At 40.8% G+C, this 72,089-nt stretch overlaps 1 protein-coding gene and 1 pseudogene across 2 annotated transcripts; one reads left to right on the top strand and one right to left on the bottom strand.

Moving 5' to 3' along the window:
• Positions 1-27,364: 27,364 nt before the first annotated feature.
• LOC147888108 (uncharacterized) lies at positions 27,365-28,090 on the bottom strand (annotated as a pseudogene).
• Positions 28,091-34,955: 6,865 nt separating this feature from the next.
• Positions 34,956-37,473, top strand: LOC147888107 (flavonoid 3'-monooxygenase CYP75B137-like). Of its 2 annotated transcripts, XM_087393555.1 has the most exons (3): positions 35,020-35,254; positions 35,350-35,865; positions 36,805-37,473. In XM_087393555.1, exons 1-3 carry the CDS (start codon positions 35,165-35,167, stop codon positions 37,411-37,413), a joined length of 1,215 nt encoding a protein of 404 aa, XP_087249681.1. In that variant the 5' UTR covers positions 35,020-35,164; the 3' UTR covers positions 37,414-37,473. The 2 variants fall into 2 exon arrangements, with proteins under 2 accessions (XP_087249680.1, XP_087249681.1); XM_087393554.1 differs by having other exon boundaries at positions 34,956-35,865.
• Positions 37,474-72,089: the final 34,616 nt, after the last annotated feature.

Genomic DNA, 72,089 nt, shown 5'->3' with positions numbered 1-72,089 from the left:
TAGATGGACCCTTAGCATATATGTGTGCATAGAAGACCATTTCCTACATTGATCCCTGATTTCATAGTTAAATTATTCCCTTTCTCACATTCTAACATGTGAAGATTTAATGTACATGCATTATGGGCACATTATATTGCAGTTTATGACTAACTTTTTTTATGAATGCATGATACTTGTATATGGTCAAGGAAGGTATATTATCATTTTTGAATGATAACATTACTCTATGCTCCATTTTATCCTATATTAGAAACTATGATCACTAGATATTACATAAATGTATTGCTCCATTATATCCTATACTAAAAACTATTTTGACCCAAATACATAATGCCAATTGAGGTTAGTACTGATGACAAGTGATGAAAACAATCTAATTGTATGAATGAGATCTTGTAAATTTTGGATATATAATATGGGTACTAATGTTGATTGAGCTATTTTTCTAAGGGAATATTTTCAACTTAATTACTAAATACATACTTACAATGGTGACCTGATTCCCATCTATATGTATAATCAAGTTTTACTTTGTGTTTAAAAAAAAGCTTTTGCATAAGGTTAAAATTTGAATAGTATTTATATTTGTTTAAGACTACCCATTGAGCTGGCTCCTATCCTTATATTGAACATGATAATGTTCATAAAGATTTTATGAATACAAATAGATAGCATTTTAGTGGTTGGGAATGAACCCTAAAAGTACCCTAAAATGACTATGTATTCCCTTATTTGTAGCATGGAAGTGATCATGGTAGAGTGGCATAATCCCTATTTTGCATTTTTCATAGGTTCTTTTGCTACTCATGGTTGGCGGATACACCACAGCATAGATCCGAATAGATATTTGGTTTTTTGCTTCAACTTGCTTGACTAGACTTTCCTTTATGATTTTTTGATTGTGCATGATGAGTAGTCACTGGCTTAACTGATGCATTAAGTGAAATGTTTTCCTTAAAGTTTTTCATACTACAAGATACGAGTTTGCTTATACGGGTGGAAATAAAAGCTTGTTAATGCCTGGTGCATATTTTTCGTTAGATGCAGTAGGATACTAGTTACCGAGTGTCTTTGCCAATTATTTCACTTGAATCATGCTCCTCTTATGCTTGAGTTTGTGGTCACGTATTGACTTTAACATAATAGTCTATAGGATACTGGATGATTAGATGCATTCATTTCTAGTTCCGATAGAACTATCATTCAGACATTGGTCATAATAGAAATATGGAGGGCTAAAATCCTTTTTTGGCTCCCTAAGTTTTTTAAAGCATGGTATTGTCCAGATTACATAGGTATTTTCACTAAGCAAAATTAATCCTTATGATGAAAATGTGTTTTTTTTCTTTTGACATAGTTAGTTCTGTTTCCATGTTTTTGGATCGAATGTATGGATGATCTTCTGCAAGCATACTCGGGGGGGCCACTATGTATAAACCCTCTATATCATGTGCGTTCAAGGCCTATATTTAAAGTCCCTTATCTGTAAAAAATTTCATTAATAAAGTGTACCCCTTTTCTATAAAGTGTACCCCTTTTCTATACAAATCTGTAAATTTTTTCCAAAACTATTTTAAATAGTCCCTTATGTATATTTATTTCTGTAAATTTTAGAAATAAAAAAAATCCTTCTGTTGAACTCACATGATAGGGTTACATATGATGAGTGACCCCCCCGAGCAAGCATAAAAGACATGATATGTATATGTAGCACATGATCATGTTTACATATTTTCAGTCATATATTCTACATTGTGATCTATCATTATCTTGCTGTGTGGATGTTCAATCTGAGTAGTGTCTGCTTTTTTTATCGCAAATTTTATGTATTGTTGTGTCTCTACCTCTCCACAACGACTCAAATTGATAGTATGGGGATGAAAGAGAAGTTAATTGTGAGTTTCAGGCATGCCTTCATTGTTGGAATATGTTTAATTTGCTTATGATCACATCAATTGTTCCAATGATATTGAGAGGAATAAGATGCTGGATGAGGTTCTCGCTCGCTTGAAACCTATTTAATCTTGCTCGCTTATTTGGGGCTGCTCGCTTTTCTTCGCTCGCTTTTTGGTAATCCTCCTAACAGAAGGGTTATTAGCACTAAGTGGGTTTGGAAGGTAAAGTACAAGGCCGATGGAACTTTGGAAAAGTACAAAGCCAGATTGGTTGCACAAGAATTTTCACAGGTTGAAGGGTTTGATTTTCAAGAATCTTTTGCTCGGACATGATCTAGCAAGCTAGAAAGGTGTTGAAGCACGGAGTTTGAGATGACAGACTTAGGCTTGATGCACTATTGTTTGGGGATTGATGAAGTCTGGCAAGAGCCAGGCAAGATCTTCATCTCTCAGCAGAAATATGCAAGGGAGATCTTGAAGGCATTTGGGTATGTTCAAGTGCAAGGAGATAGCTATAGCTATGGAGGTAAATGCGAGGCTCTCTATGGAGGATGCCTCACCACCAGCAAACATCGGGAGGTACAAGAAGTTGGTCGGCAGTCTCATCTATCTGTGCAATAGCTGATTCTGACTTTGATTTTGTTACTGATGATGACCACTTTTTTGGTATGATCTACCTTTGCCTTTTCCTCTGCCTCTCCTTCTGTCTAAAGCTGTGAATGCTTGATCATTAGAATGACCTTTACATGCTTGAATTGCCTGAGTCTTGAGTTCTTCACCAAGTAGGACTAACTGAAGTTCTTCTAGTGTCAAAATTTGCCGTTGGATGGCAATACTTTGGACTAGATTCTCGTATCCCTCTCCTAGTCCATTTAGAATGACTTGAACCATTTCTGCAGGGTTCATAGTCTCTTCTGCTACTGCAAGTTGATTTTTGTAGTCTTTTATACGGAGTACATAAGCATGACCGGTTTCGCTGTTGTTGCAAAAACTCTGGTTGATCTGGTTTGTCAGTGTGAGAATCCTAGATGTGTTCTTGGACTCATAGAGAGCTGCAAACATATCCCATGCTTCTTTGGATGTCTTGACTGTGTTGAGCTATCCTAGCATGACATCTTGCACATTCTGCTTGATTAGATAATAGGCGTACTTGTCTTTCTTATCCCATTCTACCTGAGCTCGGGCAATGGTAGGATTTGCTACTAGTGCAGAAAATGTTTATGTACCTGTAGATCCCGTTGCTGGTGCTGTGACAACAGGTGGAGTAGAGCTACTGGTGGCTGGATTGTCCAATGGTCTACGTGTAGACCCATCGACATACTCCCATTTGTCCTGAAGTACAAGAATGGTCTCCATTCGATATCTCCATGTACTATAATTGGAGTTGTCTAACTTAGTAGATGCCTCTAGATTGAGGTTGCTAGTCATAGACATGGTGCAAAAAATGTCGTGAAAATCTTTGTATGAATCAATTGCAAATACACTGACTATGCCAAGTGAAATATTTGAACCATTGGTGAAGATAAAACTGCAATATGTAAAATATGATCTGTATTACAAGGCTTGTGGCAATGATGCCAGGAATAGCCAAGAGGCTTTACAAGGCTGAAATGATGTGCATGATGCCATGAGATAGTTGAATAGGCTTTACAATGGTGGCATGTGTGTGTGAAATCAAATGCTATCTACCCACTGAAACAATCCACAATGCCTTTGTACTCTCTGAAGTCTGCTCACTGAATTGATGAACGTAAGGTTTTGGGTAATGTAATGATGTGAAATTGTATGTTAGCATATGGACTGATTTCAAGTAGGTACTAGGGAATTTTGGGCATGGCTTAGATTGGCAACTTGAGGAAGTTCAAAGCGTCCCCTCTATGGCGATCTAGTCTACTCTGATCTAGATCATACCAATCGTCGATCAATGAAAGAACATCAAATAATTCCTTTTCTTTTGTTCTTTTTAAGTGCTAGGTCAGATGCATCGATGTAGAGGCGAATGTGCGTGAAGGAAGTGGTTTTGTCCAATGAGGCTCAAATGTGAGGGTAACATAAGATAAGGGTTGATGATGTGGTAGCCTCACGAGGCTACTGACATGGTAGTTGCTAAGGTGACAATGTGGCTGATAAGGTCTGCCACGTGGCAGACTATGGACCAAGTCTAGGGGTGGTCAGAATCTTGAAGATTCATCAAAATCTACAAAGATTTTGTCAATTGGTCTTTGCAGCTGCTAGGTGCTAGCTAGCGATGTTTGGAGTGGGCTGTTGTTGCTGGAGATGAGCCTTTATGGGGTGTTTGTGCATTGCAGGAGGCACTCCCGTTTTGTTGGTGCTCAGGGAGTCGGTGCGCATTGATAGTTGGCATCATTGTGGTGTCGACTCAAGGAGCCGGTAAGATCACTGTACAGCTGAGGTGTTATATCCCATCGAGGGTGAGTGCACATAGAGAACGCTGGGCACTACGGTTGTTAAAGGCACTGTGGACGGAGCTGGCCCATGAAGGAGGCGATGAAGCTGCTATGGTTGTTGTCAAGAGTCTTGGAGCCTTGGAGTGCCTTTGCTACAGAGTTGATGAAGAGCCTCCGCGGCTGGTCGTTGTAAAGGAGCCCAGGAGATCGTTGGCCCCTAGAGCACTGGAGTAGTCTGTGCACGGGTTGTAGAGAAGAGACTCTGCATGCTTATCATGGAGGTCGTTGGAGAGCTGCTACAGTTCGACCACTTAGGCAAGCGTCTGTGCATTGGTTGATGGCAGATCTACAGACTGAGCATTGTAGGCCTAAACGTTGTAGAGGCAGGCCCACTGCTACTATACATTGATAGCGTGATTGCTTGGATGGGCTGCTGGTGGAGTCGAAGCTAGAGTTTCTTTGTTGTTAGAGTACCAAGGAGCCGCTGGAGACTATGCAGCTCTACTACTTGGAGGCTGCTTACTTCGACTATGCTACTGCTACTTGGAGGCCTGATGCTTTCTTGGAGCCATCAATTGGGAGTTATCGGAGAGATACTAGCAACTGCAGCAGAGAATCAATCTCCTCATGGGACTTTTGAAGTTCCAGATATAATGCTCAGGCACCAAGCTTAATTTCTTGAGCAATCTCTTTGCAAAGAACCTTCTCTATTTTGAATACACAGAGATAAGAGACCTTCTTCTCTCTCAAGAAGATGTCTCTCAAAAGAATCAAGGTAATGAATAACTCTCACAAATCTCTCTCTCTCTCTTTCTCAATCTAGGAAGAAGGAATTCTTGGAATTCTCTCAACGGAATCAAGTGAAGAATGAATCTGAATCTTTCTATGACCAAAATCTCTCAATGCAAACCTTAATGGAATGAAGAGGAATCCTCACAAAGGACTCAAGCAATGAACAAAAAACTCTCTTTCAATAGACAAAAATTCCTCACATGAACGGAATTCTCTTTCATCAATAGAATGAAAGGATGCTTAATCAATCACTCTCAATCAATCTCGATCTATCACTCTCTCTCACGTGGATCGCAATGCCTCAGTGGAAGGCAAGGGAGCTCTGATACCATGACAAAATATGAAGAGGGGAGAGGAGAAGAGTGGAGATGAGGAGAGAGGGCACAGCTAGAGAGCACACCACAAATGACTAACTGTACATTAGATTTAGTTGAAAAAATAGAATATATACAAACCCATTTAGGGTTAGGGTTAGGGGATCTAACCCTTTCCTTTATAGCACTCTATAAGGTTAGTGCTATGCACATATGATCATGTGATGGTGCTATGCACACATGATCACATGATGTTAAGCGTGAACTCTCAACATGCTTTTAGGCCCTTTAAAAGATATTGGATCTCTGTCTTGTAAATAGCTACAATCCTAAGTAGAGGTGCACTATAGTCCTTTATAGAAACCTTGTGAAGATGAATTTTAGTATTGGCAAGGATTGGCCTTTGAAAAATCTTGGGACTATGTCTTATACTACATTCCTAAGTAGAACTATAAAGAAACCTTGTAAAGATAACATTCAGAAAGGCTATTGGCCTTGGTTGGCCTTTAGGACCTTAAAAAATGTTGGGTTTATGTCTCTTGTAAATAGCTACAATCCTCAATAGATGTGCACTATAGCCCTTCATAAAAAAGTGTTTTCATGTAATACTATGTCCAATTGAGATTTACAATTAGAAAATTTGACTGTACAATTGATGTTATGATTTCAGATAAATGATCCTTTCCATCCATCTCTTAGTTAGTCGAAAACATATGTGGTTACATGCATCCATGTGTATGATGATTTTTCATAAGCTCATAGGGGTAAAAGCATGTTAACTGCTGCTGGTACAAAATAGCATGTCCATGGACATTGCTGTTAGCACTCCTAGTAAGTGCTCCTAGCATATCAAAACAAATTCTTATACACACTTACTTGTGCTCCAAGCATAACCTATACACAAATGCACCATAAGAACTATTCATTGCACAATTTACATATATGCCATGTGGAAATAATTGAGGTTTAGTGAAGCTAGCATAAGACTGCTAATTAGCACAAAAAGTGTTACAGCAGTTAACTTTCTTTTACCCATAGACAATGTGGACATTGCAAGTAGCATTTCAAAATCCTAATGAATATTCGTGAACGATGTAAGGGGACCGTGTTGGGATATGTGTGATCAAGGGCTTGCTAGGAGCATGTGTGCATCCACTAGCAGTCATATGGTTGTGTGTGTGTGTGTGTGTGAGAAGAGGCACACTTAGTTGCATAGGCCATGACACAAGTGATGATGTAATGCAAAGGCCCCCACATGGGGTGGTGCTTATGATTGTGGAGTTCCTATGATTAAGGAGTTACCTCCTTTGATGTAGGAGAGGGGCCATTGATTTAGGACACTCTCTCTCCATTTTTATAAAAGAGGCCCTCTCACAATCAAGAGAACACCCATTGCTACATCTTTTGTGTTCTCACTCCTCTTGCCACAATGCATCTATTCTCCCCAATGTTCCAACATTTGGTATCAGAGCCATGATCCTCCTTGAGATTTTAGAATCCTAGGCTGCCACCTCATCATCTTCTTCAACCTTCTTCCATATCTCTCCCATTTTCCCCAATTCTGCCCGAATCTTGCAGCATCAATTTCTCTAGATCCAACCATTAGCTTTCAAAATGATTCTTGCTCTAGCTTCCCCATGCTAGGGTGCACCTCTTCACCATTGGGATTGATGGAATTTTACTATGAGCAGCCGTGCTGCTTCTTTCTTTGCTCGCCAATCTAGCTCAAAATTCCACCTGTTGGGAGACAATTTTGCAAAACCCTCTTAATCATAGTTGGGCGACCTTATGAGCTAGCTGTTGTTAAAATTTGAGCACATTTGGGTCCACAAACAAAGGATAAATCATAGAAAAACTAGTAAAAAATGGCGTACTTCTCACCGACGATTTGGCACAACATTGCGTGATTCCTTTCTGGAGGACATACTTTGGTAGGAGCTCTTCATTCCACACAAAAAGCCCCATAAATAGAGCTTTCAATTGTTCGAATTGCACCCTCCAACTTCAGTCTATTCAATTTGGGGGTAACAGTGATATTTGCTTCTAAGGTGAATTATTGAATATGGTTCAGTGCTAGAAAGTTTCATTATTATCTCAGTTATCTTTGGGATTTTGGATGTTTGACCATTGGAGGTGACCTGAGGCACTTTTTAGTCTTATCTTTGGAGCACTGTCCTGTGGTTTGACAGTTTTGGTAAATGCTCATGATGTATTTATGATATATTTTGAATTGAATATGTTTGAATGTGAAGGAATAGACACTTCCTTGTAAGTGGTAAGACCTTCCTAATGGCTAACATGAGTAAAATAGATGGTCATTCTTTCCATACTTGGCAGACCAAATTCATTCTCATGAAGAAAGGTCTATGGAATATACCTTGTGGAAAGAACAAGAAACCTTCAACAAGAAAAGGTGAAATTATACTCCAAAAAGAATGTTATGGTTTTTCTTTAGTCCATATAGTCTTTGTAAATCACCTCTGGTCACCATATGATGTAGGCCATGTGATGTGTGTTTGCTCCCATGGTACCTCTTGCAGACATGAGAAACTAGGTCTATACAAAGGCCTATGATTAATCCTTGTACATGTAAGGGAGAGAACCATTTGGGGGGGTCTATCCCATTTTCGTAAACCTTGACCCTTGGGCACCTTTGCTAGCATGAGATCCTAGCCATAGATTTATCCTTGATCACCATGAGATGGCATGAGAAACTATGTGACTAGATGTATCCTTGACATAGAAAGAGGCAAACCCTTGAGGGGGGGTATGTTGGGATATGTGTGATTAAGTGCCACTAGTAGTTATATGGTTGTGTGTGTGTGTGTAGAAGAGGCACACTAAGTGCCCTAGGCCATGACACAGGTGATGATGTAATGCAAAGGCCCCCACATGGGGTGGTGCCTATGATTATGGAGTTCCTATGATTTAAGAGTTACCTCCTTTGATGTAGGAGAGGTGTCATTGATTTAGGATACCCTCTCTCCATTTCTATAAAAGAGGGACTTCCCTCTCACAATAAAGAGAACACCCATTGCTACATCTTTTGTGTTCTCACTCCTCTTGCCACAATGCATCTATTCTCCCCCATGTTCGAAGAGATTGCAAGTAGCCTTTCAATTTTCTAATTTGAAGAAGCAATGTCAACTATGGGTATGATTGTTGGATTGTTGTTTATGTAGATCTAGGACCAAAGTTGCAAAGGGGAATTACAAAAGGGTTCGATGAGATTGTCAGATATCTTATGGCTATAGGGTATGGCCCAAGAACAATTTTGCAAATGCATATGTCCAAGATGATTGCCCGTGAGATCACCTTGTGAGAAGGATGGTGAAGGATAAGAGGGCGTGATCTACCTATGTTTTCGGCTCATTCATAGAACATACTATAGAAAGGGTATGTAGACTGGGGACACATATGCTTGTGAAGTGAATGATATTTGCTGACTCGGCGTTAGATGATTGTACCAATACTATAGAAAGGGTATGTACCTATATGATTGTAAAGTGAATGATATTTGCTAACTCGGTGTTAGATGATTGTACCAAATACACAAGTGGCAAAATGACTATTTTTTGTATACTACTTCATGGAATACTATGCTCTACTTTGTTATTATGTGTGTTGTTGGCAAACTATGTGTATCTAGGTTGGTATTTCATTAGTATCATGTCTTGTTGGTAAAATAATCTATAAAAAAAACTCAGCTCAGTTTTGTTACTAGAAGAAGATATTATGTCTTGGATGCTGTTACCTATATGTGGGAGTCATGTATATTTAAAAAGATAAGTTTTAAGGTTCTTTAAGCTTGGAAATTACAATATTGTCTTTCATTAAAAATATGTTGTATTGTATTGTCTTCTATTTAACAAATTTACGCAAGGGAATAAAACAACATGAAGACTATCATCTTCACATAGAAGTTTAAAGGGCAATCAGACTGGGTATGTGCAAGATGCATTATTAAATTCTTAGGATGCTACATACAAGTTTTCCATGAACATTAGGTGGAATATAGTAAATATATATGTGACCCTTCACCTTGTGTGTTGCTTGTGGCATTGGAAAGTTGACTGCTGCTACACTATCTATTGGTATAATGGCCTTTGGTCCATCCTGCAAGAGAGCACAACTAACTTTTTTAGAAAGGATTTTTTTGTAATAGATACCAATAATGACTTCCTCCCCAATAGTAAATACAATACCCCATCCATCTATTGTGGCCTCAAATAGATTGTGCTTGGCCTTCTCATACATCACCACATAGTATTATGCATTTGGTACATTATCCTCAGTTGCACGAACTGTAAAGTTATCTCTCACATCTACAACATCAAAAAATGTGGTGATTTGTGGAACACATCAAAGATCTCTAGCAAAGAGCTTTGTAGGTGTAATAATTGTCATTGGTGTAAGCTTCTTCAGTTGACACAAATTAGTGTGGCACAAGTTGGAGCACTAGTCCTAGTCCTCATCAATGCAGAATGGACAACAACATGAAAGGGATTTGAGTAGAACTTGTGTTGGTTCTTTCTTGCAAAAGCCATGAATAGAGTGGGAAGTTACATGTGCCCTTTATGGGATTGCAGTCCCACTGATTCTTCTAGTTCACATCATTGGCCTTCACCAACACATACCTCCAAGCTTTTGCATTCTTAGTGTCAGTTTGGGTATTGGTTAACTAGTTAATGACATATTTTATAGTTTGAAGCTTTGCCCCATCTTGCTTTAACTGTTTCGCCATGAGTGCACACTTCACCATAGCTCTGACTTCATTGTGTTCACTCTTTCCAAAGCCCGAGGCAAAGTAATTGTGCATCATGCGCACTCTGATCATAGAGAAAAACATGGGTGAGAGACAGAGTTGGACCCTTCAGATATAAAATATATTTAGAGAGTAGCAAAAAGAAATCAAGTGCAGTCAATGGATGAAACACATTGACCTCTTGACATGATGAAGTGAAGTTACATACCTTGCTATAAAGTAAAAGGGCCCTCTTACTTAAAAATTGCGAGGCAGCACCATCAAACCATACCCAATGCCTCCTAAACTTATTTCTCACTCTAGTTAGATATTGATGGTGTAATAAGAAATCATGTTGAATGAAGAGAGTATTATGTTGTTTATCATCAAAAATGTAAAAAATTTACTCCTTTTTTCCAGTTCGCCCTCTTCGCACCAATAGAATATGTGCACAAGAATAGTGCACTACTGATTGTGCCCATAATTCATTTTGTATTTGGAATGAATAGTCTTTGCAAATCTATAACAGAGACAACCACATCGTTTGGAAAGTTTGTGAGACATTATTTGTACTTGGAGTGCTACCTTTGTGCCCTAAAATTGTGTGCAACAAAAAACTTAAGGTGATGTTGGAATTGCCCAATCAACATTGATGGAGCTATTTCTTTATATAGCATATACATTCTTCTTCTTACCTACTTCTTACTTGCTTTCTTTGGATTTCTCCATTGTGGCATATTCATGTGTCCTCCATTTAACTATAACTTTGTCAATGTTGTTCAACTCATGCGGACAAAAGGGTACCCTGGATACCCCACATCTTTAATAGAATTATAAGTGGTTCTCATTGCTTGATATCTTGTTGAACCTTGTGGATGGAAAACAACACAAAGGCAATCACAAGCCATAGTGTGAACTGAATACCTCATTTGGTTAACTCCCAGCATCAGTAATTATGTGCAAACCTAATACACACAACAACAAGTGTTCCTCTCATGTACCTTCTTAACATAGTATGGCTTCAACTTTTGAAATGCTCGAGCCTCGATGTCTCCCAATGATCATGAAAATGCTCAAAAGATGGAGAAACATACTCTTTGACTGTAGTCGCGGGTTTGGAGACCTATGCCATGAACACTTGCTTGAGTGCTTTCTTGCCGCTGTCAGGGATCTCCACCAAGATCGTGCATCATAGAAGCCCAAGGTATTCTTTGCTATCATGTAGGAGGCATTTTTGATATTGTTCATGACAATCCCGTGCTCGTCGTACTCTTGGATCAAGCGTGTGAGAACATTTTTGTGTTCTGCGACAAATGCAAGCTGTGAAAAACGTGAAAGTTTAAATTGTGGCAATGCGGGTCAAGTCAAAAGATTAGATGGGCAGTGAAACTTACAGTGACATGATCCTCGTTTTACAAGGGCCATCAGGAATAATTAATTGGTGAATTGCACCTTCCTCCCCATTAAATTTTATAACTACCACGCTTATGGTGGCCACAACGGTTGAAATGTTGCCTTGCTTCATGCTCAAGGTCCAAGATGCTTGGAGTGTGAAATTGGCAATTATTGTCTCGTTGACAAAGTGGATTGGGAAGTAGCAAGCTAAGGGTGTCCACTTTTTGTTCACTCCCCAATCCTTAGGAGGTGGAAAAACAAGCTTTTTAGCACACAAAAACCTACTTCCCTATGGATCTAGTCTTTGAAGTCTTCTGACACAACATCACACTTGTTATTGTGCACAAAATCGTATAGTCTGATAAAAAATTCGATGCACACACAAAAAATTTCTTTGTGTCACACGGCATGGTTCCAGGGTGGTCACACGTTTGTCACGAACAGAGAGTGTCATATTAAATTCTAAATTTCTCACTCATTTTAGATTAAATGTTATTGAAACTTTGTAAGTGGTCTCTTTGCATTATGTAGAGCTTAACTTGATTTATTGGTAATTTTTTGAATGATTTATCTAATTATAAATAATTATTTATAATAAATAAAGTCATAAAATACATGCATTTTAGTAGCACACCACATTTTTTTAGTATTTTGAATAATTAAGCAAATCCAAGTCAATGGAAGGTTAGTAGGCACATAAGGGTGTGTGGTTGAATCATCAAATCCCAAATCCAACGGTTAGATTTAGGAAGATTGAAGTTTAATTTTTACTTTTACTCCTAAGAGGATCAACAAAGAATATTAAAAATGAATCTAGTAATTCTCAAACATGACCAAACATTTCAAAAATGTCAATATTTTTAGTCCTCTGCATGATGAATAAGAGGAAAAAATTTTGGTTAAATTTGAGTAAGGGAAACGTACGATATGGCCTCCAACAGTTAAATCTCCCTTTTGTGGGGGAAAAAGGGCCACACAAGCCTAATACCAAGACAAGGTAGGCTTGGTGAGGTAGGCTAGGAGCATCACCGACCCTAGTGGCAAGCCTTTGGAGTCTGCATGCTGCCCATGTGGAAGGCTGAGTCATCAAAACCATGCCACGTTGTTAGACCACGTGGTGCCATCTCATCAAGGAGATGTGACATCACTCCTTGCCATGTCACCTTACATTGCCACACGTGCTGCCACATGTGCCACCTCATCATTCCACATCATGAGCTATGTGATCACACAATGCCACCTTGGCATACCTCCTCAACCTTGCCACGTCACCAATCCCTCCAGCTCAATTTGCCATGTCAATCTACCTCCTCATGAATGCCAACTCATCATGCCACATCACCTTTCAATGTCATGGAAGTGACTATATTACCACATCATGACCATGCATGTGTTGAGATATCAAGCTCTATCCCCGACATATCTCCTGGATGACTATCATTTATGTCACCGCCTATGTTAGTTGTACTCGTGGTGTAGTTAGACTACCACGTATGTTTTTGGTTTGGGTTCACATATGAACCACGTATTCTAGGTTTTGACATATAGGGTATTTCCCTCTTCTATTGTATTGTTGTTGTGTGCAAAAGTGAAGAAAGGCTTCACCCTCCAACCTTGTGTCCTCTCTCTTTTGTGTGTTGTGAAGAAAGCTAAACTTGAGTCTCCTATCTCTCTCCCTTATTCTTTACATGGTATCAGAGCCTTGTTCGTGGTAAGGAGCTCAAGAAAGCTAGCCAAGTTTGTGGTGTCCTGGTAAGAGGACCAGTGTAGCTTTCCTATTTCGAGTTTGGGAGCAAATCTCTGCAGGTAGCACAGCCAGAAGTGCAGGAGTGCACTGCTTCAGATTGAGAGGCCCTTCGCGGTGCGGCGAGAGCGCAGTATATGCTGCGGGCAAGGGCAAAGCCCTTGGTGACTTTATTTTTCTGATTTGAGGCCATTTCGGGGCCCGTTTTGAAGGCGGAAGTTCTTCGCAGGCACTCAGAAAAAGGCCCTGTTTTTGCTGTGCGACCACCGCGCGGCTAGTCGGTGGAAAGGTGCCATAGAAATTGCATCGTATGCCTATGTGCAGAGATATTGGGAGTTGTAGATTCATGCCTGTTGCCTGTTGATGCAAAATCGTCACGAGGAAGTGACTGTGTGGTGAAATACCACTTTCGTCAGTGTTGCAGATCTGCCCCTGTGAGGCTCTTTGCAGAAGTTTTGCTATTTGCCCTTCTGAGGCATTTGCTGTGTTTACAGGTTGCTATTGCAATTCGTGATTTGTAAAATGTCTGAGAATCTGTCTACCATTGTCAGTGAGAAGCTTGACAAGAACAACTTCCAAGCATGGAAGTTCAGGATGACAAACTTCTTTATGGGAAAAGGAGTTTGGGATTACATCAGTGGTGAAACTGCAGAACCAGTTTTGGGTGCTGCTCCCACTCCTGCTGAATTGAAGGCCTTTAAAGAATGGCATGAAAAAGCCAGAAAATGCCTGTATTGGCTGTCCGTTAGCATTTCAGATTCTATGATTGTGCATATACAGGATCTAGAGACGCCTAAGGAGGCATGGGATACATTGGTGAAGCTGTATAGCACAAATACCAAAGCACGAAAGATGCAGCTAAAGCAGGAGTTGCACAATGTGCAAAGGAAAAATATGAATATAAATGAGTATTCCTTGAAGGTGAAAGGCCTTGCAGATTCTCTTGCCTCCATTGGAGCACCTGTTGATGATGAGGACTTAGTGTCCGTGACCTTGAATGGTCTTGGGAAAGATTATGCACAATTTCGGACATCCATTGGAGTCCATGAAACATTTCCTGATTTTCAGGAACTTATTGCTCTCTTGCTGAGTGAAGAGCAAAGGAATGGTGGTTCAGCCACCTCAACTTCTCAAGAGACTGCTTTCTACTCGAATACAGGTAGAGGCAGGGGTAGAGGAAGAGGCCGTTCTGGTGGCCGTGCAGGAAATCAGAACCAACAGCAACAACAGGAAAACCAGTCCTATGGAGGAGGACGTGGTAGTTCTAGAGGCAGGGGGAGCCAAAGAGGCCGTGGTTCATGGCAAAGGAACCAGCAAGTAAATAGCAGCATAGAATGCTATTATTGTGGAAAGCCTGGACACAAGGAGAATACATGCTATAAAAAGCAGAATGACATCAAAAGTGGGAAGTTGCAGCAAAGCAACTATGCATCATCAAGTGGGCATGGTGACGACAGAAATGAGCACCTTTTTGTGATGCAGCATATGGTTAACTCCATGTCAGGAGATGCTGCAGCTTGCAATGATGTTTGGTATGTTGATTCAGGTGCCTCTAACCACATGACCAGTCATGGTGAGTGGTTTCATGATGTCAGAAATTTGGATAAGCCAGGTTATGTTGAAACAGGTGATGATACTGCGCACCCAATTACGCAGGTTGGTAAAGTGCCATTGGCTATGCAGGATGGCAAAACAAAGTACTTGGCAGATGTACTTCATGTTCCAAAAATCACTAAGAACCTGGTTTCAGTTGGCCAGATGGTTGAGCAAGGTCTGCAGGTTAGATTTAATCCTGATGGATGCTTTGTTGAGGACTTGAAAAATAAATGCCGCTTGGTTGCGAAAGGCAACAAAAATGGAAGAATGTTCACCTTGGATGTTGATATGCCTGAGGTGAAAGCTGCTATGTTTGCGCATGGGAGAGGTGTCATTGCAGATATTGAGATATGGCACAAGCGCATTGGGCACGTGAATATACAAAGGCTGAAATCTATGCAAACGAAAAACATTGTTGCAGGTTTGCCTAAATTCAGAGTTGAGGGAATGCAAAAGGTATGTGAAGCATGCCAAATGGGTAAGCAGGCCAGACATGCATTTCCCAAAAATGCTAAGGTGAGCAGAAGACCTTTGGAAGTGATCCATTCAGATGTTTGGACAACCAAAGCTGCTTCTATTGGTGGATGCCATTATTATGTGACGTTTATTGATGACTACACTAGGAAGGTGTGGATTTATTTTATGAAGCACAAAAGTGAAGTGTTCAGCCATTTCAAGGCTTTTAAGGCCATGGTTGAAAAAGAGAAAGGTGTGCATATTAAAGTGCTAAGATCTGATGGAGGGGGAGAGTACTTTTCAGAAGAATTTTGTGAATATCTGAAAGAACAGGGAATTCAAAGGAAGTACTCATGCAGGTCTACCCCTCAGCAGAATGGGGTTGCAGAAAGGAAGAACAGGCATATTGCAGAAGTAGGACGGGCGATCCTAAATGAGAAAAACATGCCTGATTATTTTTGGGCTGAAGCAGTAGCAACTGCTGTTTATATTATGAACAGAACCCCCACTGCAGCTGTCCATGGCATGACGCCTGAAGAAATGTATACAGGCCAAAAACCAGATATTTCTCACTTGAAGGTATTTGGTTGCATAGCTTATGTTCATGTTCCTGATGAGAAGAGAACAAAGCTGGATCCAAAGGCAGAAAAATGCATCTTTATTGGATATGCTCAGCACCAGAAAGGATATCGCTGTTATAACCCTTCCACCCGCAAAATGCAAGTGAGCAGAGATGTTGTTTTTGATGAAATGAGCAGCTGGTATGCACCAACTGTTATGGTAGGAGATGCAGATGCAGGAAATGGGAATGCTGCAATAAATGCAGAGCAGCAATCTCAAGCCTTGAGTGGACCCAGAGAGTCCTCTACTAGTGGATCTAATGCATGGACAGGGAGATTGAGATCTAGTGAATCATCACATGGCAGTCCTGATAGTGTTGTGCAGGTATCACATAAGGGAAAAGAAAAAGTGGACCATGCTCCAGTGTTTGATGTGTCCGCTGGTAGCTCTCATGTTGATGGAGAGTCAAGTGGCTCTGAAATGAGCCTTGATGAGGAACTTGGGATTCCTTCTGTTGTTACACCTGGTGCAAGGAAAAGCAGGCATGATTTAAAGACTCCTGCAACTGATCCAGTTGTACGGAGGTCCACTCGTATTAAGTATCCAGTTGACAGGCTGAGATATGATGGGTATACAGCACATCACTATGCTCATATGGTCAAGGTTCTAGAGGAGCCAGAGCCCACATGTTTTGAGGATGCAGCAGGGCATAAAAATTGGGAAGCAGCTATGGATGAAGAGATGGCTGCCTTGGATGCAAACCACACTTGGGATTTGATGCCTTTGCCTCATGATAAGAAGGCTATTGGCTGTAAGTGGGTTTACAAAGTAAAGCACAATGCTGATGGGTCTGTTAGCAGGTACAAGGCAAGATTGGTTGCCAAAGGTTTTGCACAGACATATGGAATTGACTATGAGGAAACTTTCAGCCCAGTTGCAAGGATGGCAACCGTGAGAGCAGTAATTGCTATGGCTGCTGCAAAGGGATGGTCTTTGCATCAGATGGATGTGAAAAATGCCTTCTTGCATGGTGACTTGCAGGAAGAGGTTTATATGATGCAGCCAGAAGGTTATGAGGATAAAGCACACCCCGATTTTGTATGCAGGTTGCGCAAAGCCTTGTATGGCTTAAAACAGGCGCCGAGGGCATGGTCAGACAAGATAGGGCAATATCTTGTCACTATTGGATTTCAGATTTCCAATTCAGATTTTTCACTTTATGTGAAAAGGACAAACAGAGGGATTGTGCTTATAGTCATCTATGTTGATGACTTGATTATTACAGGTGATAGTGATGCAGACATTAATGAAGTGAAGCTGCTGTTGAAGCAGAAATTTGAGATGAAGGATTTGGGAGAGCTGCGTTACTTCTTGGGCATTGAGGTTATTAGATCCCCGAGTGGGATATGGCTGTTGCAAAGGCAATACGATTTGGACATGCTGTCCAAATATGGGATGACAGGCTGTAAGCCTATCTCTGTTCCATTGGAGCAGAATGTGAAGCTCAATGCAGAGTCAGGTGAGCTTCTTGAAGATATTACTATGTACAGGCGCATCGTAGGTAGCTTGATTTACATGACTATAACCAGGCCAGATTTGAGCTATGCTGTGGGGCTGGTGAGTCAGTTTATGCAGGCACCAAGGAAGCCACATTTGGATGCGGCTAGGCGCATACTGCGGTATGTGAAGTCCACATTGCATTATGGACTGTTTTATGAAGCTGGGTGTGCATTACAGGTACATGGATACACAGATGCTGACTGGGCTGGTAGTGTCTCAGACAGGAGATCTACTAGTGGTTTTATGTTTTCCCTTGGGAGTGGTGCCATCAGTTGGAGCAGCAAGAAGCAGCCAACAGTTGCCTTGTCGAGCACAGAGGCTGAGTACAGGGGTGCAGCAATGGCTGCATGTGAGGTAGCTTGGTTACGGAAGCTACTTGCAGATATGGGACAGTCAGTTCATGTAGCAGTTGTCATTCATTGTGACAACATTAGCAGCATCATGCTTGCTAATAACCCAGTTTATCATGCTAGAACGAAGCACATTGAGGTGCATTATCACTTTGTGAGAGAGAAGGTTCTAGCTGGTGAGATTGATCTTGTCTATGTCAGCACTGAGGAGCAGGTGGCTGATATCTTTACGAAGGCATTGGGTACCGAGAAGCTTCGCAGATTTAGGACCTTGCTTGGTGTACGTGAGATGGATTTGAGCTTGAGGGGGAGTGTTGAGATATCAAGCTCTATCCCCGACATATCTCCTGGATGACTATCATTTATGTCACCGCCTATGTTAGTTGTACTCGTGGTATAGTTAGACTACCACGTATGTTTTTGGTTTGGGTTCACATATGAACCACGTATTCTAGGTTTTGACATATAGGGTATTTCCCTCTTCTATTGTATTGTTGTTGTGTGCAAAAGTGAAGAAAGGCTTCACCCTCCAACCTTGTGTCCTCTCTCTTTTGTGTGTTGTGAAGAAAGCTAAACTTGAGTCTCCTATCTCTCTCCCTTATTCTTTACAGCATGGTGCCACATCAGCCAGATGTATACACATGATGATGTGCGAGGCATACAATACTTCGATCGAGGTATATGACCTGTGTGAGGCATACAATACCTCGATCGAGGTATATGACCGAGGACACCTAGGGATACCTCGATCGAGGTTTATACATGCGTAATGCACTGAATACCTCGATCGAGGTATATGGTCTAATTGAGGTATATGATATGGGCTCTGGGCATTGCAGACCTCGATCGAGGTATTTGAAGGTACAAAACTTAGCCAATTAGTATCAATCTTAGCACCAAAACTTAGCCAATTAGTTTCAATCTTAGCACCTCTCCACCAATAATAATGAAGAGCAATCTAAGAGCAATCTAGTGGATGAGTTGAGGCTCTCTATAAGACACCACGTTTTGGTTCATTTCACCCATTCTTAGCCATTCTTGCCTCCTCATCACTTTGTCACACCTTCCATCCTACTTTCATTGAGAATGGGTTCTCAAAGCCGTAGAGCTAGTAGACGTGAAAGATGTAGGAACCCCCCCAAATCTCATTGACGAGGAGCGCAAGCAGAAGGCTCGTGAGCACAAGAGAGCCCCTAGAGCTCGAGCTCGCGCTGCCACCACTGATCCACCTCCAGCTCTACCTCTACATCCCACCTCCACCCCCACCTCCACCCCCACCCCCACCTCCATTGTCCCCCCATCCTCATCCGCTCCCCTACCTCTAGCCTCCGCCCTTCCCCTAGCCACCTACATTTTGGCCTCCACCTCTACCTCTTCCCCCTCCACCCTCCCCCCTCCCCCTCCCCCTCCCCCTCCCCCTCCCCCTCCCCCTCCCCCTCCCCCCGCTCCGCTTGGTGGCTCCCTTCCCCCGTCCACCCTACCATCTCCCATTGATCCCCTTGCCCCACCTTGCAGCAGCAGTGTTGCTTCACGACGTGACTTGCCGAAGTCCACTATCCGTCGTCGTACTAGCAAGATTGTGCAGTCTTTTTTTTGTGACCTCACGCCAGCTTCGCAGTCTTCTCTTCTCACGTACCTGATTGATCACCCTGACTTGGTAGAGTGTAGGAGGCTTGCTGGTCTTGGTGCACGTAGAGATAGGGTTGTATCTAGCGAGGTCCTTAGCAGTGTTCGACGTTTCTGTGCTTCTATTAAGCATAGTAACTCCAGTGATGCCTTGGCAGCATGTCGTGCTATTGTGGCTACCATTAGTAGACCTCATATGATAGGCCATGTGTGTACCGCTTCACGTCTTCTTCAGATTGCACCGCGCACATTGCAAGCAAGCATCATTAGGAGGCAGAGTCTAGAGGATAGTGAGACTGATGCTCTTTGGGCTTCGAGTGGTCATGCACCTTGCAGCGATCGATTGTTGGATGATTCCACTAGGTCCTTCATACAACAATTTTGGGAGGAGCATTGCAGAGCATCCCCGGTGTTCAAGAAGGCATTGTGGAAGAGGGTGTCATGCGGTGTGTACATTGAGCATGGTGCATGTTTTTTGGAGTGTACCCAGACTGAGTTGTACACTCAGTTTGTAGAGGTGCACCCGGAGTTCAAGATTGGGCAGAGGTCATTTGAGCGATGCAGGCCATGGTTTGTGCGATGCTCTCAGAAGCATGACACATGCTGTTGTCGCTACCATGTGGATTTTGGATTAATGTATGACGTATTCCATTCCCTGGATGGTCATAGGGGAGTGGTTCCTACTAGCCCTCGCGACTTCATTCATTCCATATTGTGTACACGAGATGGTGATGCTTTATTCCACTCCCTTGATTGTGTGGAAGGCACGTGTACTTTGTGTGGTGACTTTGCTAGAGTGCCACGAGTTGCACTAGATACTTGTGATGTGCAAATGGTTCGTTGGCAGCAGTATGAGTATTGTACCTTGACATTAGATGGTGGTGCACAGTCGAGGAGGTTGCAGCTTGTGGGGAAGGAGACACCACATGTTGTATTCATTGACAGTTTTCGAGGGAAGCTGTACCACTACATACGCCACTCGCACACTGCGAAATGGGAGGATCGTGAATTCCGTGCATGTTTGAGGACATTTCCTACAGGGGTGGTTGTCTCAGTGGTGGACTTTGTGGAGAATTACACCTTTGCACCACAGCATGAGATCCAATCGGAGTATTATTTCTCTGAACAGGTTGACGTGTGATTGAGTATTGATTTTTTCCCCACCTCATTATATTGAATTATTTCAATAGTCATATTTTTTTTCAATGCCATATTGCAGGTTGCTATATTTGTGCACATTAGCTATCGTCATGCACAGGCTCATGTGGATGGCATTGATAGCACCATGGACTCACGCGTCATTATGCGAGAGTATCACTTCTACATTAGTGATGATCGATCGCATGATGCCCATTTTGTGCAGCATTGCTTCACTTTGCATGATAGTTTCTTGAGGGATCATGGTGTCACATGGCAGCGGCACTGGATCTGGTCAGACGGTTGCAGTGGTCAGTTCAAATCCGCTATAGACAGTTTTATTGGTTCTGCAGATGGCACCGTGAGACAGGCATTCCGATTACATGGAGCTACTTCGAGACAGGGCACGGTAAGGGAGAGCACGATGGTGCAAGTGCTTGCATGAAGCATGCTTTGTGTCGATACCAGTTGCGTCACAGTGCCGATCGCTTCAAGGATGCACATGATGTGGTGCGGTGGTGCAGCCAGCACTTATCCACTAGTGCTACCTCCTCGTTTCAGTCGCGTGACGATAGGGTGGTGAGCCGGTATTTTTGGTGCGTGGACATTGGGAGTCTTGATCGGTCTAGGCCTTTTGATTGTCGTTCTGTGCCTGGCACTCTTGATTTCCATTCCATCAGGAGCGTAGGTGAATCTCACCCCGCGATCTTTTCTCGACGGTTTGCATGTTTTTGCTCTGCATGCATTGATGATGATTGGGGAGGGTGCTCCATGATACCATGGGCCGATCCATGGGTACGGTGAGTGCTTTCTCCCTTCCAGCCTTGGGAGGAGGTACATGATGATCAGGATGCGGGATTCAGTTCCTCTAGAGATTATGACCAGCTTACAGATATTTTGCGTATTGGTGATATCTTCACGGTTATTGCTTCGGAGGGCAATGAGGAGGGTGTGGATTATTACTTGTTGCAATGCTCTATGCTGAAGAGTGTGTTGAATGAGGATACAGTGGATGGGCATGGGATGCACTTCAATGCTCATAGCATGATCGTAGGTGGCTACTATTTTCAGTAGATACAGAGGCGTGGTCGCTATATTGAGTTCCAGGAGTACATGGCGGATCAGGAGGCATACATGTATTCTCATCTTGTTGTTGGGATCAAGATTACTTTGAGTCGTGTTCGCACTCGCAAGGCGACGTCCACTCCACGATGGCACCTTGCAGTGGCGGATCACGATAGCATACTTGCAACTATTGGCATGAGAGCTGATCCTGAGGAGTAGCACATTACATATCATATTTTTTGGGATCATCAGTTGATCAAATTGATTTTTATTGAGTATCACTAGTTGATTACACTTTTTTGTATTCGATATGTATAGGCTCACTGTGTGACCATACCATTGTAATTTTCATGGACTCATATTTTGTATTTCACTATGATGGCTGTATACACGTTCATACACATCATTGTATTAGATTCTATTTTTTACATGATGTCCAATGTCTTCTCAATGGGATTTGTTGTGTTTGTAAAACAAAAAATTGTTTATTAGTAGTAATGTTGTAATTTGTTTTGTGCTTTAGGACATTTTAAAAACGTGACTAAGAAAATTCGTGCACGTACTAACAAAATACGCGTGTGGACTTACTTGTTGGGGATGAAACTTCGCACGACTCTTAGGCCACCCTAGACATACATCCACGCGAGATTTGGTTTGAACTGATTTGGTATGCGCCATGTGGAAGGTACAATGCGTACATTTTTACAATCCCTACTAGCACGACTGCGGCAAAGCTATGGTGCATGTACTAACGAAATACGCGTGTGGACTTATCTATTGGGAATGAAACTTCGCACGACTCTTAGGCCACCCTAGACATACATCCACGCAAGATTTGGTCTCCAACTTATTTGGTATGCGCCACGTGGAAGGTATAATGCGTACATTTTTACAATCCCTACTAGCACGACTACGTGTGAAAAATGGTGCACGTACTAACCAAATATGCATGTGGACTTATCTATTGGAGATTAAACTTTGCATGGCTCTTAGGCTACTGTAGTCGTACATCCACGCAAGATTTGGTGCCCAACTGATTTGCGCCACGTGGAAGGACAGCTGTGTACATTTTTACAATCCCTACTAGCACGACTACGTATGAAAAATGCACGTGGACTTATCTGTTGGGGATGAAACTTCACACGGCTCTTAGGCTCCCTGGACGTACATCCACACAAGATTTGGTCTCCAACTGATTTGGTATGCGCCACGTGGAAGGACAAATGCGTACATTTTTACAATCCCTACTAGCACGACTATGTGTGAAAAATGGCGCACGTACCAACGAAATATGCATGTGGACTTATTTGTTGGAGATTAAACTTTGCACGGCTCTTAGGCTGCTGTAGACGTACATCCACACAATATTTGGTCTCCAACTGATTTGGTATGCATCACGTGGAAGGACAAATGCGTACATTTTTATAATCCCTACTAGCACGACTACGTATGAAAAATGGCGCACGTACTAATGAAATATGCATGTGGACTTATCTGTTGGGGATGAAACTTCACATGGCTCTTAGGCTACCCTGGATGTACATCCACGCAAGGTTTGGTCTCCAACTGATTTGGTATGCGCCACGTGGAAGGACAAATGCATACATTTTTACAATCCCTACTAGCACGACTAAGCCCTAAACCCTAAACCCTGAACCATAAATCCTAAACCCTGTTGGGGACGAAACTTCACACGCCTCTTACGCTACCCTAGACGTACATCCATGCAAGATTTGGTCTCCAACTGATTTGGTTTGTGCCACGTAGAAGATACGTACATTTTTACAATCCCTACTAGCACGACTAAACCCTAAACCCTAAACCCTGAACCCTAAATCCTAAACCTTGTTGGGGACGAAACTTCACACGCCTCTTAGGCTCCCTAGACGTACATCCACGCAAGATTTGGTCTCCAACTGATTTGGTATGCGTCACATGGAAGGTATAATGCGTACATTTCTACAATCCCTACTAGCACGACTAAATCCTAAACCCTAAACCCTGAACCCTAAATCCTAAACCCTGTTGGGGACGAAACTTCACACGCCTCTTAGGCTACCCTAGACATACATCCACGCAAGATTTGGTCTCCAACTGATTTGGTATGCGCCACGTGGAAGGACAAATGCGTATATTTTTACGGGGACGAGCATTTTCTGAGCGAAATCTTCCGAGCGTCCGAGCGAAGGAAAAAAAAAGCTTCCAACTATGCATAAATATGGCAAAAATCGATCAGAAGAAAACATAGTTTTACTTAGAAATATGCAAAGTATTATAGCAATGCCTATTTTATACAAAAATCTTTAGGTGAATCTGTAGGAATGGTGAGAGCATAATGGGATGGCTTTTGAAGAAACCCACATGTAGAGTAGACTTCTCTATGAAAATTCCCTTATGATCCTTCTTACAACTTTTACTTAATAGGGGGTGACATTGAAAACCCTCTCTTAACCTATCTTCATGAAAGAGTTTCTTCAAAGAAAACTCATTGAAGCAAGCCATCTAGGTAGTTTCGCCAGCGAAACCCCTTTGAAGTAAGTCTCCCAAGGTAGTTTCGCTGGCGAAACTACCTTGGACAGCACTTTTAAAAGTGACATAACTTTCATGTCCAATGTCCAAATATAGTCATTCAACCACTCAAATTGATCGGAACACCCCATTTGAGCACATCTATGGAGTTATATTTTGGAAAATCTTTCATATATAGTATTAAATATTACATGTATTTTATGAGAGTGATATATAAGCCCAAGTTAATACTTATTTATAGTAATTTAAACTTCTTTAGAAACATGTCCATAAATATGCTATAAAAACACTAAAAAGATATTGCCATATGATATAAATGTGTTAATAAGTAATTATATATGCATAGTATTATTACATTGAGAGTGATTATGAGGAATGTTTCTTAAAGGAATCAACACTTTTTTAAGATAATAACAGTGGTACAAAGGGATGTCTCTAAATAAGAAAATTATGTTGTGTAAAAATGAATGAGTGACTAGTCTGTATATTTTATGATAAAGGGATGTAGTTCTAGTGAAAATAAAAGTGTAAAAACCATGTTTCCTAAAGAAAAACATTTTTAAAAATCTCTTGAAAAACACGCTCGGATAAACCTGCTCATAGGTTTTTGCTCATAAAATTGACGCATCCCATTTTTACAATCCCTACTAGCATGACTAAACCCTAAACCCTAAACCCTGAACCCTAAATCCTAAACCCTGTTGGGGACGAAACTTCACATGCCTCTTAGGCTACCCTAGACGTACATCCACGCAAGATTTGGTCTCCAACTGATTTGGTTTGCGCCACGTAGAAGGTATAATGCGTACATTTTTACAATCCCTATTAGCACGACTAAACCCTAAACCCTAAACCCTGAACCCTAAATCCTAAACCCTGTTGGGGATGAAACTTCACATGCCTCTTAGGCTACCCTAGACGTACATCCACGCAAGATTTGGTCTCCAACTGATTTGGTATGCGTCACGTGGAAGGTATAATGCGTACATTTTTACAATCCCTACTAGCACGACTAAACCCTAAACCCTAAACCCTGAACCCTAAATCCTAAACCCTGTTGGGGACGAAACTTCACACGCCTCTTAGGCTATCCTAGACGTACATCCACGCAAGATTTGGTCTCCAACGGATTTGGTATGCGCCACATGGAAGGTATAATGCGTACATTTTTACAATCCCTACTAGCACGACTAAACCCTAAACCCTAAACCCTGAACCCTAAATCCTAAACCCTGTTGGGGACGAAACTTCACATGCCTCTTAGGCTACCCTAGACGTACATCCACACAAGATTTGGTCTCCAACTGATTTGGTATGCACCACGTGAAAGGACAAATGCGTACATTTTTACAATCCCTACTAGCACGACTAAACCCTAAACCCTAAACCTTGAACCCTAAATCCTAAACCCTGTTGGGGATGAAACTTCACACACCTCTTAGGCTACCCTAGACGTACATCCACGCAAGATTTGGTCTCCAACTAATTTGGTATGCGCTACGTGGAAGGTATAATGCGTACATTTTTATAATCCCTACTAGCACGACTAAACCCTATACCCTAAACCCTGAACCCTAAATCCTAAACCCTGTTGGGGATGAAACTTCACATGGCTCTTAGGCTACCCTAGACATACATCCACGCAAGATTTGGTCTCCAACTGATCTGGTTTGCGCCACGTGGAAGGTATAATGCATACATTTTTGCAAGCACCTTTTCAATGCTTAATGTTTACAATTACGACACACGGCATTATTTTTAAAATACATTATGTATTAGATGTGTGAATTGAGATATTTGAAATTCAAAATCATACTCTTAATTTTAAATACGCACATGGGGATCAAACTTCGCACGGCTCTTAGGTTTAGTGTAATAATTGCAAGCATTGATATATACGAAATTCAATATGATATTCAAAATGATAAAGTTGGAACTTGAACACTTTTTCAATGCTTAATGTTTACAATTACTTCACATGGCATTCTTTTTTAAATACCTTATGTATTAGATGTGTGAATTGAGATGTTCGAAATTCAAAATCATACTCCTAATTTTAAATGTTTATGTTACATTTAAACAAACTATAAACTGAGATAAACTGAGATAAACAAAGTGTGAAGAACATCATGAAAGTACGAAAATGCTCATACATCATAAAAGTGGGGACAATATCATGAAAGTACCAAAATGAATCTGTACATCATCATCATCATGCTGCAGAAGTGCATCCCTATACAAGAAACGTCTGAAGCCTAAACAATCATCCTGAATCCAAATCTGATAGCTCTACATATGATCCTCTAGTGGAATGCTGACATGGCTCCTGTATGACCCACTGCCCAACCGTCCGCTGTGTGTCCTCAGGCAAAGCCGGCTTAGATGGGCCAGCCTCATCACCTGCATGAGATGGGCCAGCCTCATCCTGATGAAGAGGAGGGCATGCTGCACGCGCCACCGCTGCCATCTCTGCCTCCCTCGCCTCCTCTATGTATGCGCGTCTCAGCTCCCATAGCCGTGCATTTGCGAATACTCGTGCCTCAAATCTAGCGCGAGTAATCGTCTCTACATGTAGAAGACGCTGGTCTCGGCCCCGCCCTAGCTGCTGCTCCACCCACTGCTGTAATGATGTCTGCAGCTCTGCCTCTCGCTCAATCCGACGTGCCTCCTCTGCTCGTGCCTCGTCACCTGGCATGAAATCACCATACGAAAAGCATCGTGGAATGCATGCTGCAACCACCGATGTATCAGCACCCTCCTACATCAGCAACGCTCTCTGTGCCTCCTCCCTATAGTGCCCTGTCAAGACTACGTGGGCAAATGCATCAATGGCCTGATGATGACCAGGATATAGATCATCCATGCCTAGTCCTCTGTATGTGGCCACATCAATGTCAGCAAAGCATACAGGGCACACTGATCGTGCCACCATGTGGCGGGTCATGCAATGGAGATGTGCGATGTGGCCGCACCCTAGTCCAAACCACCCTACGGTGTCAAACTCCTCGTGGCAAAGGACGCAAGTGGTAGTAGGAAGCCTGGCTATGACTGCTGTGTCTATGGATGTCCTAGTCGACACATCTACAGGAGGAGTGGGGTATAGGGCCACGCTGGGGTCGATCCTATGGCGAGATGGATCATGACTAATATGCCTCAACTGCAAAATATAGTGCTCCGCACAATGGTATGCTATGCGTGTCCGAATCCTCTGCTCCTCCAAATCTGTCTGCAACAATTGTACGCGAGACTCCATCTCCTGATGCAATAGATGTGCCTGCAATGCAAATATGTCGCGTACATGGTGAGAATTAACAAAAAAACTTCAGTTTAAAACACGCTACAAAAAAATAAACTAACATAATCAAAATAACTAACCTCGTCCCTAGACTTGGCCAACAATGCCTCCAACTCTGCAATCCGTGCGTCTTGAGCCTCCAACTCATGCTGAGGCGGTGTAGATGTGGGAGGTGGTGTAGATGTGGGAGGCTCCATCGATGATCGAGGTGGGGGAGGTGGAATCGCAATAGATCTCGATAGGGCAGAGACCATGTGCTGCAAGGATGATGCCACTGAATGAACATCCCCCCTAATCTATCCTCCCACCACTCGCAATGCCGGTGCAGGGATGGTGTGCAACTCTGGTGCCTCGCATCGATGCCGAACACCTGCAATCTGATGCTCCTGACGCCCTATCCTACTATGTCCTGCTCCTAATCCTGGACGAGTACTAAGGTAGTCTACCCGATGACCAAGCACAAACTCAGCGTATAGCTGCATGGCAAATGACCTGGCTATCTGACGGTTGTGAGGCAATCAACCACCATTCGCAGCGAGATATCTCGGATAAATGTGTGCTGCTATGATGGGGTGCCTACAACGTAAAATATGCAAGGGGAGCCCTGATCGTGGTCGCATCGCCTCGGTGTGACCATCCCAAAACATATCCTCTAAGGCCTGCCTGTGATGTGACTCACGCTCAAACAACTGTCGAATAACTCTCCAATCCAAGCCACCACCAGTGATCTCCGCCTCAGCATGTGCCTGAAAGCTATCCACAACGTCCTCAACTGTGTCCAATCGACCCAGAGCCTCAATAACTGAATCTAGTCTCGCAACCAAGTGAGGGGGTGCCCTAGCATCCTGCAGTGCCCTCATCTCAGCTCTCAGCATCTCTATCTGCATACGAATAGTGGTGCTAGAACCTGTGCACTGGCTGGCGCATGCACAAAAAAACCACATGGAAATTAATATTCTATTTGGGTAATGAAAATAATATTCTATTCAATATGACTTATAATCTATTTACGTAATGAAAACTATTTGTACGTACTCCTTGATGAGGTAGGATGTCGTTGGGATCATCCTATGCACCTACCGGTAGATAGGCCAAATGTGTGGCTTAATATTATGTTTATCAAAGTCAATATTATTAAAAATTCTTAATTTTGATTAAAATTTTTTCAAACTCTAGTTGTTGCATTTTTAAACTTAGATGTCTCAAATATTTTTTCCTTATATGTTTCCCTTTTTTCACTTTTTATCCAATATGAAACTTTTCCACATGTGGTGTAAGGACCACATTGTCCACTTATGGCCCCTATACTAAGGACAGATAGTGGAGAGGTTTGGTTAATAAGACCTTCTTTGAATGCTTTACTGCCTTGGGTTTGCAATAGATATGGAGGAGATAGAAGGATACCTAATACATTACTTTGAACGATACACAAGCAAGGTGCATCTAGTATTTCTCGGACTACACATTAAAAAAGAGAGCGGGTTGACACTACAGACCTTTTAAAGCGAGAACTTTGAGAAAATAATTAAGCCTTTTCAATATTATCTATTTTGGTTGGGCAATCCACCTCAACTAGTGGCCATTCCCATAGATCATCACTTGGTTCCCATGCTTGGGGAGAGAGGAGACCTTTGGACAATCATAAATTACGTATGTGTTTTTGATGCGCTGGTGCATTTAGAAGATCCAATTAGACATATGCTTATGCATCTAACTACTCTAGTGTTGGGGTCTTTGCCCATGTGGTGTGGTGTTTTAGGGATAATGCCCATGTGGTGTTTTATACAGCCTACTTACTCTACCTAAATTATGAAACAACTCTTAACCAACTATATAATCTATAATATTCCACATAAAAGATGATTATTTAAAAGATGGTTTTGAAGACTAAAATTTAAACGTTTTTTAATTTAAATAACAATAGCACCAATTTCAAAAATAGCATAAAACCTACTTTAATCTCTCTTTTTCTTGTTCTTGTTTTCTTGTTTTCTTGTTTTTAATACATGATTTTCTTATTTTAACAAAATTCTTATTTTCTTGTTCTTGATACATGATTTCTAAAAACAAAATTTAAACGTTATATTAAATTCAAAACTTCAGTAATTTGTAAACTTCACTTATAAATTTTTTTAAATAGATTATTTTAAAAAACAAATTATATACTTTTTGACATTTAAATACAAACTTCACTAACTTAAACTCTTATTTTCTTTTTTTTAAAAGATCATTTTTAAAAATAAAATTTAAACGTTTTTTTATTTAAATATAAATAACACTAATAAAAAAAATATCTTTAATCTCTTTTTTTAAAAAGATGATTTCAAAAAATAAAATATATACATTTTTAGGCTTTAAATAAAAAATTACGTAATTCCAAAAATAATTAAAAAAACTTTAAAATGCATTTTAAATTTAGAAATATTTTATAATTATTTCTATAAACTAAAATTTAAACGTTTCTTTATTTAAATAAAAATAGCACTAATTTAAAAAATAACTTTAATCTCTTTTTTTAAAAAGATGATTTTAAAAACAAAATATTTACATTTTCACATTTTAAATAAATAATGATGTAATTCCAAAAATAATTTCAAAAAACTTTAAAATGCATTTCAATTTTAAAAATATTTTATAATTATTCCTATAAACTAAGATTTAAACGTTTTTTATTTCAATAAAAATAGCTCTAATTTAAAAAAATAACTTTAATCTCTTTTTTTCCAAAGATGATTTTTAAAAACCTAATTTTTACATTTTCACATTTTAAATGAAAATTTAAAATGCATTTGAAATTTGAAATATTTTATAATTATTCCTATGAACTAAAATTTAAACATTTTTTTAAAAAATAACTTGCATTTCAAATTTAAGAATATTTTATAATTATTCCTGTGAACTAAAATTTAAACGTTTTTTTATTTGATTAAAAATAGCTCTAATTTAAAAAATAACTTTAATCTCTTTTTTTTCAAAGATGATTTAAAAAAATAGAATTTTTACATTTTTATATTTTGAATAAAAAATGTCGTAATTCAAAAATTTAAAAAAAACTTTAAAATGCATTTCAAATTTAAAAATATTTTATAATTATTCCTGTGAACTAAAATTTAAACCTTTTTTAAAGTTAAAATTTTCACATTTTAAATTATAAATGTCGTAATTCAAAAATTTAAAAAAAATTTACAAATGCATTTCAAATTTATAAATATTTTATAATTATTCCTATGAATGTTTTTTTATTTAATAAAAATAGCTCTATTAATTTTTTTTTCATTTTCACATTTTAAATAAAAAATGTCGTAATTCATAAATTTCAAAAAAACATTAAAATGCATTTGAAATTTAGAAAATTTTTATAATTTTTCTTATAATCTCCGTCGCTCGCGCAATTCTGTCGACGTCCCGCAAATCCGAAATCGGTCGATGAGGAGGAGCTCGATCGAGGTATGCGAAATGAGGGGGGTTGCTCTCCTTTTATAAGAAAATTTAGGGTTTCCCTACCTCGATCGAGGTATTCCGCATGCAACATACATATCGGATCGAGGTATAGACATGCCACGATACCTCGATCGAGGTATTGTGACATGCCCATACATCTCGGTACATTTACCTCGATCGAGGTATTGACATGCCAGTTACCTCGAACGAGGTATTGTGACATGCCCATACATCTCGGTACAACTACCTCGATCGAGGTATTGACATGCCACGATACCTCGATCGAGGTATTGTGACATGCCCATACATCTCGGTACATCTACCTCGATCGAGGTATTGACATGCCACAATACCTCGATCGAGGTATGTCGGCAGCAGCCGGATGCCACATGTCTCAATTGACATATTCGACATGCGGCCAAGTCATCGGTCCAGCATACCTCGATCGAGGTATGTCATCTGCCCTGTCGGCTGCCCTGTCGGATGGCACATACCTCGATCGAGGTATGCTGGACATGCCACATTACCTCGATCGAGGTTGAGCTGGATTGCCAGGATACCTCGAACGAGGTAGATGTGGCATGTATAGGTGGCTTGCCAGTAAACCTCGATCGAGGTATAGGCTCGGTCCGGTGAAAAAAGCCCAGCACCTCGATCGAGTTATTGGCTTGGCTCGGTTGTCCTCGTGTGTGATTTTCATTGGAACTAATACCTCGATCGAGGTATTAGAGACCGAAGCAAAACCTTTGTATTTTCACTCGAGCGGGTGTCACACTCACCCGAAAGTGGTCCGGAAGTGGACACCCTTAGCTTGCTACCACCCGATTGTTTCTTCAAATGGTTCGGCTTTCATCACGAGTGTTGTCGCATCAACTTGCAATGAGAAATAGCAACTTCCATCCTCCCCTGACACTTTCTTCATTGATATCGCACCTTCTATTTGGTAGAAACCTTCAGGGATCAAGATGTCTTTGTACTGTTGGACGAAGGAGTGAGGGACAACTAGCATGATTGTCTCACAATTCTGACGATCGGTGAAGTTAGCACACAAGCGTACCTCATACTTAGAATTCTTTGCTTTGAAGGTGCCATACTTCACAAGAAGCTTGCCTTCAAAGGCAACCCTATGGGTGATTGCATCTATGATTTCACTAATGCCAAGCAAGGGCAATGCATTCTCGGCTCCTATGAATTTGTTGGGTGTGGCTACTATTGCTTTTTTCTCTAGTGCAATCTCTTTTTCGCTCCTTGAGGTAGCCTCATTGGTACCTACACCTTCATTTAGCTCATTGGATGGTGGGTTTTTTGAAGATGCTCTGCTTGCTGCAATAATGTATGCATGGTGCAACTTGTGTTAGAGATGTTATCTTAAGCAAAAGTTGAGCTCTTTAGTTGAATTGTTTCTTCTTAAGGTCGTTTACATTTGTATTTTGGTCCCACTTCAGTTTCCAAACATGGACAGTCAAACACAATACAAAGGTTACTTGAGTATCAGTTTAGGACGATATTGTTTCACCTTAACATGGATAAAAATCCGTCGATTACTTGAGTCTACCACCAACGAAGGAGACTAATCTGTGATCATTGGTGGTCGGCGGTTGCTTCTCATCAAAAATAATTTTTTATGTGCTCTTAAAAATTTGCAGAGTGCAAAAGAACAAATCCGGGAGACAATTCCAGACCAATTGTACACCAACTGACCAAAAAAAAAGAAGAAATTCCAACTGATGAAAGTAGTATGGAGGGCCACGACAATTCAGAAGAGGAATTCCATGACACAATTGTAGACAATCCGGCACCAATTGACCAAACTGAATGACCAACAATAATGGCGAAAACTAGATCCTAACACATCTGCAGCAACACCTACAGATATAATCGCCAAACTGAACGACCAACAAAAATGGCGAGAGCCAGATCCTAACCGATCTATAGGAGCATGTCATGCAGATTTAATCGCCAGACCCAACAGAAAAAAATAGTTGAGGAACACGTAGAAACCAGATAGCAACGAGGCAATTAAACCTGTGTAGCAACCAAAAGTTGTTGTATTCATTCGAATCAGTAATGTTAGAAGAATGAAAGCTTCGACGATGCAAAAGCATATAACGTAACTTCGGCGTATGCCTTGTGCGCGACTGTTTGGAATTCTTTTCGAAGCGAACATCTCGTGTCCTTGTTGACCAGAGAGTTTTTGAGAAGCCGTGATTGTTTGGGAGGCTTACCACCACAAGACAGTGACATAGGTGAATTGAAGGTGGAAGGTAAAACCTTCACTTCGTTTTTGTTGCGCTCGCAGTCCTCTCTCTGTGTATACACAACGAAAGTACAACAATACGTTAATACAATAATTGCAAGAAAGATAAACACTAGAGACAATTGATGAACGCTACAGACCATTGGCAAAAGACATGACGTCGTTGTCAGTTTCAAGAACAGCTTTCCCGGAAACTCGTTTCACCATCTCTGCAACAACATCAACACTTGAGTCTGTATCAGTATTTCGAAATGGAAGCAAAAGTCAAAGAGAAATGAAACGAAATGAAAAGAAGAAAAGGTAATAAACCCCTCTGGAACGTGTTGTTCTTAGTGTCCATAGATTCTAGCGAAACATCTCTTCCCTGCATGTTGGATTCTGCACTTGGTTGATGCTCTGCCATAATTGGATGAAAAACTTAGAAACAACAAACCTATGAAGCACCTAGCTCCGAAAAGCCTTGCTTTATAGAGGGAAAACAAGCATGCAACACCTCCCTCAGTAGATCATCACATACCATGGCAAATCTTTGCACTGAAATCCAAGTTGCCATTCGTAGGCTGTGCTTAAAGATGTTGCGCATGCAAACGCATGGTGCCATCCCTTCCTTATCCTTGTATGCAAAAACCCTGCCGACACGGAGGTACAATGCCACAATTGAAGAGACTATGAGAGGAGAGGTAGAGTTGGAAACCCACAGATGGCGAGGCCAAATGGCGCAAAACTCGCTTCCCCCACATGCCCACCAACTTGCACAAGTACATGTGCACCAATGAAGATATTTGCAAGGAAATACAAACCAAGAAAATACCTAAATTGATTTTGGCATCTCAGAACTTCAACCATCACTAAGGCCTATTTCTGGCAGGCCAAAAAGAACAAGGGATTGGTTTAGGTGGAAGAGGACACATGGCATCATTTCAATTCTTTAAGACGTGGGGACAAGTACACATGTCATGTTTTATAATTCCTTAAAAAGGGGAATCCATTGTGGTTGCCAGGGTGAAGAGGCAATGGTCCACCGTGGGAGAAAAAGTGGCTACTCTCATTCTAAATCCATCATAGATATGATGGGAGTAATGATGACAAAATCCTAAACCCCATCCATGTGACAAGGCCCTCAGAGTATTTCTTCACGGTGTACAATCTCACCAAAAGGTACAATAGTGTGTTGTTGGGCCGTGTTGTTGGGCCCTGTAAAGGATCCTAAGGGATGGCTTGGTTTTTAGGTCCATAGTTTTGAAGTTAGTTCATTTGGTTAATTTGACCATCCAAATTGTGGTTAGTAGTAGTTTAAGAGCTTCTAATGTGTTTAGGTTTAAGGTCTTTGTTTGCTTGTGAAGGTCCTAAATGTTCTTGTCTTTTGTTGTGGAAAGCCTAAATGGTTTTGTATTTTGGTAAGTATTTCTCTCTAAAGATAGAGGCTCTCTTTGTCTCTTGTATGACACCACCTTTATATTACTCTTGCCAAAATATACACTTTCCCACTTTTATTTAATGGTCCTTCCACCACACCTCTTTCATCTCTTCTCTCTCTCTCTTTCACATTTCCCGTATTCCTTCACCTTCACTTGCTTTTTCTCTTTTCCTTTCCTTCCAATTTACACCCATGTTCCATTGGAAATATTTATGGAGCCTAATAATGTCACTTCAAAAGGCAGGGCCTTAAGGGATCCCCACCTTGTTGTCTAGTAGTGTGAGGAATCAAGCTGAGCCAAATAAACGAATCTACTACTTCCAAGTTAATTTCTTATTTAGGAGGTCTAGTCTTCCAAGTTCCTAGGTTCCATCTCAACTATGGAGCTCCTCCCCTGCCTAGCTCCCTCCATAGCTTCCTTCTTCCTTGCCACCCTCCTCATCGTCTACTTGTTTTCTTCAACTCGCAAATCAAAGCTTCCTCCAGGCCCCCCCCCTTGGCCCTTCCTCGGCAACCTCCCCTTCCTCATCGCTAACTTCTCCTCTCCTCATCGCGCCCTTGCTCGCCTCTCCCTCCAGTATGGACCCATCCTCTCCCTTCGCCTCGGTCCTGTCCCTGCAGTGGTCGTATCCTCTCCCGCCCTCGCTAAAGAATTCCTGCAAACCCACGGTAAGAACTTCTCCGACCGCCCCTATTTCGGAATGGTGGCCGCTTTGCTGTATGGGCAAGGGAAGGGTCTCATTTTCGCTCATTATGGCCCGGAGTGGAGGGAACTCCGGAAGGTTTTCAGCCTGGAGCTTTTCACGCAGAAGCGGCTGCAGGAGTATTGCCACGTGAGGCAGGAGGAGGTTGAGGGGATGATACGATTCATTGCACGGAATGGTAGGGAAGGAGGAGGGTATGTGGAGCTGAAGAAGTGTTTGGGCACGATGGGCGGCAATCTTATTGGGCGACTGGTAATGTCGAGAAGGTTGGTGGACTGGGAGACGGGTGCAAGCAACGAATTACACGAGATAGTGTTGGAATCGAACAGGATAGCACTGTCGGTGTTGATAGGAGACTACTTCCGTAAGCTGGGATGGATGGATGTGATGACGAAGCGTAGGATGCGTCGAATGCACGAGTGTCTGGACAAATCGTTGAGTGCAATTGTGGAGGAGCGTTTGAGAAGGGAAGAAGGAGGCCAGCCCTCATCAACACAGGATTTTTTGGATGTGTTGTTGAGCAAAACAGAGAGCCGAGACAAAGACGCCCTTGACTCCATCAAATCCCTTCTCTTGGTACATTCATTGCAAACATGGCCTCGTTTAATTTTCAATCTCATTGTCCACAAAATAAAAGGAGTTCTCAGAGATAGTTTCTGTTTTATGTTCCTGTTTTATATTCAACCCCGTTCTCCAAAACAAAAGGGGAAATGGTTTCTGTTTTATATTCTTAGAAATTATGTTTTATATTCAACAACGTTGGCCAACATAAATGGAGAAATGGTTTCTGTTAGAAATTAAGCTAGCATAAACGAGATACTATTTTGATAATTGATAATCTATCAATTCAAAAAGTAGACACGGTCCATGTTGTCTGTGCTTATTTTTTCGCCTTTGTGTGCAAGTTGACTTCCTGCATTTGGCTTTGTGACAGTTTGCTTTTAATTTTAGAGTTATTTTTCCCGTGACACCTCATGCTATTAGAAAGAAACAAATATAGGGCTGCAATGTTTGTACCACCTTGTATTTCTTTTTTGGGTGTTACTTAGATTCCTCACCTAAACGGTTGCAATGGGGTAGGTGTTGAGATTGAACTCTTCTCTACATTTACTTAGCAGACAGAGAGGTTGATGTAACATAGCTTAAAATTTCAAAATTTGGCCTTACTCTTTAATGGTTTTGCTTAGTTGCTATGGTGAACGTAATCATTTTGTTTTTATAGACAGCACATAGTTTTAAAGGGGCATTAAGAGGCAATTTCATCGAGGTATTTTGAGAGGTTTTTGTATGAGTTTTAAAAGGCAGCAAGTCATTTTCTACATGGGATGAATCCATGTCTTGATGGGTTTTTAAATTGTATTTGGATGAGTTAAAGCTCTTCTCATGCATTAAAGCAATTAGCTTTTCTAGAAGTTGAAGAAAAAGAAACCACTAGAGGGGGTCTAATGGAAGGTTGACTCTTTGCATCATCTTTGTGGGCTAACTTCCTTTACTCTTTTGATTTCATTGCATCAGGAGCTCTTTGCAGCTGGAATCGATACATCTAGTCTCACCATAGAGTGGGCCATGGCTGAGCTCTTACAACATCCCAAGGAGCTTAAAAGGGTGCAAGAAGAAGTTGACACAGTTGTGGCTGGTGAGAATAGATTGGTGGAGGAGTCGGATCTACAACAATTGACATACTTGCAAGCTGTGATAAAAGAGGTGCTTCGACTCCATCCAGTTGCTCCCTTGCTACTACCACATGCATCCATCGAATCTTGTGAGATAGCAGGCTACAAAATCCCTGCAAGTGCAATATTGTTTGTAAATGTGTGGGCTATAGGACGGGATCCATCAGTGTGGCCGAAGGCAGAGGAGTTTTTACCAATGAGGTTTGTGGGTAGTGAGGTGGATGTAAAGGGACATAACTATGAGTTGCTACCATTTGGGACAGGGAGGCGCAGTTGCCCAGGCATGCCCTTGGCTCTACAAGCGGTAGCATTGACATTAGCAAATTTAGTGCATTGTTTTGATTGGAGAATGGAGTCAAAGGTGGACTTGACAGACATAGTATTAGGCACTTTGAACATGAGAGTCCCTTTGCAATTGTTTCCCATTCCTAGAGTCTCCTTTCTTTTGTAGCAGTCCGTAATGCTTCTATCATACTAATCTCAAAAGGTGTCGATTCATTTGCTTTACTACTTCATGCATGCTTATATACATACAATAATTTCAAAAAAGAGCATAGGTCTCATGGAAAGGCTTAGAGAGAGAGAGAGAGAGAGAGAGAGCGCACACACACACACACACACACACACACAGAGGTGTCGATTCATTTGCTTTACTACTTCATGCATGCTTATATACATACAATAATTTCAAAAAAGAGCATAGGTCTCATGGAAAGGCTTAGAGAGAGAGAGAGAGAGAGAGCACACACACACACACACACACACACACACACACACACTCCTCCCCTTGGGGACCCCTGTGATCCCAAGGTGTGCATTTTGGGTCTACATGACTTTTATGCTATGGCTCCTCGCATTGGTATGCGGCACTGTACATGTACGATGGTTGTTCTTCCTCGAGTACTTCATAAAAACTTTGAAGGGATTTGTGAGGTAAAATACAAGATCCGAAGGTAGCATGGTCGAGGATTGGTTGGTACAACAGTTACTTGTTTATATTTTTGAGTTTCTTGTTGATGTGGATAGCTCTCTCTCACTACTATGGAGAGATGATGAAGACCTAAGGATGACCTCTATTGTGTCTCAAGGGAAAGGACGGAGCAAAGTAATGGACACGGAGTTGCTTAATAATTTAAGCCTCTATTACATGCTTAATAGTGATGTGATGAAAAGATGGGTGACAAGATACGAGGATGCAAAGGCAAGAAGACAAGAAGAAATGGTTGTCTTTCGTACACACCGCGGATCTCGTATGCCATGTCCTCAGCATCTAAGAGCACTTTTAAAGGATATTCATGTGGATTGGCTACTTGACGAAATGGAGAGAGCAAAGAGAGACGAGGGGATGCATATTACAATGGAAGAATGGGAGTATGCTAGAGAATGCATACAAAAGGTCGGTATATAGAATGTTATGTATAAGTTATGAGCTTTCAACAATTTAGATTGCTTATTCAATTGATTTTGTCTTGGTGTAGTGTACTATGTTCAATGCTATATGGTATGAGGGTAAGCATTTTCGGACACAACGGATTGATGATAAGAGAAACAAACAAGATTGTGGCGTCATTGTTAGCTTTGAGTGAGCTAATGGAGCCATGGATGATTAGTGGCATAATTCAAGATATTATTAAGATTGACTTTCGACGCTTCTTTGTGTATGTTTTGGATGTCAAGTGGTTTAAGGACGTGGTAGAAAGAGGTCCTAATGCAACAATCAAATGCCATGCAAGAGGCTTTGTAACTATTGCCTCCAAAAAGTTTTGACAAAGCAAGGACATACTAGTACTACCGTAATAATATGAACAGGTACTGTGCACATATATAAAAATACTCACTTTTTAATATTTGATATCTTTAATGCAAGGAAAATAACATGTTTGTATTTGTGTTTGAATTAGGTTGTCTATCAACCAATGGTGGATAATAATAGGTGGTGGCATGTCATAACTATTACGCCACGTTCCAAAGTGATGTATAATACATTTACTAATATGGAGCGTATGGAGGATTATCATGGTCATGGAGGTGATGATCGTGATATGAGAGAGGAGTCCTGATGATCATGAGATACGAGATACAAATATTCAGGCCATTATCCATGAGGACGAGCCTGTCATTGGTGATGCTGATTTTGATGAGCACAGTAGCACAAATAGTAGTGGGTTGAATGTATCTATAGATCTTCACATTGGTTTGGATATTGAAGTAGATAGTTTAGCAAGGATTGATCTCATTGAGGATGAGATCGAAGAACTGTAGCCCATTATTGATATTGGCAAAACTATTTTATATATTGTCTCATTCTCCTCACCTCCCTTAATTTTTTTATATGTGTGTTTGTCAAAAAGCATATTATCGTGTGTGACAGGTGTGTATAGCATTGATATTTTTTTAAAATTATGTGCTTTGGTAATCATGGGTAATGTTTGGAAAGTAGTGATGCATATTTATTAGCTTGCAGTAAAATCTCTTTGCTGCGCGTTTATAAATGCATCTAAAACATAGTATAGATGTACTATTAGACGCATTAATAATCGCGCTATTAGACACACTTATAGACATGTTTGTATTTTCACTAATTCTATCTGTGCCTATAGATGCGCTCGCTATTTGTACATTTATAGTTGCTTTGTCTTATTGTGGGATGCATGTACTGGCACTTGGATTGTATGAGCATATATAGTACTGTGTGAGAGTCACTAAGGGAATTGATGGTAAGTACATAACGTTTGGAATAGGAATTATATGACCCTAGTGGAGTGGTATTAAAGACCTTGGTGGAGGAACTCTAAGTTAAAAAGAAAAGCATGGAAAGCTACACGAAGTTCACCCTCTTGTTTTTGAAATATGCTACCTTGGACTAGTCTATATATCCCTTATTGGGTTTGGCTAAGCTTGATTCGTACGTTAAGAATTTTCCCGACTAGGCATGAGGAATTTCTTTATACTTGATCAGATATTCCTTCATAGGTTAACAAATTCCATGACCCCCTCGCGCGAGCAATGGTCTTTGGAAGTATACATGTCTTAGTGGAAAAAGGAGGAAAGGAAATATCTCCTTGAGGTTACTAGAATGTAAACACAGGGGGCATAGGATATATAAAATATATTCCCCCAAACAAAATGCTCCATTCTATCTGTGCCTATAGATGCGCTCGCTATTTGTACATTTATAGTTGCTTTGTCTTATTGTGGGATGCATGTACTGGCACTTGGATTGTATGAGCATATATAGTACTGTGTGAGAGTCACTAAGGGAATTGATGGTAAGTACATAACGTTTGGAATAGGAATTATATGACCCTAGTGGAGTGGTATTAAAGACCTTGGTGGAGGAACTCTAAGTTAAAAAGAAAAGCATGGAAAGCTACACGAAGTTCACCCTCTTGTTTTTGAAATATGCTACCTTGGACTAGTCTATATATCCCTTATTGGGTTTGGCTAAGCTTGATTCGTACGTTAAGAATTTTCCCGACCAGGCATGAGGAATTTCTTTATACTTGATCAGATATTCCTTCATAGGTTAACAAATTCCATGACCCCCTCACGCGAGCAATGGTCTTTGGAAGTATACATGTCTTAGTGGAAAAAGGAGGAAAGGAAATATCTCCTTGAGGTTACTAGAATGTAAACACAGGGGGCATAGGATATATAAAATATATTCCCCCAAACAAAATGCTCCATTAAGTGGACATATGTGGTCATAAAGGAGTTACTAATGATACTCAAGCGAGCACCAAAATGGTGGCAACGGCCTATGGTGAATTGGCACATAATAATAATGGATACGACCAAAGAGCTGGCAGATTGGAGAGGAAAGAGTTCTGTACGTCTTCCTTGACTACCTTCAAAGAAAGAATACTACTGGGAAAGCTTGTAGAGGGGACTTCCAAAGCACCCATTCAACTTCCCTTGATTCTCGCATTGGTAGAATCAACAAAGCTCATAGGCGAGGCCTTCATGCTCTAGAATCTTTGTGATGTAAGCTGCTTGCTACGCAGAATAGAGGTGGCCCAAGATCTTCATTAATCAAAGGATTGCGCCCCTGGCATCAAAAGGCTACGTCCCTGCGAAGCACTCCTGTTGGTTGTTTTCTACTCCACATTGATAGTTTTTACAGTCTTTTTGTAGTCCTTGTGATATCTAGAGAGGGGAGATCTGTAACTGAGACTGCTAAGCTCTTTGGACGGTTTTGTGGAGTGGTTGATTACCTCCAGCACTGTATCGAAGCACGGTACATTGAAGTGGAGGCTGCAGATTATCCGACAAGGCTGTTGTTGAGTGGTATAAAATGCAGGGATCTCCTCCATATTCTATTCATCAGATACTTGATTTATGTTCACGTATGTTTTTGGTTGTTGGTCAAAAGTACTCCTAGCATGGAGAAAGAGGGAGACGCTCATGAGACAGGATCTGAGAGCCTGCATATACTGTCTATTGGCGTCACATTTTAGTATTGATGAATGTTTAGCCCAATTTATTCTAATGGTCGCGTGACCCTGGGATTTTCATTCTTTGCAAGAGCATCGAAGCTACCTATAGTGATCAGAGGGGTTGCGATATTGCCCCTCAGTCTTGCTTATTCTGTCTCTGACTATCCTGACCCGCATCAACTGTTAGTGGCTATTGAAGAACATTATGGGTAGTGTTATGTCCCTAAGTAGCAATGCTTGTTGGGTACGAGTTTGCGAGGTTCGTAACTGGGGATCTTTTGTTTACAACTATTCATGGAAGCTTCTCCATAGGCTTGAGCTTCCCTTATTTTGTAGCCAAGTGTTTGCCTTCAGAACCTAGAAGATCTCCCTTTAGTATGGATTTGATTTTTTGGATGTTGGTAAGCCTCTTTGAGTGGACTGCTGCTTGAGACCAATGCTATTCATCTAAGCGGAAGAGTTTGTCTTCCATTAATAGCTACTACAATGACAAATGAGTGGAGATGAGGAGAGAGGGCACAGCTAGAGAGCACATCACAAATGACTAACTATATGTACACTGGATTTAGTTGAAACTATAGAATATATACAAACCCATGTAGGGTTAGGGTTAGGGCATCTATCCCTTTCCTTTATAGCACTCTATATGTGTTAGTGCTATGCACATGTAATCACATGATATTGAGCGTGGTCTCTCAACACCTTCCCTCAAGATTAATATCATGAAGTATGCCTTTCCTCAAGATGATGAACCCGGGGAATCAAAGAAGGACTGAACATTTCATTCCATCACACCTCTTTAATGGGAATGTCCTTCTTGTGCATTAAACCAAGAGCTTGTCAGTGTTTCTTGAAAAGCTCTTTACCGAGTGGTTTGGTAAAGATGCCTGCAACATTCTCTTTACTATCACAATGCTGTAGTGTGATGTCACCAACTAACACTCTTTCTCTGATGAAGTGCTCTCTGACATCAATGTGCTTTGTCTTGGAGTGATATACTGGATTCTTGGCCAATGCTTGAGCCGATTGATTATCACAGTATATTTTTGTTGGTTTTGATTCATCGAAGTAGTCTGTTTCTGACAATAGTCTTATGAGCCATATATCCTCACATGCACCTATAGTGAGTGCCCTATATTCTTCTTCAGTCAAAGACAAAGAAACAATTGGCGGTTTGTTTGAAAACCATGATATAGCACCTTGACCAAGGAAAAATGCATATATCCCTGTGTCGATCTCTTGGTCTCATAATCTCTGACATAGTCACTGTTAGAGTATCCATGCAACCTTAGATGACTTCCTCGGTATTCTATTCCAAACTATCTTGTATCTCTAATGTATCTCAAGACTGTTTTGGCTGCATTAAAGTGAGACTGTTTTGGATTTGCCATAAATTGTGCTAGTAAATTAACATGTATATAAGAGATTCAATGAGCTGCCTGTAGTACCTCTCATTGAGTGTAGGCTTTTCTAAATCTTTTGTAAGTTTCAAACTTTGTTCCATGGGAGTGGCTGCAATCTTGCAATCTGCCATATGAAACTTCTTCAGGAGACTGTCAACATATTTGAGCTGACTTACTGCTATCTGAATCTCTCCAGAACTCAATTCTAAGACAATAGTGCATAAGTCTAAGATCTTTCATGTCGAACTCTACAGATAAGTCTTGTTTTAGCTTTTTGATAAAGCTATCCTTGCTTCCAGTCACAATCAGATCATCTACGTACAAAGTGAAATACCCTTGAACTTGGTAGTAGAGAGTATGATCTACATTGGACATCATGTATCCCAGATCAGAAAAATACTTGTCCATTTTGTTGTACCAACTTTTGGGTGCTTGCTTTAAACCATAGAGACTTTTCTTGAGATGGCAAACCTGATTCTCCTTTCTTGGTTCAACATAACCTACTGGTTGTTACATGTAGACTTCTTGTCTAGGTAACCATTGGGAAATGCATTCTTGACATCGAGCTAGTACACATTCCACGAGTGTCCCTAGTAATCTCAAGAACCGTATGGAATCCATCTTTGCTACTGGACCATAAGTCTCATCATAGTCTTGACCATATTGCTATGCAGATCCTTTTGCAACTAGTTTGGCTTTGTATCTTTGAATGCTTCCATCTGGATTGTACTTCACTTTGCATACCCATCTGTTTGATATGGCTTTCTTTCTTGGTGGAAGGTCGCATAATTCCCAAGTATTATTCTTGTAGAAAGCATCCTTTTCTTCATTCATAGTAGTTTGCCATTCTGGCTTGACAACTACATCTTCAAAGTACACTGGCTCTCCTTAGGCATGATGGTAGTGGTTTCAACCTGCATTGCTTTGCCTCTATGAGCATATGTCAATCTTGGTGGTGGTCTGCTTTCCCTAGTAGACCGTCTAAGATGCTGTGGTTCTTCTTGGGGTGTTTCTGGCAATTCTTTCTCTTCTTCATCAACCCTTTCTATGGATGACTGAGTAATTAGTGTGTCTATCTCCTATGTGTTTGAGGTTTTCCATTCTGATTCCTCATGAAAGATTACATCTCTAGAGATAATGACCTTTCGGTCGATGGGACCATACAACTTGTATGCTTTGCTTTCTTCACTATCGCCAACCATGATGCATTTACGTGACTTCACATCCAATTTTCTACAATGATCGTCATGTATGTAGGCATATGCTATGCAACCAAATATGCAGAGATGCCCAATTTGTGGCTTATGTCCCGTGAATGTTTCATAAGGTGTCATACCTTGAATTGGTTCGGTAGGAAGCCGATTAAGCAAATTGTTTACAGTTGCTATTGCTTCTACCTCGAAAGATGCTTCTCAGTAAGCATTGTTTGCTAAAGTACCATTCTTCCTTTCAGCTCTTGCATTTTGCAGAGGAGTATTTGCATAAGTGAATTGTCTTCGAATGTCGTGACTTTTGCAAAAGTTCATGAATGCTAAATACATGTATTCACCTCATCTATCTAATCTCATAACTCTGATCTTTCTACCTGTCTGGTTCTCTACCATGGCTTTGAATTCTTGAAATATGGAAAACACTTCGGATTTCTCTTTTAGAAAGTAGACCCAACAATATCTGCTATAGTCATTGATGAAAGTCAAGTAGTACAGTGAACCATTGATGCTGCGAGTCTGGGCATTACCCCATACATCTATATGAATCAAATCAAGAATACCTCTTGCTCGAGAGGTGCTTCTGCCAAAGTTGGTTTGCTTTTGTTTGCCAAAGCAGCATGCTTCGCAAACTTTTCCAAGAAATTGTAGCTTAGGAATCCCAATTGCCATATTTTGATTCCTGAGATCTATCAAGCTCTTGAAATTGACATGTCCATATCTCTTGTGCCATTTTGCAAATAGTGGCATTTGTCAGTTGAGCTAACATGGCATGCGAATTCAGTACCATAGCTAGCATTCCAAACAAGCGTCCTTTGACTCCTTTTCCTACTAGGTGAAATCCTATGGAGTTGTCTCTAATAGTGGATTCACCTCCGTCGAAGATGACTCGGTAGTTGTGTTCTGTCATTTGACCTACAGACAAGAGGTTCTTGCTGAGCTTCCGAACATAGAGTACATCTTTCACCGATCCTTTCATACCAGTGAAATTGTTCATAGGGATAATGCATGTCCCTTGAACTGGGGATTCGGTGTATTATCTGCCATGTAGATGAAATTCTCTTGACCTTCTAATTGCTTCATCTCCATGAACCATTCTTGATGCTTTGTCATATGAGATGATGCACCACTGTCGATGTACCAAGGATCTTGATCTGCTTGGTCGACTTGAATACTGAAATCCTCTTTTAAATTGCAATCAGTGTCTAGGTACACAGTATCAGCCTTTTGCATTTCCTCGTTTGCAAGGAACATATTCCCATGTTCATTTGCATAATGATTGTGACTAGAATGTCTACCGCGATGATTTCCTCTTCTGCAAAAACTCCGCAAAAACTCCCTGGATTGTTGCTAGATTGATTGCCTTGGTCGTATTGCTTCTTGTGGAAATCTCTTTCTTCATAGTGTCCAAACTTATGACAGTAGTTGTATTGGATGTTTGACACATTGGTGGATGCATTCCCTCGTCCTTGGAATCTTCCTCAGTATTGAAGGCGTGCATCTCGGAACAACGCCACATTAAAAGACCAATGGAAAGACATGGATGCTAGTTTTTTCTTCGTCGGAAAAGATCTTGATACATTGGTGCATGCATATGGCCAGAAAACCTTTGGTTCAAGATGAATTTGCTTAAGGATGGGAAACCATCCAACCAACAAGAACCTATTTTCATTGGTTCGTCCGAGGCTTAGGAGAAGTAGTCAAGATTGGGTTTTTCCTAGAGACTTTGCTTGTTGAAAATCTGATTCAAGTTTCAATGGGAAAAATGGGATTTGCAACCCGTGACTTCTGGCGTGATAGACCAAATTTCTATATGGAAGGCCTTTAGTGATCAGTTTAGTTTGACCTTGCGTTGGCATTGACTACTGCTCATCAATTGCATCGACACATAGCCATCAAACAATCAAAGGCATATTCTGATGTTGTTGAGGATGATGATGTTGATTCTGACTTTGATGCTGATTTTGTTGCTGATGATGACCACTTCGATCTACCTCTGCCTCTGCTTTTGTCGGAAGCTATGAATGCATGATCATTGGAGTGACCCTTGCGTGCATGAATGGATTGAGTTCTTCACCAAGTAACATTGATTGAAGTTCTTCTAGTGTCAAGATTTATCGTTGAATGGCAATACTTTGGATTAGATTCTTGTATCCCTCTCCTAGTCCATTGAGGATCACTTGAACCATTTCTACTAGATTCATGGTCTCCCTTGCTGCTACGAGTTGATTGTTATAATCTTTGATCCTGAATATGTAAGCATGACCGGTTTCGCTGCTGTTGCGGAAACTTTGGTTGATTTGGTTTCTCAATGTGAGAATCTTGGAAGTGTTCTTGGACTTGTAGAGAGCTGTGAACATATCCCATGCTTCTTTTGATGTCTTGATAGTGTTGAGTTGTCCTAGCATGACATCTTGCACATTCTGCTTGATTAGATGATATGCATACTTGTTTCTCTTGTCCCATTCCTCCCATGCTCAGGAAATGGCATGATCTGCTACAGGTGCGAAAACTATTGGTGTAGCTGGAGATCCCGCTACTGGTGCTATGACAATAGGTGGAGTAGAGCTATTGTTGGCTGGATCATCCAATGGTCTAGGTGTAAATTCATTGGCATACTTCCATTTGTCCTAAAGTACAAGAATGGTTTGCATTCGTATTTCCATGTGTCGTAATTGGAGTTGGCTAGCTGAGTAGATTCCTCCAGATTGAGGTTGCTAGTTATAGATATGGTGCAAGAAATGTACTCAAACTGTCTATGAAATCACTATGTGTATCAACTATAGAACTCTGACTGTAGTAGCAAGTGAAATCTGAACTGTCGCTGAAGGTAGAACTGCAATATGTAATCCGATTTGAATTACAAGGCTTGTGGCAAATGATGCCGGGAATCCATGAGGTTTTATAAGGCTGAAATACCCAAATAGGCTTTACAATGATGGCATGTGTGTGTGAAATCAAATCATGTGCTATCTACCCACTGAACAATCGGTCAATGCCTCTGAACACTCTGAAGTCTACTCACTGAACAAATAAACCTCAGGTTTCAGGTAATGTGATGATGTGAAACCATATGTGAGTGTAGGGACTGACTCCGAACTAGTCAGGAATTTCAGGCATGGCTTAGATTGGCAACTTGGAGAAATTTAAATAGTCTCATCTATGGCGATCTAGTCTACTCTAATCTATATCTAGACCAACCGTCAATTGAAGAAAAGTACTGCAAATAATTTCTTTATCTTTGGTTCTTTTTATGTGTTGGGTTAGATGCATTGATGTAGAGGCTGATGTGCATGTAGGAAGTGGATTTGTCAGAGCTAGGCTCAAAAGTGAGTGATACTTGCATTGAAATGTGCGTATGATGTTACAAGCACGTAGAGCACAAAAAATAGAGTGATTTTCCTTTGTGGAGCGCCCTCAAATTCTTCCTAGATCGAGATATGACTTGATCTAGGTGGAGGGGCAAAAGGAGTGCAAATGCGCTCAGTGATGATGTGGCAGTCGGGGGGTCACATGTAGTGACTGTGCATGTGAAGGGGTGTGCCTCTGGGGCACTATGTGATGAGGTTGCATAGGGATTCACATGCAGTTCCTATGTGTGCCTTGCAAGAGGTACCCATGCATGACAAGGGACTACCACATGATGGCAATGATGAGGTGGTAGTCTGATTGATCTAACCTAGGGTCAGGTTGACCTAACCAAGGTTTGACTGGTCAATGATGACATGGTAGTTAATGTGACAAATGACATTAGCGTGCTGATGTGGATGATGACATGTCAGTGGTGATGTGTCAGTGATGATCAGATTCATCAAAATTTGATAGATTCTCATAGAATCATTTGAGAATTGATGGAATCTTTGAAGATTTTGTCATCGGATTTCCTGCAGGTTTGTGGAGCAGGAACAAAAGCAAGAGCACAGAGCTGCTTCCTTGGATTGGGAGCATTACGTGTTTATAGCCATCTAGAGAATTGAGTTGCCTATGCTAGATGGAGTATGTGCTGGTGCTACGGTTGGTACACCGCCCACGAATAATAGCTAGATGACAGCTATCCTTATCTACTCTAGTTTGTGGCTCAGTTAGTATGCCACCTTAGTTAGTTGAGTTTGGTTTGAGACCCACATATAGGGTTCTTCTATTTTCTTTTGTACTAGAGTTCTTTTGGCTTTCACAACTAAGAAGAGGAAAACTATTTTCAGCCTCCACCTTTGTGTGTATTCCCCCATTGTGCATGTGAGAAAGCCGCAAGTGAGACTCCTTCCCTCTCTCCCACTATCTTCACATGCATTGATCCCCTCGATCTTCATTTTTCCTTTGTCCTCCCTTGGACTCTCTTCCTTCTTATTTGCACCCCAATTTGCATTCTTTTTCTTATCCTTTTGCTCTCTTTTCAACTTGTAGCAATCCTTTTTCATGTGGCCCTTCTTGCCACAATGGTAACACTCAATGTTTTGCTCCCTGGATTTGCTACAAAACTTCCCTCTTTCTTGGGACTTTCCCCTAGACTATGATTTGTCCCGTTGCACATTTAAGACTGCATCCTACAGCCGATGTAGGGTTACTGACACTTGTATGGAAGGTATCCCATGAGGATGGCAATGAACATAAGAAGAATATTGCCTTAGTCTTCGCATCAAAATTCATCTTCTAAGCCTAAAGCTGGCTAAAAATAATATTGAATGAACTCAAGTGAGAAGCAATGGAGACCCCTTCCTTCATTTGTAGCTCAAACAACCTCTTCATGAGGTAAACTTTATTAGAGGAAGTTTCCTTCTCATAAGTGACACATAATTTCTTCCACAAATCTTCTGTAGTTTGCTGATTTACTACTGTGAAATAAACTGACTCTGCAAAATGAAGTCTAATAGTATACTTTGCTAATGCATCCAACTCATTCCAATCATCCTCAAACATATTTGTAGGCTTAGCTTTGATCCATGTCAAGGGTTTTATCTACTTCTTTTGAATAAGCACATCCCTTATCTGTTCTTTCCGCAAAGAAAAGTTTGTCCCATCAAATTTTTAATGCTGAAAAACTCATTTTCAGACATGTAAGAGGATGTCATGATGCAAATAAAGCAAAAATCCCAATGCTAGTGCTTGCAACAAAGAATCACATAAAAAACATTTATCTGACTCATGTGCATATACTATGCATCCATATGAGAAAATTTGGCCCGAAAGAAAATGTCAACCTGCAATGACAAAAAAATGGAAAACCCAATGCCAATAAGATCCAAATGTCTCAAGCATAAACACCATTCATGGGGATAAGCATCAATAGTATCTCATCCAAGAGAGCATAGCACTATCAGTGCATCAACTACAATGTGTCAAAGTTGTCTCTCAGCATAAAATAGCATCTGTGTGCTAAATGTCCATAAATAAAGCATCCCAAGAGGCAATCTAAGCTTATCCGTGTGAAGAGAGTGGGAGAGAAGTAAGGAGTCTCACTTGGAGCTTTCTCACATACACAATGGGGGAATACACACAAAGGTGGAGGCTGAAAACAATTTTCCTCTTCTTAGTTGTGAAAGCCAAAAGAACTCTCTCTTAGCACAAAAGGAATAGGTGAAACCTATATGTGGGTCTCAAAACCAAACTTCATCTAACTAAGGTGGCATACTAACTGAGCCACTAACTAAAGTACATAATGATAGCTATCATCTAGCTATTATTCATGGGCGGTGTACCAACCACATCTATAGCTAACAAGTCGGTGACATAAATGCACAACCATCACCCTAGCATATCACGAGTGGATCTCGATATCTCAACACTCCCCCTTAAGCTCAATCCCAATTCCTACACACCAAGTAGGTCTTTGAACTTGCGTAGCTTCTTTGTGCCCAATGCCTTCATGAATATGTTAGCTACCTAATCCTCTGTGTTGACATAAGCCAGATCAATAAAACCTACTAGAACCTTCTCCCGCACAATAAATGACAATTGGCCCATCTATAGACTGATGCATATCATAAAGTAGCTTATGCAACCAAGCTGCCTCACATGCAGCCATTGCTACACTCCTGTACTCAACCTCTGCAATCGACAATGCAACTGTAGGCTGTTTCTTGCTGCTCCAAGTGACTGCAGCACTCCTTAAAGAGAACACATATCGACTGGTAGATCGTCTATAGTGGGGTTTTCCAGAAACTCACTTGCATCTGTGCTCAACTTCACATTCTGGTCCAAAGGAACTGAAATAGGCTTATAGCCTATGTCATCCCATATTTGGATAGCATGTCCAATCCATACTGCCTCTACAAGAGCCATATCCCACTTAGGGACCTAATCACCTCAATTCCCAAGAAGTAACATAGCTCTCCCAAATCCTTCATCTCAAACTTCTACTTCAATAGCATTTTCACATGAAAGATATCTTCATCATGGATGTTTTTATCGAAGCTATGCTTATATATTAATATAAGATCTTGGCGAAAGTTTATCGAGCTTGTTCTTTTAGTTTCATAATATTGATAGGATTTAGTACATTTTTATATATTCTCTTTTGAATTTTGAAGTAAATAATGTAAATGCTGGCAAAACTTTAAATTTTTTGGCATTAAAGATTTAAATCTTGGCGAATCTTTCAAATGTTTATTTTTATTAGGGTATGAAACTTTTAACACCAATATAAAAGTTTAGCTTCTTAATGAAACTAACTTGAAAAAATCATCCATGATCTTCATCACTATCACCTGTGATGATCAAATCATCAACATAAATAACAAGCAGCATAATGCCTTTCTCTGTTTTTCTCACATAAAGTGAGAAATTTGCCTTGGAAATCTGAAAGCCAATAGTGACAAGATACTGTCCTATCTTATCAGACCATGATTTGGGTGCTTGCTTCAAGCCATACAAGGCTTTCTTCAACCTACAAAAAAACTCAGGATGAACAGTGTGAACATAACCTGGTGGCTGCTCCATATAGACCTCTTCTTGCAAATCACCATGCAAGAAGGCATTCTTTACATCCATCTGATGTAAAGAGCATCCCTTTGATGCAGCCATAGCAATGATTGCTCTTACGGTTGCCATCCTTGCAACCGGACTGAATGTTTCTCCATAATCAATGCCATATGTCTGTGCATACCCCTTGATAACTAATCTTGCCTTGTATCTATTCATAAAACCATCTGCATTGTGCTTCACTTTATAAAACCACTTGCAGCCAATTGCATTCTTGTCTTTAGGCAAAGGCACCAATTCCCATGTAGCATTTGCTTCCAAGGCATCCATTTCTTCATCCATGGCTTTCTCCCATTTTTCCTTTCCCATGGCTTACTCAAAAGAAGTGGTTGTAAATCCATCATATTTCAACCTATCCACAGGATACTTAACTCTAGTAGACCTGTGCAAAATAGGCTCACTACCAGTGCTCTCAAAACATCCATTGTCTTTCTTACTCCAAGTGTAACAACAAAAGGAATACCCAACTCATCATCAAGGCTCTGTTTGAGCCACTGGATTCACCATCCACATAAGAGTGACTTGCATTCACATCAACCATGGGCTGATCTGATTTCTCTTTTCCCTTTCATGATACTTGCATACCACTATCTGCATTGCCTTGAGGAGATTCTCTTGATCTCAATCTGCCTATCCATGGCAAAGTATGTGAACCACTGCTATAGGGCACTACAAGTCTACTAATATTTTGTGATTGCTGCTGTGAATTATGTGCATCATTACCATTTTGTGCATCTACATTGTCAATCACATTTACTGGTTTATACCAGCTGCTCATCTCATCAAAAACATCTCTGCTTACTGTAAACTTACGTGTAGAAGGGTTATAGCATCTATACCCTTTCTGCTGCAGAGAATAACCAATAAAGATGCACTTCTCAGCTTTTGGATCCAACTTGGATCTCAACTCATCTGGCACATGAACGTAGGCAATGCAACCAAAAACTTTCAAATGAGAAATATCTGGTTTCCTACCAGTATATCTCTTCTCTGGCATCATGCCATGTATTGCTACAGTGGGACTTCTATTCATTATGTAGGCCAGTATAGCAATTGCTTCAGCCCAATAATAATCTGGCAGGACTTTTTCATTGAGCATGGCATGAGATACCTCTCCAATATGCCTGTTTTTCCTTTCTGCAAGTCCATTTTGCTGTGGGGTATGACTGCATGAATATTGCTGCTTTATGCCATGCTCCTATAGGAACCTTGCAAACTCATTTGAGAGGTACTTTCCCCCTCCATCTGACCTTAGGCATTTTATTTGCAAGCATGTTTCTTTCTCAACCATAGCTTTAAAAGCTTTGAAATTCCCAAACACTTCACTTTTCTTTTTCATAAAATACACCCAAACTTTTCTGTTGTAGTCATCAATAAAAGTGACAAAATAATGACAGCCTCCAATAGATGCAGCTTTAGTAGTCCACACATTAGAGTGGATTAATTCCAATGGCTTTTTACTCAAGATGAAGAGAAGTCCCATCCACACAGTGCACTATCAAAAAATAAAGAGATCAAGAAACTTTTTTTCATCTGCATTCCACTGAACAGTTGCAAGGATGCCTTGCCATGCCCATTCTGAGAACAACCAGCACTTACATCACTCCAGGAGACCACATTCCATTGTGACATCTCTGTGAACACTGCCCTTGCATCATTTAGGTTCACGCACTTGCAATACATATGGACGAGGGCATTCCCCACAATAACATCTGACTCCCATCCATTGCCAGCAATAGTAGCATGGGTCACACGACCCTCTTCTAGGGATGTCATACAAGCACAAGCATCCACAGGTGTAGAGCAACTTGAAGGTGTCGAATGGGGAAGGAGGGAGCATCCCAATCTGGGAAGAGTCTGAGCCCCAGATTGAAGAGGTTAAAGAACTTCCAACACTACCCCCACCGAGGGTCACCATCAAGGGGGAGGAGAAGCAAGTTGACCTAGTGCCAGCTCCAAAGGTACCTCCATTAGAGAAGAAGCTACATTAGTAGACTTTAGTAGACTCCATTGCACCCCATGCCCTTGCATCATCAAGGCTTTCACACTTGCCATACATGTTGATGAGACCTTTTTTTATAACATCTGACTCCCCTTCGTTGCAGCAACAGTAGCATGGATCACTCAATCCTCTGCTAGGGCAATCAGGATGGCTCACAAATCCATAAGGCAAAGAGTAGCAATGCCTCCTTGCCAATCAAGGCACTCCAAGAGACCAGATCTCACTATATCAACTCTGTAACAAACACCACCATCACATCCTCTCTGCTATTGCATTTGCCATACATTTTGATGAGAGCATTCCCCACAACAAAATCCAACTCCCATCTATTGCTAACAATAGTACCATAGATTACTCTACCCTCTTCTAAGGCTCCCATGCATTGGAATATGAGTCTATCTGGCCTCATGCCACTATGTTGCATTTTCCCAAAAAGCTCAAGCAAGAACAGCATGCACATGTTCAGTGCATCCTGCAATCAAAGCACCCCATGACACTACATCCCAATAGGTCAGTTCATAAAATTCTCTATGCACCTGAATAGTTGCAAGGCTGTCTTGCCATGCCCATTCTGAGCACAACCACCAATCATCGCACTCTAGGAGACCACAACCCATTGTGGCATCTCTACAAACACTGTGCTTACATCATCTAGGTTCATGGCATTAGCATACATATTGACAAGGGCATTCCCCACATAGTAACATCTGACTATGGATCCAAGAAAGAGAAGAAAGCATAGAGCAATAAAGACACTTTTGTGCCACAACCATCATGACCAAGGACATAGTATGTGTTACATGACAACCTCAACAAGAACATCAAAAGTGATGATCACAAGTATCACTATCAATACTACATAGTTTATGGAAATGCTATTCTGTACTGATTGATCGTAGACACATGTCAACGACAACATTGTCATTCTCTATGGAAATACAATGGCAACCTAAGTCTTTGCAAAGCCTTGCCATCCCAAAGCAACCTGCAAATACATCGATGATGCAACCACCATGGTCTGTGAATGTTCTGAGTATCCACTTACAAGAAGCACTAAAAGGGATTAGAGGATGTTTGACAACCCATATTTGTTTTCCTTGAAAGAACTTTAATTATACCCCATAAATTCAATCTGTGCTTGTATAGGGTCTTACTCATGCAAGTAATCTGATCTTTCTGCCCCTCCTCGTAAGTAAGTTGATGCAACTTGTGTCCGTTTTGCGACATGTTTATGGTCACACTCGTGTAGCACTAATGTCTTTGCTGGAAAAAGCTTATTAGAGACATTTGCACCTGCCTGTTGATCCATGTGTGGGAGGTCAGATTTTCCACACCAAAAGATACCCATTTGTAGATTGCGAACCTAATGGATGATGACACCTCAAGTTAGATACATCCAAATCATGCTTATTAGACCAATATAAACAAACATTTAGGTGATTTAATGTACCTCCTCTCCATCATCATGTAAATAACCAAAGTCAAGAAGCAGCATATATGATCGATGGAGCTTGAACTCAGCCTTCTTTGCATGTGCAAATATATAGCCTCAATGTTATGGGAGAGAGCAAGTCATGTACCACCCCTGGTCTGCTTGAAGTCATTGGAAAACTTTGCCATTCTTGCAGAGAGCTTGAGGGAGAATCTATTCCTCTATAATTACATCCATATATGCAAACAACTTTACATCTACATCAAATCCTAGCTTGAAAGCTTCAGTTTGGCTGCAAAATCAAAAAATCATAACCAAGAAAGAGAGGAGTGATAGTCACTAGATAAACTCGATTGTTGATTAATGGAATTGGTTCTTGAAGCATGAAAATTGAGTCATTGAAAAAACATCCCCAAATGAGATATTGTAGGTTTCTTATCATAGTAGGCTTCATATGGAGTCATAACATCAACAACCTTGGTCTTGGTTCTATTGAGGATGTGAACAAAAGTGTTCATGGCTTCACTCCAATAAGCTTTCAAAAGAATTCTCTTTCGCAACATGGTCAAACTTGTCTCTATGATGGTCCTGTGCTTCCACTCAGCAACTCCATCCTACTAAGATGTGTGAGCTGTAGAAAGTTGCCGGTTGATCATGTGCTTCTTGCAAAATCCATTGAACTCGGTAGAAGTGAACTCCCCCCCTGTGTCTGTGCAGAAGGCTTTGACTACCTCCCCAATCTCCTTTTCAACTTGGGCCTTCCATTCCTTGAATTTCTCATAGGCCTGAGACTTCTTGGCCAGGAGTATACCCAAGTCATCCAATTGAAATCATCCACAAGTAAAAGAGAATAACGCAGACCCGCAAATAAATTTGTTGACATCGGGCTACAGATGTCAAAGTGAAACAACTCAAGTGGCTTCTTGGCCCATGATGAGGCCTCCTATGGGAACTTGTCCCTGTGTTGCTTGCCCTCCAAGCAAGCCCTACAAACACGATCATTGCCTACAATCAGTGCAAGTCCATCCATCGCAGCCAGAGTGCCATAATTGACGTGACTGAACCACTCATGCCATTATTTGGATTTGCCATGGTTCCCATGCACCGACAAAGCATTGAGGATAGCTTCTTTGTAATATAATGACTGAAAGATTCCACACACAAAAAAAAGTGTGTATATGAGTTCTAGCAGAGATAGCACAACCGCTAGTGGATGGATCATGCTCCAAGGGGAAAGTTGTCATAAGCACTGACATACGGGTTAAGCAAGGCTGCCCCCTCCACTGGCCAACTCTTTTCAGCAGCTTTATCGATGATTTGGAAGAGTGGTTGAGAATATACAGCAAGGAGGGTGTCCAGATGCTTTGCTACTACTTATCTACATAGATTATGTGGTATTCTTTGCAAAGAGCAAGGATAACTTGCAAGCACATTTGGATGCATTAAGAGGATTCTGTAGACAAGGATAAGACTCTAGGTTATACTATATTGTTTCTTTAGTGTTAGTTGTTAACTATTACATAAGTATGAGGAGTAGAGGTCTCATGGGTCTTTTCTTGATAGTTGACTCTCTGTCCATTGATCTAGGTCATAATGTGATATCCACATAAGGGTTCTCTGCATCCAATTCATCCTCATCCATATTTTCTTCCATGTTCTTCTCGAAGACTGAGCAACAAATGATGCAAACTTAAGTATATGGTAGATACCCACATATATAGACATTGGTCTAGATGCCTATGGAATAGGGAACTTTGGAGTATTACCTTCACGTCTATTTTTCTCAGTGGGATGTACTTTTCCCAGTGGGTAATCCAACCACCAAGGACACACATTAATCTCCCAAATCATTATGCCCTTATCTTTCCAAGATAAGGGATACATGCTTCCCTCTTTCTCCATGTTTGTCCATGCCATGACCTCATATGGCATCTTTGAAGATGAATTGGTATCATGCCAAGACCGTATCCACCTATTATGTATGAAAGAATGTAGACATATGAGTAAAACAATTTATTAATCCTAAGAGAAAGGAGAGGGTTGCTATTGTACCACCTATACACTGTGTAAGGATGACTCCTGCATTTCTGGCTACTTATTTGCTTCAAGAGTAGACTTCATATCCTTCCAAAGCATAGAGAAGGCTTCTTGGAGGTGAAGTCATCTTTGCTCTCGAGAAAATGTCTCAAACCCATCAAGCAGTTCCAAATCATGGCTTCGCAAATTGTTGATGATGGAAATCCCTCGCTCAAACAAGTATTGCCAATATGTTTCCTTTTTCACATGTAGTCAAAATTTTTGGTATCCCCATACTTAGCAGATGCAACTGTATCATTTCCACATACCATCATCAATTGTTGTAGAAGCTCTTTTTTCCTATTAATATCATGGCAAAGGAAAAAAATATTAGCATCATTATGGAGTGATTGTGCAAAAACATTAATTGACATTACCTATTAGGGTTGAGACGTGTTGAGGCTAATATATGCACTTTGTCCTTAGTCATGGCACCCTTTTGATTCCAATCATAACTAAATAGAAGCTCGAAGAAGCCATCACCATTTGCAAGATTGGCAATAGGTACCATCTTGTATGCTTGATCACAAAAGATGAATTCCACATTCTTAATAGCCTTACTAAATTTATTAGTATACTCCTCTAGACTCATCTTCGATTGATCAAGATTTTGAGTAGCTTTCTTGATCGCACATGAAAAATCATCCTTCCATGAAAACAAGAAATCAAAACATTGTATGCTCGATCATGAAAGATGACTTCCACATTCTTAATAGCCTTACTAAATTTATTAGTATACTCCTCCAGACTCCATCTTCAATTGATTAAGATTTTGAGTAGCTTTCTTGATTGTATGTGAAAAATCAACCTTCCATGAAAACAAGAAATCAAAACATTATCCTTTTTTGGACACCTTTCATAGAGCAAAGGGATATTTATAGTTCGCACAGATGCCTTTCAAACAAGCTTTGCCAAGACAATAGCTAGTGCTGTGTACCATGGGTTACTATTCTTCCTTTCTATTGCCATCTCCACTTCCACCCATCTTTTATCCTCTTCACTCAATAACTCAAGAAGTGAGGATTTATCTGCAATGCCAAATTTTTGAAAGAGGAAGACCTCGTGCCCATATGAATGCTCTACATGCACTCGAACAAGTCTGCAATACCAACATATATTCACGTGGGGATTACTTTCTAAAGAGAAGAAGTTAAAAACATAAATACCAATAGACATTCACGGGGGGATTAGTTTCTAAAGAGAAGAAGTTGAACTAGCTATACATAGAAGTATAATAAAAAGTTATCTTACTCATTGGTTGATTTTAAGGCAAGAAGTAGCTCTCCCTCTTGAGATTTCTGCACCTCTATGAATTGGCATCTCACTTGGATATGGCGAGTTGGCATTATTGAATAAGCTAGAACATATCAATTCCACAAGTAAGCATGACATAATCATGTGCAATGCAAACTATAATAAAACATTTCATTATGCATGATAGATTTATCAAGAGAGTACCGTCTTTGATCTGAGAAGACCATACCTTCAACCTATGATTTGCATCCCAAACGAGGAACTTCTTCCCCTTCAAGTCTTGCCACTCATTACTTAGCTGATTGTCGAAGTCCTCACTTATTTGATTCCAAATAGGCCCCCATTCTTGACGATCAAGTGCAGTAACATAGAAAAATTGATCGCTTCCTAGCCGTTACAAGGATACTAGAAAAGGTGCACTATTTATAGCATAGCCTCTAGAATCAAAACTATCTCTCAAAACAGTAATCTCAGACATTGATGTTCGAATAGACTCATTAAGAATCAATCTACAGAGAGGAATCAGAGGGGGTTCAATTCTTCTTTGCATCCAAAACTGATCAAGGACATCTTTCAAAAGTCCAATTTGAATCTCCTTCCCAAGTACTCTTACATGTGTTGGAGCTTTTTCTTTTGTCTTTTCAGCACTCTCTTGCTCTGCTTGGCCTCGAGGCTCTTCTTGCACCTCCTGTTGTTCAAAACTAATCATGGGATGAGATGATGACTCTTCTCGAGTGATAGTAGCCTTAGTTTCTACAAGTGTCTCCATGTGTGGGTTATTTGCATCATTTTGTGGAGTACGAGACATACACTCCTCACTCACAGATCTTCTTGATGGTCTAGATCTCAATGCATAAGTTTTAGTTCCTTTGAATATATATCACAACCAGCAAGGATGAGTTATATATTGCTCATGTCCCATCATGATTTTTGATATTGATGAAGATGAGGAGGAAAATTTTCTCAAAAGGAACCCCATTATCTTCCCTATTTTTGAAATTGATATTGTGCAAATTATTGATCAATATGTTGACCCGGATGGACAAAAATAGCAGTTTGACACACTTCCAGCTACTATAGGATAGAACAAAATTGGAACACAGTCAAAAAAGCCTCTGACAGGAGAATCTACAAAAATGGCTATAAATGTAGATAGCAGTGATGTAGAAAGATTTCTTACTTCTACATCACCAGAACAAGCAATTCAAGAGGCAAAATTTTAGTTTAAAGAGCAAATACAAAGAAGTGCAAGGGTAAGACAAGATGACTTGGAAGAAATGAATTTGAAGGACGGGGACAACCCACAAACAGTCATGGTAAGTACAAATCTTCCCCCACCATTCAAAGTGGCTCTCAAAAAGTTATTAGAATAGTACAAGGACATTTTTGCATGGCATTACACTGATATGAAGGGGGTAGATCCATCATTCTATCAACATAGAATAAATCTCAAAAAAGATGCAGTACCAATCATTCAAGGGAGATATAGAATGAATCCAAATTATGCTAAGTTGGTAAAGGAGGAAATTGATAAGTTGTTGGTGAGGGTTGGTTTCATATATCCACTAACTTTCAATGGGTATAACTAGATCAGAATGGCTCCAGAAGATAGAGATAAAACTACATTTGTAACAGAATGGGGTGTATTTGCATCCAATGTCATGACCTTTGGATTGAAAAATCCACCAGCCACTTTCCAAAAATATATACAAGAGGTATTTGTTGCAGAGTACCTGACCTCATTCATGAAGGTATTTCTAGATGACTTCTCAATATTTGGAAAAAGGATAGATCATTTGCACACTTGTCATTATGCTTTGCTAAATGCATATTTGCTGGTCTGAGCTTAAACCCAACAAAATGTGCTTTTCCTCTATCAGTAGAGGTATTCTCCTCGGACATATTATCTCATAAGAAGGCATGGAGATTGACCATGACAAGGTCTCAGCAATCCAAAATGCTAAGGCTCCCAATGTCAAGAAACTACAGAGATTCATTAGCCAAATAAAATGGCACTGCAAATTTCTGAGATACCTTGCTGATATCTGTTATCCTCTTACTAAGCTCACATGGGATAGTGAACCATTCATCTGGGACACTCCTCAAGAACAAGCTTTCAACATTCTCAAGAAAATACTAATGGTTGCTCCTGTATTACAGCCCCCTGATTGGTCTCTCCCTTTTGAAGTCTGTGGATGCATCGGATTCAGCAGTGGGAGCCCAACAGCAATCACCTAAGTGGTTCCGACCTATATATTATGCAAGCAGAATCCTGATAAAACATGAAAAGAACTATGCAACAACAAAAAGAGAAGCGCTTGGTATGATGTATGCTTTGATTAAATTCAGACATTATCTTTTGGCTAACAAAGTACATTTTCATGTTGACCACTAGGCTTTAATTTACTTGGTCAACAAACAACATCTAACAGGAAGATTAGCAAGATGGATGCTATTGTTGTAAGAGTTTGACTACACAATTGTCCATAGACCAGGGAAGCAGCATGCAATTGCAGATTATTTGAGCAGCAGGCTATAGTCAAGAGAGCCTCCGACAGGGATACCAGACGAACTTCTAGATGCAAACTTGTTCATGGTTCGAATTGAGGAGCAGCCAAACTGGTATGACAAAATGTTATTTTTTCTCACTGATGGACTAATCCCAGAAACAATGAATCAAGATCAAAGAAAGAAGTTAGTGTTACAAAGCAAACCTTTTCTTATCATTGCTGGAGTGTTGTACAGAAGAGGCATTGACCAAGTCATCAAAAGATGTGTCCAAGACCATGAGCAAAAAGTTGTGTTAATAGAAGCACATGGAGGTGCAACAGGACATTTCTCAGGAGATATTACAGGCAAGAAAATCTTACAAGCTGGATTATGGTAAGCCATAGTGTTAAAGGATGCCCACAAATATGCAAAATCATGTCTAACTTGCCAAAGAGATGATAGACCAATGGATAATGACAAGATGCCACTATGCGCTTGTCCTCAAGTACCTCCCTGATGAAATGGTACCTGACCTCAATGTGTTTGATCTTTGCATGAAAGATCGGATTCTGTGCTAGCTGAATAGCACTCATGGAATCACTATGCAATGTTGGTACACCTATATGAATCCCCAAATCTCCCACTAGCCGATCAAGCCATATAGCCTCCTTACAACCCTCTGTGGTTGCAACATACTCAGCCTCTGTGGTTGCAACATACTCAGCCTCTGTGGTAGACAAAGCAATGCACTTCTGTGCATGAGACATCCACGACACTGCACCACCTACAAAGGTGAACACATAACCAGAAGTGGATCTTCTACTATCCACATGCCCTGCATAGTCTGAATCTGTGTACCCAAGTACACGCATGTCTCCTCTACCAAAGCAGATGCACATCTCCTTGGTACCCTTCATGTACCTCATGATGCACTTAACTGCCTCCCAATGCCTCTTTCCTGGATTAGCCATATACCGGCTAACAACTCCCACTACAAATGCAATGTCTGGTCTAGTTGCTATCATAGCATACATAAGACTCCCAACTGCTGATGCATAAGGAACCTTGGCCATCATGGCTTTTTCCTCATTTGATTTTGGACTATCTGTATGACTCAGTTTCACATATGGAGGCAATGGAGTACTAACTGCCTTCCCCCCCGCATCTCATGTTTATGATCCTAGGTATAACTTCCCTCCATCCTTATGTATCCATGTTGCTATCATCAAGAGAGTTGTGGTATAATATTTAATAATGTTGGCTTTGTCTACTAGTGTGTAGGAATTAATGACCATCGCCACATGTGAGATGAAACATGAAGATGCTACAAGCCAAATCCTATTTTGGGAGATGTTGAATGCCACAATGAAACAATGTGGGTATCCCCCTGCAAATTTTCATGGTTTCATGTCTGATAAAGCTGGAGCAAATTGGATAGCTGTGAGAACTATTTTCAGTGGGGGTCCAAACAACATAATTGTTGGGAGAGAGCGCTCATGTCTCTTCCATTGGAAACAAAGCTTGCATAAGCACACAAGGAAATCCATCAAAGAGGATATGAGGAATGAGCATACCACCATGTGTGAGAATTGGAGATTATGTAAGACAAAGCAAGAAGCTACCAACCAAGCAAAGCTCATTCGGAAGTGGTGGCATGTAGAACATGTCCGTGAGGCCGACAATCCTTCAATGGACATATGGTTTAGTTGGTGGGATGTGGGGATTGCCCATTGGGGGAATCTCATGAGTGCAATATGTATTTTGTAGATAAATGTAGTAATCTAAATAAATGTAATAAGCCAATTTTAATTACCTCCTTTTTTACCATAGGTAACAAAGAGTTCCTTGGAGGAGGCACACACTCCAAGGTCAAATCTAGCTGAAAGCATGGCCTCTCTATTATTTAGGTGCCTATCCACCGTACCTTTTAGGCAATTCGAAGGACCTCCAAAAACTCTACAGTGAAGTGTCTTGGATTCATAGATGGAAAGGTTAAGTGTAATCGATATATACAAAGCAGTTCACAAGGAGTGGTGGCACCCTGTTTCTACTCTGAACGGCGGCATCCAGGGGTAGGAGGACCAAAAGCACAATGGATGTGGTTTTGTAATGATGATATAACTCATACATGGCACCCAGATCATAATATCATGCATGTTCCTGAACGTCCATCTATGTGGAAGGTGGATGTGGAAACAAACATCACAAGTGAGGAGATAGGAAATCTCATCAAGGCTGGTTTTAGACTGCAAATAGCAGATCAAGCCCATGTAAATTGGAGGACACCAAATGTACCTCAAGGATTGGCACCGATGCCAACTAATTTTTGTGATGCACATGGAGGGTCGGCATCCATACCAAGGAATTTAGCTCAACACACATTGGTAAGAACTACAAAATGGAGGCATGGCATATCTAAGGAGGGTGCAAAAAGAATAGCTAGTGCTCAATCTATGCACATTGTTGTCATGGGAGAAATGACAGTGGAGCTTCTTCATCATAGTATTTTCCATTTGAGAACAACAGGGATTGACAAGGCTCAGATGTCTTACGTCGATGTGCACATCAAGACTGAACCCATGTGTACATGTCTAGATTTTCAAAAAAGAGAGTTGGGTCAAAAACCTTATCTGACATGCAAACATATTTATTACATCTTCATCCGTGTATTGGGATTGGATCCAAATGTGACACATGCTTATTCATCAACCAACACTTTCCACTATGGATGTTTCATCAGTGCTTAGCTGGATTGTTGGAGCTATTTTAGTCTTAAACCAAGAAAATCATATCCTAATTTACTAGTATTTTAGTCCTTGTTGTACTAAATATTGCTGCTTGCCTAGCTTGTTGCATCAAAACTTTTTAGGGATCTAATGGAGGAGATGATGGAGAGGCCGAAGAGCATGCACATTGCCAGTATTGAGATTATGGCTCCCCCAACAAGTCGAGAGTACTCTATTATGAAAATAATAAGGCCTTTGTTGACATCTAGGGGAACCCATACAACACATCCTTAAAGAGGCCAGAGGTGAGCATGCCATCTAAGGTGGTGACATGCAAATATGGGGGGAATCGATGTGGGAATGAAGGGTGTCCACTAGAGCCAACATTTCTACTCCAAGTGAGTGCAATTTAATCACGTTATACAAGAAGGCAGATAACATTGGGATCACATTACATCAAGGAGCAATAGTAGGCATGGTGAAGATGAGTGGGTGAGCAATGGAGCAGATGAGTAGGGGAGTAGATGAGTGATGAGAGTTGGAGGAGGGAGCATGGAGAAAAGTAGAGTGGGGGTAGAAAAGAGTTGGAAGAGGGTGTGTGAAGCAAAGTAGCAAAGCATGTGGAGCACATTAGCAGAGTAGGGGTGGATGAGAGCAATGTAGTAAAATGCCAGATGCCATGGATCTGATATATTATAATGTTCAAGTTGCCATGGTGGTTGGAGGCCCAGAGGCTCGAGTTTCCATCCATATAAATTGCACGCCACCACGGTGGAATATTAGGTGCCACCCAAAGCGGTATGGTAATCATGAAGTAGACTCCTGATGGTGGTAATTGGAAGTATAGCAAACCATTGCGGTGGCTAGTAATTAACTGCCAGCCCAGTGGAATCTTAGCCACCACGACAGACATAGCGGATGAGATCCACCATCATCAGGCAATATTCCATTCCCTTCACTATTTTCTCTTCTATCCCTCTAGACTGTTTCTTTCTCTCTTACATGCAAAATGCAAACTTAAGCCTCCACTATTCCATTTCCTTCACTATTTCATGTTATATCCCTCTCGAGTGTTTCTATCTCATTTGCACTCTTCTTGAAACTTCTATCCCCTCTCTTAATGGACCTAAACAACCGAAGAGTTCCTTCCACAATCTTCCTCCCCCTCTACAGCGCAGTGCGAGAGCCTCTCCTTCCTTGATCTTGAAATCATGACATCTGGGAGCTCCTCGCTCACTCTTCAAAAGCCCAATTTGGATGCTCTTAGAAATTTGACCAAGTTGGTATAGGAGGTGAATGTGAAGGAGGGACAAATAGTCTATCATGGTCAAAAGATTACCATTGCTAAAAGCGTGATTGAAAATGAGCTAGGCATACTTGGAGGCTACTTGCAAGCACACTTCTTCGAGAAGAAATGGAAGAAACCTGATATTCTAGATGTATACTCCAACACTTAGATTAGTAAAGATGGTGGAGTCAAGATTTCTAGCTTGCCAACAGACCTCCAAGATGTACTGAAGAAGACAATGCACTTCTTTCTTGATACGAGAGGAATCGTGAAGTTCTAGCAGGTCAAAGAAGTAGTAGAGCAACTGAAAGGTCATGATGTATCTTTCTCAAGGGCGATCTCCAAGAGCGTGATAACCAACCTCAAGAATTGCATGGATGGGAAATCTCAATTGTCATCTCAGTCCACTAGAGTTACAATATGCCTGATGACATCTACCCTCAAAGGGGATTTTGAGCAATACGATAAGAAGATGTCTCAGGAGGTGACTTTTCTACAAGAGAAAGCCATTGATGCAACAAAGGCAGCACAACTTGAGAAAATTCTCAGGGAGGGTGCAGAAGCCAAGGTAGAGGAGGTAGAATTGAGGGCCTTTCAGGCATAAGAGCAAGCTGAGGCCACTAAAAAAATGGTCGACATGGAAAGGCATAGAAGAGAAGAAGCAGAGAAGTGTATCAAGGAGCTCCAAGATAGGCTTGAAGAAGTTAGAAGTGATGGTTACATTGCAGAAAAGGAGCTAACAATGATGCAAAAGAGCTTCAAGATCAAAGAGTTGAAAAGGAGGGTCTTTAAAACGGCTCTGCAACATGCAGAGCGCATTGAATAGTGAAAAAGGCTAGATAATGGAGGAACTGAAAAGGGAGAATGTAGAAACTAGAGTGGTGATGTAGGATCTACGAGAGATCTTCAAGGCGAAGAAGGATGGGGTAGAGAGTATCCCAGGTGGAGAAGACAATGAGGCCATGCTCTCTAGGCTAGGAAGGATGCAGAGAGAAGCCACGATGGAGCAAGTTGCAGCAACCACAATGGGGGTTGTTTTTTCGAAACACTATTGGAAGTTCAAATAGTAAGCTACAAGATACCATAGGGTTGTGCACGAGCTTGCATTGGCTTTTAAAAGTTTTGAAATGCAGATTTCCAAAACTAAAGTGGAAGTCTTGGAAACAACCCATGTTGATGTTTTTTAGCAATTTAAGTAGCTTCAAGGGATGCTGAGGGAATGAGATGAAGTTGTTGCATGGAGTGAGCAAAGAGTGGATGAGATGAAGGAGAACATCTTCCGCAACCTTAGGATGAGGGAGGAAGGAATCAAGGAGTAACTTCATCATGTACAGAGCAAGACTGTGGTATTGATGGCCACAATAGTTAAATCGAATGCCTATCTTGCTATGCAGCAGGGTCCGAAATGCATGGTCTGCCATACCCCCATCACATATGATAGCATGAATTGATGGCCTACATGCTACCACCTTGTGCACTTTTTTTGCTTTGGGGTATTTGTGCATGCAAGATCGGTAGGTAGAGAATGTCATTTGCCATTGCCTAGGTCATGAATTGATCAAATGTGCCTACCTGCTATAGCTATCTATGATGGGAAAGTAGATGCTATAGCTCAATTTGCCATTTAGGCTAAAATTGCAAACAACAAAGAGCTTAACTGCGAGGAAAAGGAGCCTAAAGGGAGAAACCAGCCCCCTTCAGGAAAGGAGCAAGAAGGGTGAGCCTGCAACCAAGAAGCTCAAATCAAGGAAAGAGGAAGCGACATGAAGGGAGGGGCCGAGCCCTCAAAGGAAGGAACCAGTCCCCTTTACGAAAGGAGTAAGGTGGACCAAGCTTGTAATCAGGGAGCTTAAAAAGGTGACCTGCTCAAAGCACTATGAAGCCAGCCCCTCGAAGGAAAGGATTCTTTGAGATATAATCTGAAGGAAAGGAGTCCTTCAGATGTAATCTATGTAATCTGTGTGTAATCTTTTGAATTATTGATTTTCTCTAGAGTTTAGTTGGGCAATATATCTATTTTAGGATAACACGAACACGGTGTTTTGCTTCTAGTATTATGTGGGTCAATGTTTGCTGGGGTACAACCAATCTCGCTACACCCAAAAATTAATAGCCACCAACACGGTGGTTGGTCTCTAGCACAATGGTTGGTTGCACACTTAGAATATAACTGTCACCAACGTAGTGGTTTGCTTCTATTATTATTATTACAAGACAAGATGAATGGCATACAATTCATTCATTTAGGAATTGTGGACTAGTTATGGGATTTCATGTTTCTCAATGTAGGTGCAGATGTTAAGATATATATATATGTGTGTGTGTGTGTCTGTGTGTGTGTAATATTATAATATTTCCAAAGTGATTGAAGTGATATTTTCTTTGCTGTGTGACTAGATAGTGTCCTTTGATAGGCCAAGGACCAAAATGTGAGATGAAAGATTTCGATAAAGCAATTAATGTCAGATTAAAGATTTCGATTCGACAACTAATGTGAGACAAAATATTTCAGTTCAACAATCGAATGATGAGAGGTGGACATGTTAGGTTGTATGAAAGAAGATTGAGAAGGCCGAGCTCAATGAACTCTCTCCTTATTTAAGTGCAGTGCTAACACAACTAAGAGCCCATTATGAAATCTAGCCGCAAAGTTGTGTACACCGATCCACCAACTGCAAAATCTATGGAATACCCAAAAGACTTTGGAATGCTCATGTTCTATCTGAGAACAATGTTGGATGACCTTCTCATAGAAATAGACCCGAAGAAGAGGGAGGAAAATAGCTAGAAGGAGGACATTCTTTGCAATTGGTTGTATGACTTGAAGTCGGAAAAGATAGTGAAAATGTCATTTTTCTTGCTCCTTTAAGGTACTTGTCAAGCTCATGATGTAGGCTTCTTTTGGCAGGACATGAAGGCAATGTGAAGTTGTATAGAGCACCAATACTAGGATGAAGAGGACCACCCCAAGTGAAAGGAGGAGTTACTATGGGTGTTTGCTCTTTCCTATGGCTTTCATAGGAAGAGCTGGGTTTTCTCAGTATGTAGGGTTTCGAGGCTTTTTGTCACCTACAGATATATCGGGGTTGTCGTTTGTAGTATACGTGTAGCTTAGGACCTCGAGTCATGTTCCGTTGAGAGACGTAAGCTTAAGTGTGGTAAGCAAACATAGTGCATGCATGTGTAAAAGGAACGTGTATCATCATGGTTGAGGTAATGAAGGCTTTTGCCTTCATTGGGGGTTGCAGGGTTTAGGAGGAGCTTAAGGGTTAGAAGGAGGTTCCAAAGTTTAGAAGGAGTTCAAAGGTTTAGAAGGTGTTCCAGGTTTAGAAGGAGGATCCAAGGTTCAGGGTAGAGTACATGGTGGAGAACTCATCTCCCTCGTAGATCATGGAGGTTAAGGGTTGAGGAGCTAAGGGTTTAGGGGGAGCATAATAGTGAGAGAGGAAGAAGGTGTAAGAGCATGGGGGAAAGAAGAGAGAGGAGGGAGGAGGAGGAGGAGGGAGGAGGAGAAGGGAGGAGGTGAAGGAGGAGGAGGAGGAAGAGGGAGGAGGAGGAGGAAGAGGGAGGAGGAGAGGGAAAGGATGGGTTGCAAGGTTGGAGGAGAGGGGAGGAGGAGTTGCAAGGTTAGGACATGCTTTTGGATGTGGAGTGCAAGGAAGCATGGACACTTGAGACAATTGCTTGGAATCCAAAGTAGAACAACACAATGCCCCAAAGAGTGTGGGCTTCATTCCATTATGGGGTATTTATACAAGTTGGAGAGCTTCTCTCTGCATGTAGGAAGTGTAACACATTCTCTCTCTACATGTAGAACTTGCATGTAGAACTCACATGTAGAACTCGCATGTAAAAATCGTATGTAGAACTTGCATGTACAAGTCGCATGTAGGAGTTGCATGTAGAAGTCATATGTTGAACTTGCATGTACAACTCGCATGTACAAGTCACATGTAGGAGTTGCATGTAGAAGTCATATGTAGAACTTACATGTACAACTCGCATGTACAAGTTGCATGTAGGAGTTGCATGTTGAAGTCATATGTAGAACTTGCATGTACAACTCGCACGTACAACTCGCATGTAGGAGTCGCATGTAGAAGTTGTATGTAGAACTTGCATGTAGAACATGAAAGTTGGATTTCTAAGAGGGATAATTTCTAGCCTTATGCAAGTACAAGCGGAGCTTTGCCGCTACTCTAAACACACATTATGTTCTACCTAACTCCATGCTGGCACAGAGACAACATACTCCCGGATCCATTTTATTACCCGTCGTCGGGTTATGGCTGATTGCGAGCACGTACCTGGGTTGCCATACTTTCTCCCTCGGGATTAGTCCCACACAATTGTCCACGTGCCAAATGTTGCTCCCTCTCGCTCTCCACGTTGCTCCCTCCCCCTCTCTACTTAACCTATAAGCTCCCTCGGCTAAGTGCTCTTATGCGATAGTAGCCATCTCTTTTTATCGGATCCTTCAACATTGACATTTTCAAATCTCCTTCATTTTAGAGCAACATGGTTGGCTTCCTTCATTTCATTTGGATAGATATGAAATGTCTTCTTCTTCAGCTTTAGACTACAATGCTTGCATATGCCATGAATGCATTCAATGTGGTGGCACTCATGGTCTCCCTTTGGACAAACCACTGGCTCTCACAAAGACCTTAGGCTACAAAACTTGCTCTCCCTTGCAACACATGATCAGGATCTAGGTGGCCTACAGACTGCGTAGTCATCAACAAGACAAGGTCATTGATCCCCATGGAGTAATGCTCCAACACGACCAAATCTGAAGTCATTCATAGCTTGCCATTCCAGGTCAAAGTCTGTGTGATTTGCAACAACAAACATTCCTGCTAAGCTCCTTTGTGCAATTGAAATGTTAGAATTCTTATCCATAAACTCGAGATACAACTCCATCTGCCGACCTAACATGCGGGAATAACAAAAGAGTGAGCCCTCTTTTAAAAGGAACAACAATACAATGAGTCCCCTTTTTGCACTATTAAAACAAGACAAAACACAGTACATGCAAAAACATGGTCTAATTAAAGTATATAATGAAGCAAAATAAAATTTAACCATCGTGCTAGTTTAGGATAGTCATAAATTTAACTACCGAGATGGTTTAGCACAATCACAATTTCAATCATCGAGCTGGTTTAGAACATGTTTAGGACAACCAACCACTGGGCTGGTTTAGGACACATTTAGGATAGTCACAAATTTAACTACTGAGCTGGTTTAGGACAGTCACAATTTCAACCACCGGGTTGGTTTAGCTTGAGGGTCTCAACTTCACATATTAGATAATAACAAGTATATTGCTTCTCATTTCTGAATTTCATAATTAGAAAATAACAATATGTTTCTTTTGATTTTTTAATTTTACAATTTCAATCAATAACTGATGTTTGTCTTGAACTAACACCAGACTGGTTTAGGATAATCAAATTAAGTCCAAGCCATCCCCATCTAGAAATTAAGTGGTATATGACCCAAATAGCAAGAAAGTAAATTTATCTGATTTAATTACTAAGAAACACAGTAATTTCAACCACCGAGACCATCAACAACTAATGTCTATTCAACCATGCTAGTTTAAGATAATCACATAACTGGTGATTAAGTTGAAGCAACCATGGTTGCATGATTTTCCAACCACCGTGATGGTTTAGTAAAATAACAATATATTTCTTTTCTAATGTAGAATATATTGCAGTTAAGTTTGGCTCAACCATGCCACCAGGCTAGTCAACAAGTAATGTCTATTCAACCATGCTGGTTTAAGGCAATCATATAAGTGGTGATTGAGCTGAGTCATCCCGATTGCATGATGCTAGAACCATTGGGATGGTTTAGTAAAATAACAATATTTTACATTTTTGTTGTGAAATATATTGCTATTAATTTCTACTTAACCATGCCACCAGGATGGCCAACAGCTAATGTCTGTTCAACCACATTGGTTCAGGACAATCACCTAACTAGTGATTGAGCTAAACCAGCCTACGGTTGCATGATGTTCCAACCACTAGGCTAGTTTACGACAATCACAATCACATTTAGTCCAAGTATGGTTTAAGAAATAAAACAAGCAAACTATCCCAAATCTCAATCACAAATAACCACTCGAATGGTTTAGGCACCATTGACCTATGTTGTATCAAGCATGTGTATGATGTGCTCCTCAAACACCTTGCATCCCATCCGCCTTTTACAAATGTCCTTTCTATTTAGAGAAAATCTTGTATTTTTGTGCTAAAACATCATCATTTTAGGAATGACTTTCACACTTAAGCTGCCTTTTCTTTTCTTGCGTTCTATTAAAGCCCACAGACTTCTTGGACCGAGATGATCATGGATTGCTTTTGCTCTATGGTCAACCACTGGAACCATGTCAGTCCTTCTGATTGACATCTTCGACATTGTGCACCCAAGCCATTTCTCCTTTGTTTCAGGGGACACCAACATAGCTAATGTCACCCTCTTTGTAGCTAGTTGATCTAAGTTGTGCACTCCTTTCACTTTCAGGTATGCCATTTCTCAAGTTAGAGAGCATCGCCTCTTGGGCATGCATCTCCTGAGGTGTTGGTAGGGCTGTTACTCTACGAGCTTTAGGGTGAAGACTCGAGACTGGTATTCACTTAAATGGCTTGATGTTGCTGCCTCGAATACTCCCACCAATCGTGACACCATAGCTCATTTTCTTCACTCCGACGGCAATGATCAAATGTGTGCATCTGTAACTCCTTCCTACTACTACTCTGCAAGGTGTCTTCTTTCTTTTCATTGTTCCTCCCCTCGCAAATGTTGTAAAAGATTCTTTCATTGCTGTTTTGATATCGTGCCATTTCTTTCCTCGACCCACAATCTATTCCTTGTGCCTTGACAAGGCTTTTCAGGTTTCTTATCTCGCAGCCTCTATCTGCTTCTCTTGCAAGCCATGGTGAGCTACATGTTGCCATTGACTCCATGGCCAAGATCAGTCTAGAATAGACCTAGAGAAGCTAGCAGGTGAGGCAAGCAAAGAATAGAAGACAACTTACCCAAAAGAAGACAAGGCCAAACCAAAGTATGTGCAAGGTCACATCGAGTTTGTGTAGGTTGTAGAGCGTTTCCAAGGCGGGGGCAGGTTGTAGGTACTTAATTTTCCAAGATTTGATGGGCGGGAGATGTGAAAATTTAAAATTTGCATGGGAGTAGCAAAATTTTCAGTCGTCGATTTTCCCCCCGCCGGTGATACATGTCAGCAAAATTGAGTAGCCCAAACAAGTGCAATGTGATAGTAGTTACTAATTTCTAGTAAGTACTTTGTTTGCCACATGATTATAATCTAAACCTAGTTGACTAAGTTGTGGAATACCACCTATAAGGATATACATCATACCTCTTCACATAAGGAATACCCCCAACAAGGATATCCATGATACCACTTGACATAAGGAATACCCACATGGACATACTTGATGCCACTTGACTTAAGGAATACTCCCAAAAAGAATCTACATGATATCAACTATGCATACAATTGGCTTGGCTCTATATATAGGTGTAGAGAATCCCATATTATAAGGTGGCATTCAACCCATGATTTATTCCTAGAAGCCTCCTTTTTTTACTAAAAATAAAAAAGTGAGACATCCTTGAAAATTTGTTGCTTCTAGGCTACTTTTCTTTCTTTCTTTGAATATCTGTCAATATCGATAACATATGGAAGTGTCTTTGACACATATAATATCCAAGTACAAGGGTCCAACTTTGCCTAGTTTTTTGGACAATGCAAATAATCATCTCCTTGGTGGTACTTGGGATTTTGAAATACTTGTAA

Source organism: Dipteris shenzhenensis, chromosome 22 (genome assembly GCF_047967505.1).
Source record: "Dipteris shenzhenensis isolate YYH24624 ecotype China chromosome 22, Dip_SZ_1.0, whole genome shotgun sequence".
Lineage (NCBI taxonomy): Eukaryota > Viridiplantae > Streptophyta > Polypodiopsida > Gleicheniales > Dipteridaceae > Dipteris > Dipteris shenzhenensis.
The sequence above is the reverse complement of the archived record's forward strand: the minus strand, read 5'-3'. Positions and strand labels throughout refer to the sequence as shown.

Bases quoted from the DNA above. Each gene is read 5' to 3' on its own strand.
- LOC147888107 (XM_087393554.1), top strand. From the start codon at position 34,966: ATGGAGCTCCTCCCCTGCCTAGCTCCCTCCATAGCTTCCTTCTTCCTT. The intron at 35,866-36,804 runs GTACATTCATTG...TCATTGCATCAG, and splicing joins CCATCAAATCCCTTCTCTTG to GAGCTCTTTGCAGCTGGAAT.